Source organism: Oncorhynchus mykiss, chromosome 12 (genome assembly GCF_057628025.1).
Source record: "Oncorhynchus mykiss isolate SJ-2025 chromosome 12, ASM5762802v1, whole genome shotgun sequence".
Taxonomy (NCBI): domain Eukaryota; kingdom Metazoa; phylum Chordata; class Actinopteri; order Salmoniformes; family Salmonidae; genus Oncorhynchus; species Oncorhynchus mykiss.
The window spans coordinates 91,341,048-91,393,532 of NC_143033.1; the positions used below are offsets into that span (position 1 = coordinate 91,341,048).

The 52,485-nt window shown below is 44.7% G+C and overlaps 1 protein-coding gene across 1 annotated transcript; it reads right to left on the reverse strand.

Annotated features, from left to right (window-relative positions):
• Positions 1-18,027: 18,027 nt before the first annotated feature.
• Positions 18,028-50,654, reverse strand: LOC110515673 (voltage-dependent calcium channel gamma-1 subunit-like). Its single transcript, XM_036972990.2, has 4 exons — positions 50,356-50,654; positions 23,282-23,356; positions 20,583-20,720; positions 18,028-20,383 (listed from the first exon to the last, which is right to left on the reverse strand). The coding sequence occupies exons 1-4, from the start codon at positions 50,594-50,596 to the stop codon at positions 20,142-20,144; spliced, it is 696 nt and encodes a 231-aa protein (XP_036828885.1). The 5' UTR covers positions 50,597-50,654; the 3' UTR covers positions 18,028-20,141.
• Positions 50,655-52,485: the final 1,831 nt, after the last annotated feature.

A 52,485-nucleotide genomic window follows, 5' to 3' on the forward strand; every position in this document is an offset into this window, starting at 1 on the left:
CTTTTCCTTGTGGGGACCGGCGGAATGTCCCCACTTGTCAGAATTGTCCTTGTTTTACTATCCTTGTGAGGACTTCAGGTTCCCAAAAGGATAGTAAAACACACACACACACACACACACACACCAACGCACACACACACACACACACACACAAGCAAGCACAAAGTCACACACACACACACACACACACACACACATCTGACCACGATGTGCTTTCCCAGCCCCGACAAGACAACAACCAGAGGAAGGCCACAGCAACAGGTCCCGCACCACATATCTGATTTGATTTAACAGCGAAAGCTCTCTGTTGTCATGGCAATGGACATCCTTTCTTTTGTGAAAGGCAAGGCACCTTTTGAAAGTAGAAAAATAAAGGTATGAATGCAGAAACATTGGCACGAGATTGTCTCTTTTACTCCCACATGGGTATTAGTCACTTAGAGAGTAGATTAGTTAGCCTGGTTAGTGGAGCTTGATCGTATACTGTACTTAGCACATGAGTAATTCTGCGAAACAAAAACCAAACAACCTCTGTGAATCACTGGTTACGTCCCGAATGGCACCCTATTCCCTACATAGTGCACTACTTTTGACCAGAGCCCTAAGCAGTGTATTATTTGGGATGCAGGATGATGATGATTCTGGTAAGTGGAAGTGAATATGTCCACATGGATGAGGGCAGTTATCAGAAGGCATTATCAACTTCTAATAAAAGAAATATCAACTACCTCCTCCACCATCTCCTTCATCTCCTCCTCCTCCCTTTCCTCTTCCTCCCTCCTCTCTCCTCCATATCTTTCTCCACCTCCCTGTACTCCTTCTCCCTGTGATCCTCCTCCTCCTCTTTTCCCTTCCTCCCTCCATCACCTCATTACCTTCTATCTTTTCATATGTCACCTGAGACGATATGTTTTGAATACATCTTAGCAATCGCTTCTTATGAGAGCAGGACTCAGGAGAGGAAGAGGGAGATGGAGGGGAAAGGGAGCGAGGGATAGGAGAGAGAGATAATGAGAAAAGGGGAAAGAGAGAGAACGTACATGTGTGGTAAGAGAGAGGAAGACAGAAAAAGAAGTGAGAGAGAGAGACATTATTATGAGCCGTCCTCCCCTCAGCAGCCTCCTCTGATGTGTACGTGCGTGGGTGGGTGTGTAATGGCAAGGCAGTTAATCCTCTCACAGTGTGTAATAGAAAAAACATAATCATCAAGCACAAATTGATCTTTCCACAAGGGCTGGATTGAATAACGCCCCCATGGTCATCAGAACATAAACATTGTTTCCTCGCTGGAACATGTAAGTGCAGCAATCACAGCTCCTTACTTCCACCACTCTTCTCCTCTCTGTGAAGACTGCTGATGTAAAAACTGTTTTAGAAAATTGATTACATTTGAATGGACAGTTTACCAAGAGGCATACAATACATTAGCCTTTCTGAGCATTCACGGTCGCCCTTAGCAGCCAGTGTGTTTAGGAGGGAGCTTGTGTGTGTGTATACAGTAACACATGCCCTCTGAAGTCTGTATCTAAAGCGAGTCAGTCCCCCTCTCTTCTCCCACTTCCCTCTGCTCCCATCTCTTACCCACCTCCCTTGACTCTCTCCCTCTGGTAGTGCTTCAGTTGCTCTCCTGCTCTGACAGATAGAGGGTACTGGGACTACACTGTCACTGTATATACTCTCACACTCTGACAAACAGACGCTCTTTCACCTCTCTCCCCTAACCCCCCTTCACCCCACCACTACTCATTCTACAGTACTTCCCCCTCCCCAACTGTAGCCAAGCATGCTTAAGGGAGAAAGTGCCATTTACCACAGATCTAGGATCAGATTACCCTACCCCAAATCCTATTCTGAACCATTAGGCAGTGTTGTGTTTGAGACCACCTAAAGAAGGACAGATTCAAGACCAAGACCGGAGCTAATCGAGAGCGAGTCAAGACCAAGACTGGAGGGGGGGGGGGGGGGGGGGGACCGTTCTGATTTAAACTCTTCAGTTTTTGTTGGAAAGGAAAGGGTTAACACTGAAGAGAAAAAAAGATCCAGTCAGTCATTTGCTAGGCTAGAACATAATAAGCTAGATAAAGGCATCTGCCATTCAACGAGTGTTGTATTCGAGACCACCTAAAGCCAGACCGATTCAAGACCAAGCCCAGTGCAAATCGAGTCCGAGTCAAGATGGAGACCGGAGGGGGGCGAGACTGAGTCAAGACCAAGACTGGGAGGGGGACGAGATCACCACCATAATAAGATTTGAAAACGTCCAGCATTTCTGTGTTCATATTCAGAACAACATTTGGATTTTTAGACATTCAGAATAGTGACAAATGCATCCTGAGGGAAATTAGAGCCACTCTACAAAGTACTGAACAATGCGCCTTCTACACCTTATAAAATAATGATTATAATAATATAATAATGATAATTATATTATTATTTTCAATTATGTTCTGATTTAACCTCTTCAGTTTTTGTTGGAAAGGAAAGGGTTAACACTGAAGAGAAAAAGTTCCAATCTTTCTTTGCTGGTCTCTGAGGAGATAAATCTAGCTAGCTATGTCAGCAATTGGGTAGGTCATCAGAAGCTGGATAAAGGCATCTGGCATTTAACTGTATTAGGGCAACATTTTGGACTGACAGTGGAATCAACCAATCACATTTTGACTCAATGAGTGGGACTGTTTTTAACAAAACATATGGGCACTTCTGCCTTCTTGAAGGCCAACAGGTCACTCACAGCAAGCAGTAGTTTTCCCACGGTCTAGCTAGCTAGCTTTTGTTGTCGGCTAGTTTGCAGCGGTTGCAGCAGGTGTTATCAAAGAGGATGTTGTTGCTAATTTGTTAGATTCTCCCTTTTCAAGAATAACTGAACATGAAGTTAAGTTTCACATGATTATCATCTGGTGAGTGGAACTGTGTTTTTAATTGCAGTGCGCTAGCTGTTGTTAGCCATCCCTGTGAAAATAACTGTGTAAAACATTGTTGCATTTAAAGTGGAACTGCCAACATTTTAGCAATATGAAATCGTATTAGAATATGTTCATATACACCCCCAGGAAGAATATGATACTTAAAAATGTATATAATCTGACCCGTTTAGAAATGGTCATTTTCATGTTTTCATAAATTCTTACAATGTTTGGGAATTACATATACTAAGGCATTTGTGAAAATTCTATAGCAATATAGATTGTGAAAGCGGCCGTGCGTTTGGACAATTTAATAGACACTGTAGTAAATAAAACTGAATAAAAACATTTATCAAGGCACAAGGCGAGACACAAATGCAGACACAGGAGGCAGATGGTAGGCAGATGGTCTTACAATGTTTATTAATCCAAAGGTGTAGGCAAGCGAATGGTCGTGGACAGGCAAAAAGGTCAAAACCAGATCAGAGTCCAGGAGGTACAGAGTGGCAGACAGGCTCGTGGTCAAGGCAGGCAGAAAGGTCAGGCAGGTGGGTACAACGTTCAGGAACAGGCAAGGGTCAAAACCGGGAGGACTAGAAAAAGGAGAATGCAAAAAGCAGGAGAACAGGAAAACCGCTGGTTGACTTGGAAACATGCAAGACGAACTGGCACAGAAACAAATACACTGGGGAGAACAAGCGACACCTGGAGGGGTTGGAGACAATCACAAGGACAGGTGAAACAGATCAGGGCATGACAACATCTGTCTTGTCCAGGACCGTAGTCTACACAGACCGGTGCGCTATAGCCAATCACAGCTACAGTAGCCCTTTAAACAAACAAGCCATTTGCCACATGGGCCTTCCATCATTCACTTTGAACTAGAATGTGTGTTTACAGGCATTTGTAACAGCACAACTTTAAATGATTAGAATGCATTCGCCAAAAGCCACCTGAATGGATTTCTGCAAATATGTAAACATCACGGGAATCCTTACAGTCCTGTTGATCAAACAACCATAAAAAGTTAGGCTCTCTCACCCTCAGTTATGCACATCAACAACAACAAGATCAACAACTAATGCTAGCCGGAACAAGATGAGCTAAAAATCTAACGAAGGAACATTAGATAAACCATCTCAAACTAGTTGGCAGTCAAAATTGCACTGAAAAACGATTGACCTCGTCCTTCTACAGTTTGTAGATAGCCAGAGTGAATTTGCGAACGCAAGAGATACGCTAACTGTATAACAGTAATTCAAGTTCTTGCTAGCTAACCAAATGACACCTGCATCTCTAGCTGTGTACAGCCACCGAAAAAACGATATGAGGGGAACAAGTCAGTCACTCACCCACTCCTCCAATGGCATGACATGACATCCTCCTAGCAGCTAGTATCTATCTAGCATTAGGCTCTGTGTTTTTAGCTACATAAATAGACATGCTAGCCTATTAGCCACGTTATGACTGACTTGTGATCATTGCCCTCGCTAGTTTGATTGTATTGACAATCCCAGCCTTAGTTACATTCACCTGTTTTTGTCCAGAATGATGAGTCATTGAAACTGAAACAGTGCATCTTGAATGGAGGCAACAATGTACCAGTCCAGCTGTGATTTACAACTTGATAGCAATATGTTTTGGACTACCAAGAAATGTATTGGTGAATTATATTAATCATGCATTGAACTGCATCCATCTATTCTGTCAACAATGCCTTAGTATACATAATGGAATGTTGAGTCAAATAGAGCCCATTTTTAAAACCTCTTATAAAGTGGGTTTTGTAGCATAAACCAGGAATTTGATCTTTTTGACTGATATTACGATTGTCTGTTTGTTTCATATCTGCAGAGTAGTTAAAACGCTGTCAGTTCCACTTTAAACTTTAGGTCACCGGTTACTTTGTGTGCTAAACGTGAAACATTTTTTTGCAATTGGAAGTAATTGTTTTGCATTTCAATTGGGAAATGCTTAATGCTTGTGTTTCTGTATCATAAGCTGAAACGTATTTTCCGATGTCATTCTTCAGTGAGCTGCTTCATGCCAAAACCAGTTGAGAGCTGCAGGCTCTTGCTGCCTGCAGAGGACAGTCCACTGAAACTAGGCTGTGTGCAGCACGCACGTGACTATTTTTCACATACTTTGTGATTGTGTAGGCTACCTTGTGCATGATTTCTCTGTTGCTCTACATCATTGAGAAGTCGTATACCTCCACTACACTACTTTGATACGCTTCAGAAGGGATTAAGATGTGGGGATAAGCAATGCCCACTGAAAAACGTGGCCTCTCCTACATGAGTGTGCTGATATTATAGTTGCTGTCCTTTAAGAATCCCAAACCTGTCACACACGGAAGGCATATAGGCTGTGAAACTCTTTGATGTTACTAGTTAGATATTACTGCACTGTCGGAACTAGAAGCACAAGCATTTCGCTACACCCGCAATAACATCTGCTAAACACGTGTATGTGACCAATAAAATGTGATTTGATTTGACTTTATAGGTTCGCAACTGCACAAACATGTCTATTATAGATATAAAGACTGTTAAGATAAACACGCTTCAAGAAAGGAGTGTATATAATTGGCCTGGTTGAAGTGGTTTTATCTGCTGACTGAATGGAAGCTGATGATTAGGGTTTTTTCCCGCTGGTCTCGACCGAGTCAAGACCCAGTATAAATGTATCCGACACCCCGAGACGAGGCCGAGACACTCAATAAGTGGTCTCTAGACCAGACTACAACATTGCCATTAGGGGATGGAAATAGCTGACCCTGTATCAGTGGTTGGGGTAAACATACCCAACAGTGTTCCCTTCTCTCTGCTAGTTCAGAGAGCTGTTTAGCAACCAACCAAGCCACGCCAAGCTACTCTGCTCTATATGGAGAATGTAGAAGTAGTGTTGTCCTCTTGATGTTTTTGTTCCCTAACCTACAGGTCATATTAGATAGCATGTGACAGTTCGCCCAAGGCCGTGTAGCATTTGATAAAGGCCCAGTGTAGTCAAAAACGTGATTTCCTGTGTTTTATATATATTTCCACACTATGAGTTTGGAATAATACTGTAAAATTGAAAATCAATTATAATAATGACCTTCGTGTAAGAGCTGTTTGAAAAGACTGCCTGAAATTTCAGCCTGTTATGGTGGGATGGAATTTTGGCCTTTCATGGTGAAATGTGTTAATAGACCACGCAATAAGAAAGACAGTTCCAACCCTTTCTGCCAATAACAGCACGTTTTCACTTCCCCCTCCCCACTCAGACCACGCCCAGATAGTCCTGGCAAAATTATTTATTGAGAAATTGCTCTTAGCTAAGAAGCTACTCTTATTTATTTTTGACCATACGTACCAATAAGGTACTTCCAGTGTTGGAAAAAGTTCCCAATTATCATACTTGAGTAAAAGTAAAGATACCTTAATAGAAAATTACTCAAGTATAAGTGAAAGTTACCCAGTAAAATATTACTTGAGTAAAAGTCTAAAAGTATTTGGTTTTAAATATACTTGAGTATCAAACGTAAATGTAATTGCTAAAATATACTTAAGGATCAAAGGTACAAGAATAAATCATTTCAAATTCCTTACATTAATCAAAGCAGACGGCACCATTTTCTTGTTTTTAAAATGTTCGGATATCCAGGGGCACACTCCAACACTGGTTTAGTGAGTCTGCCAGATCAGAGACGATTGGGATGACCAGGGATGCTCTCTTGATAAGTGTATGAATTGGGCCATTTGTCTCTCCTGATAACCATTTATATTTGTAGTTATTAAGGATCCCCATTAGTTCCTGCCAAGGCAGAAGCTACTCTTCCTGGGGTCCAGCAACATTAAGGCAATTATATCAAATGTAAAATATTACATGACATTACATTTCATAACACTTTTCATAACACATTAAGTGTGTGCTCTCAGGCCACTACTCTACTATCACAAATCTACAATACAAAATCCATGTGTATGTGTGTATAAAGATAGAGAGGGTGGAGACAAAGCCATGGTTCACTGTCAGTCAGAGAGAGAGAGATAGCTTTGTCTCCACCCTCTCTATGGTTCACCGTCAGTCAGAGAGAGAGATAGAGAGGGTGGAGACAAAGCCATGGTTCACTGTCAGTCAGAGAGAAAATTTAAACAAAGTGTTTGTTCAGTCTCACTCAGGCCCAAGGGAGAGAGATTGAGAGGGAGAATGATGACACTGAAACAAAGACATAGTCAGAGAGATACAGAGATACAGAGAAAGAACAATGAGAGAGGGACAGCAAGAGGGAGAGAGAGTTGGTGTACTGAAGATAATGAGAGAAAGACAGTGAGAGAGAGAGAGCCTAGCCTTGCTATTGAGAAAGGCCACCATAGGCAAACCTGACTCTCAAGAGAAGACAGGCTATGTGCACACTGCCCACAAAATTAAGTGGGAACTGAGCTGCACTCCCTAACCTCCTGCCAAATGTATGACCGTATTAGAGACACATATTTCCCTCAGATTACACAGATACACAAGGAATTCGAAAACAAACCCAATTTTAATAAACTCCCATATCTACTGGGTGAAATACCACTGTGTGCATCACAACAGCAATATTTGTGTCCTGTTGCCACAAGAAAAGGGCAACCAGTGAAGAACAAACACCATTGTAAATAAATGTATGTTTATTTATTTTCCATTTTGTACTTTAACAATTTACACATTGTTACAACACTGTTAATATACATAATATGACATTTTAAATGTCTTTATTGTTTTGGAACTTCTGTGAGTGTAATGCTTACTACATTTGTATTGTTTATTTCACTTTCGTTTATTATCTACTTCACTTGCTTTGCCAATGTTAACATATGTTTCCCATGCCAATAAAGCCCTTGAATTGAACTGAGAGATAGTGAGAGTAAGAAAGAGGGAACGAAACAGAGAGAGACGGGGGTGGAAAACAGAGAACTAGAGTAAAAACAGCTAGAGAGAGAGAGAGAGAGAGAGAAAAGGCCGAGGGCCAGAAGGAGAGGAGCTGAGGTCAGTGGAGAGGATACAAATTTGACTTCCTGCGAGTCATAGTCCTCTACCAATCAAAACAAGAGCACTACCTCATTACTGGAACCCGCTCCAATTTAGCGCAAATCACCACTGACCAATACTGTGTTTTGGGGAGAGATGTTATGGACTGAAGATGGAGGTGCAGAAAGTTTTGTGAAAAAGCTTATGTCTCTACATGTCCCTAAAACTGACCAAATAATAGTACTTTTATGTTGATCTGCTCCCTCGTGGGCAACAACATCCAAACTGGATAATAACTCAAAACAACTTGTAAGGCTATAGAATGTTATAGAAAAACACCACCAACGCAGTCAAAACAAAAACATGGTGGAGAGTAAACACAGAAAGAATGGAGAACCAAACTCTAAAAGAAAACTAAGATACTGTTTGACTGACATGGACAACCTATTCTCACCCGCCTGTAGGGTCAGCGTGCAACTGCTAAAATCTACAGATGATCAATTAGGCGTACTTGAGTTATTGTACATATCTCCCCGGCATATGACATTGTTTATGCAGCAGCATACAAGACATTTATGGACTCACCTCCTTGTGCTGTGCTCACTTGAACAACGTCTGGCATTCCCTGGATTTATGGTGCTTTCAAGACAACTGGGAACTTTCAAAATAACAAGGTTGAATCATGATGATTCATTTATCTTTAGGTCGTAGCTCTAGAAAGGGGCCCGAGGTCCCGACATACAAATCCGAGTTGGATGACAGTTCAAAACCGATTTCCTAGTCGGAGCTCGTTTTTTTCCCCGAGTTCCCAGTTGTCTTGAACTCACTGAAGTCAGGTTTCCCAGTTCCGAGTTAACAGTTGTTTTGAGGGCAGCAGAAATCATGCTGGATTGACCAATGTTGAATGTTTATAATTTTAAGCTTGAAAAAGAGACCCTTAAATCCAGACTTGAGACCACACATTCACGCCTGCAGTTAGCCACTGATTCCTTCCAAACCACTCATTGTTGAACTTACCTGTTTCTATCCAATGGCCGATGAGCACCGGTACGTTTTAGCTATAATTTCTCTTCATTATTTCTCTTCATATGACGAGGATTGAAAAGGATTTGCCAGTAGATTGTCGACGTGATTCATGATGACTGCTAGCTAAGTTTTTGAAAGTATGATGTTGACATGATCAGTCCAATCAAAGCTATTGTACAGATAACGTGATTTGACGTAATTTTATCAGTGGCTAATGACCTTGAGCTTTAGGTTGCTTGATGGTTTCAATGTGACTGTGTCATTCTAATGGAGATGTGATATGGAATACAACTTGATGGTTTCAATGTGACTGTGTCATTCTAATGGGGATGTGATATGAAATACAACTTGATGGTTTCAATGTGACTGTGTCATTCTAATGGGGATGTGATATGGAATACAACTTGATGGTTTCAATGTGACTGTGTCATTCTAATGGGGATGTGATATGAAATACAACTTGATGGTTTCAATGTGACTGTGTCATTCTAATGGGGATGTGATATGGAATACAACTTGATGGTTTCAATGTGACTGTGTCATTCTAATGGGGATGTGATATGAAATACAACTTGATGGTTTCAATGTGACTGTCATTCTAATGGGGATGTGATATGGAATACAACTTGATGGTTTCAATGTGACTGTCATTCTAATGGGGATGTGATATGAAATACAACTTGATGGTTTCAATGTGACTGTTTGTCATTCTAATGGGGATGTGATATGGAATACAACTTGATGGTTTCAATGTGACTGTGTCATTCTAATGGAGATGTGATATGGAATACAACTTGATGGTTTCAATGTGACTGTGTCATTCTAATGGGGATGTGATATGGAACACAACTTGATGGTTTCAATGTGACTGTCATTCTAATGGGGATGTGATATGGAATACAACTTGATGGTTTCAATGTGACTGTTTGTCATTCTAATGGGGATGTGATATGAAATACAACTTGATGGTTTCAATGTGACTGTTTGTCATTCTAATGGGGATGTGATATGAAATACAACTTGATGGTTTCAATGTGACTGTGTCATTCTAATGGGGATGTGATATGGAACACAACTTGATGGTTTCAATGTGACTGTGTCATTCTAATGGGGATGTGATATGAAATACAACTTGATGGTTTCAATGTGACTGTGTCATTCTAATGGGGATGTGATATGGAACACAACTTGATGGTTTCAATGTGACTGTGTCATTCTAATGGGGATGGGATATGAAATACAACTTGATGGTTTCAATGTGACTGTGTCATTCTAATGGAGATGTGATATGAAATACAACTTGATGGTTTCAATGTGACTGTGTCATTCTAATGGGGATGTGATATGGAATACAACTTGATGGTTTCAATGTGACTGTGTCATTCTAATGGGGATGTGATATGGAATACAACTTGATGGTTTCAATGTGACTGTGTCATTCTAATGGGGATGTGATATGGAACACAACTTGATGGTTTCAATGTGACTGTATCATTCTAACGGAGATGTGATATGAAACACAACTTGATGGTTTCAATGTGACTGTGTCATTCTAATGGGGATGTGATATGGAATACAACTTGATGGTTTCAATGTGACTGTGTCATTCTAATGGAGATGTGATATGAAACACAACTTGATGGTTTCAATGTGACTGTGTCATTCTAATGGGGATGTGATATGGAACACAACTTGATGGTTTCAATGTGACTGTATCATTCTAATGGGGATGTGATATGAAATACAACTTGATGGTTTCAATGTGACTGTGTCATTCTAATGGGGATGTGATATGGAATACAACTTGATGGTTTCAATGTGACTGTGTCATTCTAATGGGGATGTGATATGGAATACAACTTGATGGTTTCAATGTGACTGTGTCATTCTAATGGAGATGTGATATGGAATACAACTTGATGGTTTCAATGTGACTGTGTCATTCTAATGGGGATGTGATATGGAATACAACTTGATGGTTTCAATGTGACTGTGTCATTCTAATGGGGATGTGATATGGAATACAACTTGATGGTTTCAATGTGACTGTTTGTCATTCTAATGGGGATGTGATATGAAACACAACTTGATGGTTTCAATGTGACTGTGTCATTCTAATGGAGATGTGATATGAAACACAACTTGATGGTTTCAATGTGACTGTGTCATTCTAATGGGGATGTGATATGAAATACAACTTGATGGTTTCAATGTGACTGTGTCATTCTAATGGGGATGTGATATGGAACACAACTTGATGGTTTCAATGTGACTGTGTCATTCTAATGGAGATGTGATATGAAACACAACTTGATGGTTTCAATGTGACTGTGTCATTCTAATGGGGATGTGATATGAAATACAACTTGATGGTTTCAATGTGACTGTTTGTCATTCTAATGGGGATGTGATATGAAATACAACTTGATGGTTTCAATGTGACTGTGTCATTCTAATGGGGATGTGATATGGAATACAACTTGATGGTTTCAATGTGACTGTGTCATTCTAATGGGGATGTGATATGAAATACAACTTGATGGTTTCAATGTGACTGTGTCATTCTAATGGGGATGTGATATGGAATACAACTTGATGGTTTCAATGTGACTGTGTCATTCTAATGGGGATGTGATATGGAACACAACTTGATGGTTTCAATGTGACTGTATCATTCTAACGGAGATGTGATATGAAACACAACTTGATGGTTTCAATGTGACTGTGTCATTCTAACGGGGATGTGATATGGAATACAACTTGATGGTTTCAATGTGACTGTGTCATTCTAATGGGGATGTGATATGGAACACAACTTGATGGTTTCAATGTGACTGTATCATTCTAATGGGGATGTGATATGAAATACAACTTGATGGTTTCAATGTGACTGTGTCATTCTAATGGGGATGTGATATGGAATACAACTTGATGGTTTCAATGTGACTGTGTCATTCTAATGGGGATGTGATATGAAACACAACTTGATGGTTTCAATGTGACTGTGTCATTCTAATGGAGATGTGATATGAAACACAACTTGATGGTTTCAATGTGACTGTGTCATTCTAATGGGGATGTGATATGAAATACAACTTGATGGTTTCAATGTGACTGTGTCATTCTAATGGGGATGTGATATGGAATACAACTTGATGGTTTCAATGTGACTGTGTCATTCTAATGGGGATGTGATATGGAACACAACTTGATGGTTTCAATGTGACTGTGTCATTCTAATGGGGATGTGATATGAAATACAACTTGATGGTTTCAATGTGACTGTTTGTCATTCTAATGGGGATGTGATATGGAATACAACTTGATGGTTTCAATGTGACTGTTTGTCATTCTAATGGGGATGTGACTCGTTCGTAGGACATAGGATTTCTCTTGACTATCAAATCCGTACTGTGTACTGTACCATGTTTTCAAACTTGATTTGTTTGAATCCGCAGCTAGTTGATACCTGTCGTGTTTCCTGAATAAAAACAGAATCAGCTGAAAGTGAAGCCTACAAACATAATTGTTTTCAATGAATCACCCAAAATATTTTTGGGACCAACGTCTAAATATTTGAAAAATACAGTACATCAGATCTTGTCTGATTGTTCTCTAATTCCATCAAGAGATCTGAAGTCTAGTATTGTACGTGCGTGTGTGTGTCTGTGTCTGTGTGTGTGCGCGTGCGTCCGTGTGTCCCTCCGAATGTGTATCTCTTGTTCAGGTTCTCATATCTCCTCAGTCAGTCTCTGTCAAAGCTAGTCTTTCCACTAGAGACTTCAAACTGCTCTGGTGTCAATTTTGGATCTGTCAAAACCATGTCAGTTGATACCTGCAAAAGACCTGCAGAGTACTTATCACACTCATGGCAATTGGTTTTCTGTGAATCCACTTCTCCCAAACCTCTTTACAAGTTTACATCATGTCTATCTCTGTTACAGATCTCTGATGTCTCTCTCAGCCAGTTAGTTGTGTGTTACCTGACATGGCCTTCTGATTTTACTGAGAAGCTCACTGTGATGCAGAAAGGGCAGCTCGGCAGGCTCTGTCGTAACCGGCCGTGACCGGGAGGTCCGTGGGGCGACGCACAATTGGCCTAGCGTCGTCCAGGTTAGGGAGGGTTTGGACGGTAGGGAAATCCTTGTCTCATCGCGCACCAGCGACACCTGTGGCGGGCCGGGCACAGTGCGCGCTATCCAAGGTTGCCAGGTGCACAGTGTTTCCTCCAACACATTGGTGCGGCTGGCTTCCGGGTTGGATGGCGCTGTGTTAAGAAGCAGTGCGGCTTGGTTGGGTTGTGTATCGGACTTTCAACCTTCGTCTCTCCCGAGCCCGTACGGGAGTTGTAGCGATGAGAAAAGATAGTAGCTACTAAACAACTGGATACCATGAAATTGGGGGGAAAAGGGGGCAGAATTCAATAACAAAAAAAGAAAGCTCAGTGGGCTGGTCTACAGTGGTTCATCTGTAGCTCAGTGGGCTGGTCTACACTAGTTCATCTGTAGCTCAGTGGGCTGGTCTACACTGGTTCATCTGTAGCTCAGTGGGCTGGTCTACAGTGGTTCATCTATAGCTCAGTGGGCTGGTCTACACTGGTTCATCTGTAGCTCAGTGGGCTGGTCTACACTGATTCATCTGTAGCTCAGTGGGCTGGTCTACAGTGGTTCATCTGTAGCTCAGTGGGCTGGTCTACACGGGTTCATCTGTAGCTCAGTGGGCTGGTCTACACGGGTTCATCTGTAGCTCAGTGGGCTGGTCTACACTGGTTCATCTGTAGCTCAGTGGGCTGGTCTACAGTGGTTCATCTATAGCTCAGTGGGCTGGTCTACACTGGTTCATCTGTAGCTCAGTGGGCTGGTCTACAGTGGTTCATCTGTAGCTCAGTGGGCTGGTCTACACTGATTCATCTGTAGCTCAGTGGGCTGGTCTACACTGGTTCATCTGTAGCTCAGTGGGCTGGTCTACAGTGGTTCATCTGTAGCTCAGTGGGCTGGTCTACACTGATTCATCTGTAGCTCAGTGGGCTGGTCTACACTGGTTCATCTGTAGCTCAGTGGGCTGGTCTACACTGGTTCATCTGTAGCTCAGTGGGCTGGTCTACACTGGTTCATCTGTAGCTCAGTGGGCTGGTCTACACTGATTCATCTGTAGCTCAGTGGGCTGGTCTACACTGGTTCATCTATAGCTCAGTGGGCTGGTCTACAGTGGTTCATCTGTAGCTCAGTGGGCTGGTCTACACTGATTCATCTGTAGCTCAGTGGGCTGGTCTACACTGGTTCATCTATAGCTCAGTGGGCTGGTCTACAGTGGTTCATCTGTAGCTCAGTGGGCTGGTCTACAGTGGTTCATCTGTAGCTCAGTGGGCTGGTCTACAGTGGTTCATCTGTAGCTCAGTGGGCTGGTCTACACTGATTCATCTGTAGCTCAGTGGGCTGGTCTACACTGGTTCATCTATAGCTCAGTGGGCTGGTCTACAGTGGTTCATCTGTAGCTCAGTGGGCTGGTCTACAGTGGTTCATCTGTAGCTCAGTGGGCTGGTCTACAGTGGTTCATCTATAGCTCAGTGGGCTGGTCTACACTGATTCATCTGTAGCTCAGTGGGCTGGTCTACACTGGTTCATCTATAGCTCAGTGGGCTGGTCTACAGTGGTTCATCTGTAGCTCAGTGGGCTGGTCTACAGTGGTTCATCTGTAGCTCAGTGGGCTGGTCTACACTGGTTCATCTATAGCTCAGTGGGCTGGTCTACAGTGGTTCATCTGTAGCTCAGTGGGCTGGTCTACAGTGGTTCATCTATAGCTCAGTGGGCTGGTCTACAGTGGTTCATCTATAGCTCAGTGGGCTGGTCTACAGTGGTTCATCTATAGCTCAGTGGGCTGGTCTACAGTGGTTCATCTATAGCTCAGTGGGCTGGTCTACACTGGTTCATCTATAGCTCAGTGGGCTGGTCTACAGTGGTTCATCTGTAGCTCAGTGGGCTGGTCTACACTGGTTCATCTATAGCTCAGTGGGCTGGTCTACAGTGGTTCATCTATAGCTCAGTGGGCTGGTCTACAGTGGTTCATCTATAGCTCAGTGGGCTGGTCTACAGTGGTTCATCTATAGCTCAGTGGGCTGGTCTACAGTGGTTCATCTATAGCTCAGTGGGCTGGTCTACAGTGGTTCATCTATAGCTCAGTGGGCTGGTCTACAGTGGTTCATCTGTAGCTCAGTGGGCTGGTCTACACTGGTTCATCTATAGCTCAGTGGGCTGGTCTACAGTGGTTCATCTATAGCTCAGTGGGCTGGTCTACACTGGTTCATCTGTAGCTCAGTGGGCTGGTCTACACTGGTTCATCTGTAGCTCAGTGGGCTGGTCTACACTGGTTCATCTATAGCTCATTGGGCTGGTCTACAGTGGTTCATCTATAGCTCAGTGGGCTGGTCTACAGTGGTTCATCTATAGCTCAGTGGGCTGGTCTACACTGATTTATCTGTAGCTCAGTGGGCTGGTCTACACTGGTTCATCTGTAGCTCAGTGGGCTGGTCTACACGGGTTCATCTGTATGTAGTTCAGTGGGCTGGTCTACACTGAGTCATCTGTAGCTCAGTGGGCTGGTCTACACTGGTTCATCTGTATGTAGTTCAGTGGGCTGGTCTACACTGAGTCATCTGTAGCTCAGTGGGCTGGTCTACACTGGTTCATCTGTAGCTCAGTGGGCTGGTCTACACTGGTCCATCTATAGCTCAGTGGGCTGGTCTATATTGATTCATCTGTAGCTCAGTGGGCTGGTCTACACTGGTTCATCTGTAGATCTGTGGGCTGGTCTACACTGGTTCGTCTGTAGCTCAGTGGGCTGGTCTGCACTGGTCCATCTATAGCTCAGTGGGCTGGTCTATATTGATTCATCTGTAGCTCAGTGGGCTGGTCTACACTGGTTCATCTGTAGCTCAGTGGGCTGGTCTACATGGGTTCATCTGTAGCTCAGTGGGCTGGTCTACACTGGTTCATCTGTAGCTCAGTGGGCTGGTCTACACTGGTTCATCTGTAGCTCAGTGGGCTGGTCTACAGTGGTTCATCTGTAGCTCAGTGGGCTGGTCTACAGTGGTTCATCTGTAGCTCAGTGGGCTGGTCTACACTGATTCATCTGTAGCTCAGTGGGCTGGTCTACATGTCACACATAATGATCATTTTTAAGCTAATAATGAGGGACTTGAGGGAAAACATGGGCTGGTATGACAGTCTGGTCCCAGTCGGTCTGGTCCCAGTCGGTCCCTGTTGTGATGGGGAACAGGTACGTACTCTCTGTTGTGATGGGGAACGGGTACGTACTCTCTGTTGTGATGGGGAACGGGTACGTACTCTCTATCCATGGGAAAATACAAATAAAGTGATTCCGTGGTTCTGTGTATTTAATGCATTTGTGCTGTGGTGTTCATGAGTACATTAATCATTCATCAATAAATCCACATGACACTAATAATTTATAAAGCTCTATTTTATTAAGTTGTAATCAAGTGGGGGAGTTTGATCATAAACACCTGAAGAACTGAAGCTTGGTTTTATCATTCTTTTAGAAAAACCAAACACTTGTGTCTATGACAGGGATGATGTGTTGGAGGCTGACAGGGTACACTTTAAGAAAATTAGGTGCTACCTAGAACCAGAAAAGGTTAATCCGTTGTCCCCATAGGAGAACCCTTCCACTAATATCTTTCCACTAAGGTTCTATGTGGAACATTTTCACCACTGACAAGTTCTTAGTAAAACCTCTTTCACTCCAAAGGGTTCTACCTTGAACCAAAAAGTGTTATCTGTGGGGACAAACAAAGAACCCTTTTAGTTGTAAAGGTACAGAGACATGCGTGCTGCTGCCTGGGTTCACTGCAGACTGAGGCTGCGTACCAAATTGCACTCTATTCCCTATATAGTGGACTACTTTTGGCCATGGACCCTGGTCAAATTGAATGCACTATAAAGGGAATAGGGTGCTACAGCAGCTAGAGGGTTAAAAGTAGAGCGGTGTGTTCTGCTGCCAGGGTCCACTGCAGGCAGACAGAGACACAGCCTACTACTTTAAGCTGGCTGTCTGTCTGCCGGTGAACATTGGCTCTGAGGGGAGCAGAGCTAGAAATGATTTGTGAGCTCAGTGTGCTGTTTCCCAAATGGCACCAATTGGGCTCTGGACAAACATAGTGCACTATATTGGGAATAGGGTGCCATTTGGGATGTCGATCAGTGTTCTGCATCCATTACGGCTTCTTCTCACAGAAGCCATGACCTCCAAGACGCCTTGTCTATGGAGCATTTAGAAAACATTTGTCTCTCAATTTAGAACAGCTTTCTGAATGAAATAGAAGGGAAAGTGTGTCATGGTGGGTTAGAGATGAAGCTGTGGGGTTTCTGGCTGAGAGAAGGGAATAAAAGGTCAATATGTCAAATATATCTCTGCTTAAAGGGGCAATCTGCCATAGCGACATCCGTTATTATTTTGATTAATTCCCATTGAAATGCCTCATTAGCTTGGTTCAACTGTCATACCACATCAGAACCCAAAATATAAGCTTTTTTTTACTCCACAATGTAATTGTAAACAAACACTGTATATCCTCAAAACATGGTTAAAACTATCATTGATCTAAAGGATGGCCAGTCCTTGCATCCATAGCTCTGTCTACACATTGAGAATAGTCACATATTGTATCTCGAGTCTCATCCCTTAGCTGTTTACCAAATCAGTGGCAGGGTGTTCCTTTGTTGTTGTTTGAACTCCAGATTGCCTCTTTAATAACTCTATGACTATGTGCTCACAGCAAAACAGCAATGGTTAGGCCTTGTAGAAAATATATATTATACTGTACCTGTCAGAGAACCTAGCACAAAACAATGGGTTCGGTGCTTAGATGGGTGAGAACAAGGGGTGTTTGTGTTTAGATGTACTTGAATCTGTCAGCACAGAACATTACTGCTTTGTAGCTATTGAAATCAGTACCTATACAACAGTGTTCCCCAAAAACAGAGCATGCCTGTCGCTTGTTGACTGAAAATCACTACAATTTAACTTGTTCAGCTGGCTATAATACTTTGAAGATAATTCATTATGCAACAACTGTCCTGTGTCAATAGAAAGAAAGGAATTTATCACAACACCCTTGAAACATTCTCACACTTCATCTTTTGCTTTGGAACTTTAAGTGAAACAGATGGGAAGAGAGGGGGGATAGATAGATAATTAGACAGTAGAGAGGGAGAGGGAGAGAGAGAGAGAGAGAATACAATATGAGGAGAGGTACACAATGGGAGATATTGCCATTCAGTGAAGACAATGTATCTGTCCAATAATCACTGTGGTGGGCTTGAATGTTTTGTGTTCAAGCTAGATTGGAATGGATTGTTTGATGAAGCTACTATTGAACACAAAACAACATATCTATCATCTTCATAGGCCCATGTTTAAAACATACAAGTACTGTATACACACTGTACATTCTAGGTTTCCTCTGTAAACAACAAGCAGCAGTGTAGCTCCCTAACTAATACAGTAGATCTGTGTACTGGCATTGCACTGGAGCTTCAATATGGTTTAATCCATTGATACATGTTAAATAAATACACATTGTTTGTAGCTGCCTGGAGGGGTGAACATTTACAATGCAACGTTCATTAAAGCATTAACTTATTTCATTACAAAAATGTAGAACGCTAGAGCGGAAATGTATATTAGACGTGTACAAGACAGCTCAAACTATATTAAATTACACAGAGTAGCAGCTCACTATGTTGCCATGTTCTTTAGCTCTTTCTGTCTCTGTGGTCATTTTATAGCAAAAGCCACATTTTAATACTGTACATTATAGGTGCGTTCGTAAATTCACTTTAGAGTGTCAGAGTGCACTCGGAGTGTGCTTTGAGTGTTTGTAAATTCAGAGTGTTGTCAGATTGTCCGTTCATAACTTCAGTGTTTCGATCTCGGAGCGTTCAGAGTGCACACTGGACACTCTGGCCGAGGTGTAGGGTTGATCTGAGCATTCTGACTTTACATCGGCCTTCAAGCTCCCAAGCCAACTGGCTAAACTTGCTTAGCTTGCTTGCTAGCTACTTCCAGACACAAATGAGAGAACACTTCACTCTGAACATGTTACTCACCCTTGCAGAGCTGCTATTAGTGCTAGAGTGTTTCCATGTTATCAAGAGGGTTAGTGACTGTAACTGTGTTACTGGCAACAATTTAATTCAGTTTTTTAGCCAATGTTTACTTAAATCTGTCATAACAACTGAGTTTAGGCAGTTCGTAAATTCATAAATGATTCTGCGCTCTGGCACTCTCCAACCAGAGTGTTCTGAATTTCGAAGTAAGTTGCCATGGTGAATTTACTAACGCACCCTAAATCAGGCCAGTCCTCAAGTGCCACAGTGTCTGTTGCTTAGTAACGGATGATATGGACCAGGAGAGCGGACACTCTCTGCAATCAATGACAGAAATGTATCAGTTAAGGACCAAAGAAAGGAAAATCTGTGGCCCTCAAGGACTGCTCAGAGATCCTGCCTTACATCTTTATCTGTACACTTAAAACCAAGCAGTGTAGTGCAGTGTTTCCCCTTCTACTATTACTTAGGCGGGGTGCCCCACTCTCATTCATCTGTATCCTTAACTCTGTTGCCCCCACCACCAGCCTCAATTTAGTTTATCTTCAGTTGGATTCTATAAAAACATGTATGGTTTTAGCAGCCTTTGTTGAAGATTCCCCTGGTCTAGACTAGTCTGGTCTGTTCTAATGGAGTCTACTACTAGTCTAAGGGCTCCATGGACTCTGGCTCTGTGTCCATACAGGTCTCCCAGGGGTTGATCTGGGCAGGTCTAATCTGATCTACTACTACTAGTCTAAGGGCTCCATGGAGTCTGGCTCTGCGTCCATACAGGTCTCCCAGGGGTTGATCTGGGCAGGTCTAATCTGATCTACTACTACTAGTCTAAAGGCTCCATGGAGTCTGGCTCTGCGTCCATACAGGTCTCCCAGGGGTTGATCTGGGCAGGTCTAATCTGATCTACTACTACTAGTCTAAAGGCTCCATGGAGTCTGGCTCTGCGTCCATACAGGTCTCCCAGGGGTTGATCTGGGCAGGTCTAATCTGATCTACTACTACTAGTCTAAGGGCTCCATGGAGTCTGGCTCTGCGTCCATACAGGTCTCCCAGGGGTTGATCTGGGCAGGTCTAATCTGATCTACTACTACTAGTCTAAAGGCTCCATGGAGTCTGGCTCTGCGTCCATACAGGTCTCCCAGGGGTTGCGTGGCATCTGGGGCATGGAGAGGATCAACAGGCTGAGACCACTGAAGACCAGGAGGACGAAGGAGGTGCAGGCACATTCAAACGACCAGGAGTAGTAGTACTGTTCCCAGACGGTCTCCTCGCTGTCAATCATCCGCTTGGTGGAGTTCCGCATCACCTCAACAGAGATGATGATGCAGAGACCTAGAGGGAGAAGGGTTACAGGTGAGGATGGATGGATGGGCAGACGGACGGACGGATGGAGAGACAGAAAGGACAAACTAACGAACAAATGAACAAATAACTGATGAACCTGGATGGACAGGCAGAAACATGTACAATGTTCTTTGTAGTCATGCCTGATGTATGACGTGAAATCTCAGTCAAAGTAGATGTGTCTGACCTGCGAAGGCAAAGAACATCCCAGCAGGCCTCAGCAGGTAGTCCCTCCCCTTCCCGAAGGAGCACACGACACACAGCGACCCCAGGGTCATGAAGGCCAGGCTGAACACAGCAATGGCCGCTGCTGAGAGGTTGTACTCTGAGAGTGAGAGAGAGAGAGAGAACCTGGATTTTTTTCAGTGGAGAGAAAATGTTCTGGAATGGGGAGATACTACCTCAACTTGTCCAAAAAGAACACATATTCCCATTTTTCTGTTGCAAAACGTTTTGCTACGGTGTGCCTTACATGGCCATGGCCAGTTTAACATTGTTTATGACAGTGCTAATGAGTCAACTTTGAGGTTTTGTATTGTAATGTTGTGTATTGTTATGCTAGAAAGAAGGATCCTCAAGTCAAGCATTCGGAGGATCTGGGGCCCTCAATCTGTTTCTTTCCATCTTGATAACCAACCAAAAATCATTCAGTTCTTACTGTAATCCATCTCCCATTCTAAGGCATTGGAACTCCCACTAACCCATCCCCCTCCAATTAACCTTAATCAGCATGAAGAGAATACAGCAGAGAGCCCTCTTGAACAGTGTCTTCGTTAACCATCACTGACTATATAGTTAGCCTGCTTGAACCAGCAGACTGAATGGTGTGATCCCCACTGTTTCACTGAGCTCAGCATTCAGTCTGGTTTAACCATGCTACAATACACTAAAACCGTCTATTAGCACTGCTTCTAGGAGAGGAGTGATGAAGAAAGAAGACTTGTCTCCAGGTGACTCATCCTCTCTAACCCCCCTCCAATCCTCCAGGCCCTTGTACAGATTACGATAAGCCAGGGCTCACTTTCCCGTCGTAAGTAGCAGAAGAGCATGGAGCGTGAAATAAGCGTTATCGTTCCACTCAAGTAGCTACTTTTGTCATGGCTTGGCTGTGGAGAGACACAGAGGGAGACATACAATCTGTGTCTACATGCATAACCTCAGACGTTACGGTGGGCTGCCTCTGCCTGTGATACCGACCTGCTAGGGATTCTTATGGATGCGTCCCAAATGGCACCCTCTTCCTTATATACAGTAGTGCACTACTTTTGACTAGAGTCCGTAAAGAGACATTTGGGACATAGGCACAGCCAATAGGTCCACAGGGCAAAGTGACGTTTTCAACTAAATTCACGCAAGCAGGGATGAGAGGGGACGGAAGCAACCTTTCCTCCGTTAAAAGCAGTGCAGAATCCTGATTTCAACCAATAAGTGTAACGTCTGCTTCCAACTCACACTCTCAAACACATAGATCCCCTGAACGCAGCTCACTCTCCAGATCCCAATCACCTGAATTCTGATCATCTGTTCACACACCCGTATGTCATTATCACACACTATTTAGTTCAGTTATTTGCACCCAATCATTGTGAGGTATTGTTTGTTATATGGCGCTCTGGTTTCCCCGTAATGTACTCCTCCTGTGTATGATAGTGTTGCCTGCCTCACTAACGGAGCCTTTTGCCTATTCCCTACCTGTACTTTAGCCTATCAGATTTCCTGTTATCAACCTACTGCCTGATCTCCCGGACGACGTTACTAGCCTATTCCCTACCTGTACTTTAGCCTATCAGATTTCCTGTTATCAACCTACTGCCTGATCTCCTGGACTACGTTACTAGCCTATTCCCTACCTGTACTTTAGCCTATCAGATTTCCTGTTATCAACCTACTGCCTGATCTCCTGGACTACGTTACTAGCCTATTCCCTACCTGTACTTTAGCCTATCAGATTTCCTGTTATCAACCTACTGCCTGATCTCCTGGACTACGTTACTAGCCTTTTCCCTGCCAGTACTGTTGCCTTTTTGGACCCCCTGTGTATGACCTGCCTGCCCCTGGACCCAGCTACCTGCCTAATGGTGTGGTCCTTCACAATAAACACCTGCTGTGCCCTGCGCTTGAAACCAGCTCTCTGTCTCCCATCGTGTTCATTACAATAAGGACACACATAGTTAAAACATGTTTCATTAGAACTGGGTTCCAGCTCCTGTACTAATGTCACCAGTCAACTCCATTACACTCAAAAGTTACTTCACCTTCAACCAGTAAATCCTGCTGATGGCTAGCCATGCTAGGTTTCTACCTGTCTGTCTTAATGAGTGTTGTCATGCTTATAGCATACTCTGCACACAACAATGTATATTTGTAAGGGGTCTGCAGTAGTCTCCTAGAATAGCATCTGTTTTGAGGAGAGCAATGTGAGATGCGGAAAGATCTAGTTTTTTCCCCTGACGCGGGGATAATAACTAATAGCATGCGTGTGTGTGTGTGTGTGTGAGAAAGGGAAAGGGAGAGAGAAAGGGTTCGCCAATCACAGAGGGTACCATCATGTCTGTGTTTTGACTGAATGTGTTTTATTGTCATGCTGAGAGCCCAATGAGCAGTCCCATAGACACATAGTATACATCTCATTCCTATTCACCATGCCTCCCCCTCAACAGCATAGGCCCCTCATTGCTTGAAAACAAGGATTAACAGTTCTGATATTTAAGGAAATGCACCATATTTGAGGGAATTGTACTCATGTATTACTCAATTTACAACTCAAAACTAAAGTTGTAAATTGTTTAAAATCGCCACAGTGGTGAATCTGACCGAATGTATTTTAAAAAATGTTGCACTGTGGCTCATTCACCGGAAGCCTGTAACGAAGGAGAGAGAACTCACCTTTCTGAGTTTTGGCTTCGAACCCTTTGGCCTCTTCTTCCTTAGTGAAGTGTTTGAAGTAGGAGCAGTTCTTGGCTGCGGAGGGAAAGAGATGAAAACATTTATTGAAGTGGGTGCAGGTGCATGGTGGCTCTGGGTTGTAATCAGCCTCCCAATGCTCCAGCACTACCAATGAGCCTGGCAGCCATTTTATTTTTTTAAAGACCACTTCCGTGGTTGCCGTCGCACCGTGAGGTCTTCTAGGCAGAGAGCTCTGTAAATGTTGTAATTCATTTTTTAATTTTTTGTGTTTTTTGTGTCATTATTAAAATCCATTTGGGGGGTTTGACTCCTCTGGGGGTTGATCACATACTTCTCGTGGTCTTGACTCTCAGAGTTGAAGAATTGGGATGAAAAGTCTATATTTTTGGCTAATAGCTAGCTAGCTGGCTGTTTGGATTTAAATAATGCAGCCATGGCTTTATGGTTTCATCTGTCAGGAAGAATAACAACAAGTACAGCATGCTGTGTCCAGAGATGGCAGAATAGTTTGGATCATTTCATCATTAATTAACATTACTTCAAAAACTTTGCCTAAAATCCCGTGTTTCTGTGTCAAATGTTTTTTAAGTCCATAACCATTTGTGTGAGGTTTTTACTTTTGTTTCAAAGTAGATTTATTTAAGACTACCAAGAAACACTCTGTGTGACCCTGATTTAGCCCACTGCAGTAAAAGTTTAACTGCTGCCAAGATGTGGTGGCTTTTGTGCGCTTTTCAGCAGCCGTGGCATCACCCAAGGTGGGTGCTATATGTTTGGCAATGTAAGACCAGTACCTACAGAGGAGCGGGTCCTATGGAGGACCAGTACCTACAGAGGAGCGGGTCCTATGGAGGACCAGTACCTACAGAGGAGCAGGTCCTATGGAAGACCTGACCGTCGGAGAAGCAGATGTGGTGCTCTGATGAAGCGCTACAGGTCTGTTTGTCTTTGTTTCTCTCTGGCTGGACCATCGATGTCCCCTCCCCTGAAGGTACACTGCATTTCCAATCCAAACTGCCTCAACTCACAGCCTTTCATCACAAACCAAATATAGACATTCAATCTCCATCTCTACTATCTCAATTTAAATGTGTTGTTTTCTGTTTTGATTTTTATGCACTGAGATTATTTTCTGAAAATTAAATAAATAATTATTTTTATTAAACCCATAGAAAATTTAAATCCAATTTGAGATCTCTTCTTTATCACCTCTAATTTGCATAGCCAACATTTTTTGATTATTTTGTCATACTCATGTTACTTTGATTACTTGATTACTTTGTCATTCTCATGTTTTGCTCCAGAGAAACAACCATGTATAATCTTAGATTTGAATCACTCTGATTAAATATGTCTAAATTCTGATGGAGTGATGGAGAGGTATGGTCTGTTTCCTATCTCCCTGTACAGAGTGATGGAGAGGTATGGTCTGTTTCCTATCTCCCTGGACAGAGTGATGGAGAGGTAGGGTCTGTTTCCTATCTCCCTGTACAGAGTGATGGAGAGTTATGGTCTGTTTCCTATCTCCCTGGACAGAGTGATGGAGAGTAAAGGTCTGTTTCCTATCTCCCTGGACAGAGTGATGGAGAGTTATGGTCTGTTTCCTATCTCCCTGGACAGAGTGATGGAGAGTTATGGTCTGTTTCCTATCTCCCTGGACTGAGTGATGGAGAGTTATGGTCTGTTTCCTATCTCCCTGGACAGAGTGATGGAGAGTTATGGTCTGTTTCCTATCTCCCTGGACAGAGTGATGGAGAGTTATGGTCTGTTTCCTATCTCCCTGGACAGAGTGATGGAGAGTTATGGTCTGTTTCCTATCTCCCTGGACTGAGTGATGGAGAGTTATGGTCTGTTTCCTATCTCCCTGGACTGAGTGATGGAGAGGTATGGTCTGTTTCCTATCTCCCTGGACAGAGTGATGGAGAGGTATGGTCTGTTTCCTATCTCCCTGGACAGAGTGATGGAGAGTTATGGTCTGTTTCCTATCTCCCTGGACAGAGTGATGGAGAGTTATGGTCTGTTTCCTATCTCCCTGGACAGAGTGATGGAGAGGTATGGTCTGTTTCCTATCTCCCTGCACAGAGTGACAGAGAGGTATTGTCTGTTTCCTATCTCCCTGGACAGAGTGATGGAGAGGTATGGTCTGTTTCCTATCTCCCTGGACTGAGTGATGGAGAGGTATGGTCTGTTTCCTATCTCCCTGGACTGAGTGATGGAGAGGTATGGTCTGTTTCCTATCTCCCTGTACAGAGTGATGGAGAGGTATGGTCTGTTTCCTATCTCACTGGACAGTGATGGAGAGGTATGGTCTGTTTCCTATCTCCCTGGACTGAGTGATGGAGAGGTATGGTCTGTTTCCTATCTCCCTGTACAGAGTGATGGAGAGGTATGGTCTGTTTCCTATCTCACTGGACAGTGATGGAGAGGTATGGTCTGTTTCCATGGACAGAGTGATGGAGAGGTATGGTCTGTTTCCTATCTCCCTGGACTGAGTGATGGAGAGGTATGGTCTGTTTCCTATCTCCCTGCACAGAGGGATGGAGAGGTATTGTCTGTTTCCTATCTCCCTGTACAGAGTGATGGAGAGGTATGGTCTGTTTCCTATCTCCCTGGACAGTGATGGAGAGGTATGGTCTGTTTCCCTGGACAGAGTGATGGAGAGGTATGGTCTGTTTCCCTGGACAGAGTGATGGAGAGGTATGGTCTGTTTCCCTGGACAGAGTGATGGAGAGGTATGGTCTGTTTCCTTGGGCAGAGTGATGGAGAGCTATGGTCTGTTTCCTATCTCACTGGACAGTGATGGAGAGGTATGGTATGTTTCCATGGACAGAGTGATGGAGAGGTATGGTCTGTTTCCCTGGACAGAGTGATGGAGAGATATGGTCTGTTTCCCTGGACATAGTGATGGAGAGGTATGGTCTGTTTCCTTGGGCAGAGTGATGGAGAGGTATGGTCTGTTTCCTATCTCCCTGGACTGAGTGATGGAGAGGTATGGTCTGTTTCCTATCTCCCTGCACAGAGGGATGGAGAGGTATGGTCTGTTTCCTATCTCCCTGGACTGAGTGATGGAGAGGTATGGTCTGTTTCCTATCTCCCTGGACAGAGTGATGGAGAGGTATGGTCTGTTTCCTATCTCCCTGGACAGAGTGATGGAGAGTTATGGTCTGTTTCCTATCTCCCTGTACAGAGTGATGGAGAGGTATGGTCTGTTTCCTATCTCCCTGGACAGTGATGGAGAGGTATGGTCTGTTTCCCTGGACAGAGTGATGGAGAGGTATGGTCTGTTTCCCTGGACAGAGTGATGGAGAGGTATGGTCTGTTTCCCTGGACAGAGTGATGGAGAGGTATGGTCTGTTTCCCTGGATAGAGTGATGGAGAGGTGTGGTCTGTTTCCTTGGGCAGAGTGATGGAGAGGTATGGTCTGTTTCCCTGGGCAGAGTGATGGAGAGCTATGGTCTGTTTCCCTGGGCAGAGTGATGGAGAGGTATGGTCTGTTTCCCTGGACAGAGTGATGGAGAGGTATGGTCTGTTTCCTTGGGCAGAGTGATGGAGAGGTATGGTCTGTTTCCCTGGACAGAGTGATGGAGAGGTATGGTCTGTTTCCCTGGACAGAGTGATGGAGAGGTATGGTCTGTTTCCCTGGACAGAGTGATGGAGAGGTATGGTCTGTTTCCCTGGACAGAGTGATGGAGAGGTATGGTCTGTTTCCCTGGACATTGTGATGGAGAGGTTTCGTATGTTTCTCTGGACAGAGTGATGGAGAGGTATGGTCTGTTTCCTTGGGCAGAGTGATGGAGAGGTATGGTCTGTTTCCCTGGACAGAGTGATGGAGAGGTATGGTCTGTTTCCCTGGACAGAGTGATGGAGAGGTATGGTCTGTTTCCCTGGACAGAGTGATGGAGAGGTTTGGTATGTTTCCCTGGACAGAGTGATGGAGAGGTATGGTCTGTTTCCCTGGACAGAGTGATGGAGAGGTATGGTCTGTTTCCCTGGACACAGTGATGGAGCGGTTTGCATGTATAGACCAAGGAGACCCCTCTTCCTCTCTCCCTCTATCCCTTCTACTCTTCTTCCCTCCTCTTCCCCTCTACCTCTTTCCCCTATCCTCTGCTCTCTTGTTTGTTCCCCAGGATGGAAAATAACTAAAGACGTAGCTTAGCAACAGGCTGCTCTGTTTTTTTGCTGGTGTGTATTTTCAAGTAAAGGCCCTTCGAATGGGACAGGAAGGGGAGGGGGGCAGTGGAGAGGATGCTGAGGTGCCCAAGCTTTCATGCCTGAATATCAGCTCCATTTGGCTAGCCTATTTCCATCAGAGAGGTGATTGTACTGTATATGTGCCTGTGTCAATGCAGGCCGGAAGAGAAGACTTGTAGTAAGATATACTAGGTCTGACACTTAAACTGAGGATATACTGTGGTTCTGCTTTATCTTGCTGTATCTTGGCAGAACCACTGCTTCTATCCAGGAGACTGCATGTATCACTTTAATCCAGCTAGATATCATATTGTACAAGCAGCTGAATGTTGTCTCTTTAACCAGCTAGATATCATATTGTACAAGCAGCTGAATGTTGTCTCTTTAACCCAGCTAGATATCATATTGTACAAGCAGCTGAATGTTGTCTCTTTAACCAGCTAGATATCATATTGTACAAGCAGCTGAATGTTGTCTCTTTAACCAGCTAGATATCATATTGTACAAGCAGCTAAATGTTGTCTCTTTAATCCAGCTGATATCATATTTTACAAGCAGCTGAACGTTGTCTCTTTAACCCAGATAGATATCATACTGTACACACAGCTGAATGTTATCCTGGTCTCAGACCTGTTGGTGCTGTAAAGCCAACAATTGTGGCCACTGTGGTACAGGAGCACAAACAGGTATGGGATCAGGCTAAATGTTTACCTCTCCTGGGACTGGAACTAGGAGAATGACTAAACATACACAACTGTTTAAAGTAGAGAAGGTAAAGAAAGGCAGTTTCATCAGGCTATAGAGCCCTCAAACTCACCTCTGAACTGTTTTTTTATTGTTGCTCTCCAATCAGGGACTGATTTACACCTGGTAAACCAGGTGTGTGCAATTACTTATCAGGTAGAACAGAAAACCAGTAGGCTCCGGTTCTTGTAAGGTAAGTGATGAATAGCCCTGCTCTAGAGGCACCCTTGCTTTGTGTTGCCAACCACTGAGAGAGATACTCTTTGCCAATACAACAGCACTCAACACATATACTGTACATAGGCTGTGAAGACTCACATGCTGCTGATATGTGAGATTCTGGGGATAATATTTTGGGGCCGTATCATTGACCTTGTGGTTAATAAGGGAACTTCATTCCAGTGAGGTAGGCAATTAGGAGGTGGTCTCGCCTGTCAGTTTCGGTTTTCATTCCTCCATTAGACCTCATCCTCTTCCTTCTCTATCCTCCCTATTCATCTTCCTCTGTTTCCTCTACACCCTTCTCCAGGCTGTATCATAACCGGCCGTGATTGGGAGTCCCATAGGGCGGCACACAATTGGCCCAGCGTCGTCCAGGTTTGGCCGGGGTAGGCCGTCATTGTAAATAAGAATTTGTTCTTAACTGACTTGCCTAGTTAAATAAAGATTTAAAAAATATAATCCTTCTTCTCCTCCCCCTCCTATCCTCCCGATATTCCTCTTCATCTCCCTCTTCCCCCCTCCTTCCTTCTTCTTTCTGTCCTCTCCTCCTCATCCATCTTCTTCCTTCCTCCTCTTCACTCGTCCTTTACCCTCTTCACTCATACTACATCCTCTTCACTCATACTACATCCTCTTCCTTTCCCTCTGCCTCTCTCGACAATGGATGTGGTGTCCTAGACATGAGGTAATGGTCTTCAAAATGAATGGACTTTTAACAGGAGGTTTACTTGTGTTTCCTACTCTTTCCAATCAAAGTGGAAAGAAGTCCACTACCTTTCTGCCCTCAATTTAACCCCTGGAAATGGCTTCCTTCTGGTAGCAGTGCTTAAGGGGAGATGGCATTGTCAACAGGAGAACAGTGGCTGTATGCGAGGGAATGGTGAGAGGAAAATGGTTATTTTTAAGTCCAGGTGCAGAATGACCATCAGATTCTGGGTCAATGTGAATCGGGGTGCTTTTAAAAAGGCTGACCCGCAGCAAGCATTCATAACTGGGTCGCAATGGCCTAGGATGGTACTCAGGGGTGTGTGTGTCTGTGCGTGTGTGTGTAATTTTAATGGCATGACCCTCCTCAGAGAACAAAGTTACAATCTATGGTTTAGTTCAAAATAAAAACAAGTCCCATTACTACAGTTGTCCTCTTACTATCTTACTTTATCACCACCTTCACCACCACGGTCACCATTACCATCACCACCACCGTCACTATCACCACCACCACCATCACCCACACCGTCACCATTACCACCACCACCAAAATCACCGTCACCATTACCACCACCACCAAAATCACCGTCACCACCACTGAATCCACACACCTGCCAGGTTGTTTACTGAATGCTACAGTATGTTGCTCACACACACACATGCACACACACAACCCCCTGCTGTCAGCTAGTCTAGGCTCCGTGCCAAGAACCAGGACAAGCAAACACAAAGCGGAAAAACGGATTAGGTGTTTAAGTGCCAACGTGTTTGCTCAAAGCTACATCTGGGCATTTAAAGAAACTCACCACTTTAGCCCTCACTCACCCTCGACTGAGCAGGCTGAGAAACTGGTGTGAAATTGGGGCCCACTGTCTCATGGCACGTGGGGTGAAGGTGGAGGGGGACGAGGAACTGGAGGCAGGGAGGGTCTGTCTTGCCTGACTGTCTGGGGGAAGGCTTACCTTTTGGAAGGCTGAGGATGAGGGAGGGAGTGAACTGGTAGGGAGAAAGGTACGGGGAGAAAGGGAGGGATGGAGGGAGGGAGGGAAGGAACTGGTAGGGAGGGAGGGAACTGGTAGGGAGAAAGGTACGGGAGGGAGAGAACTGGTAGGGAGGGAGGGAACTGGTAGGGAGAAAGGTACGGGGAGGGAGGAAGGGAATTGGTAGGGAGAAAGGTATGGGGAGGGAACTGGTAGGGAGAAAGGTATGGGGTGGGAGGGAGGGAGGGAGGGAACTGGTAGGGAGAAAGGTACAGGGAGGGAGGGAACTGGTAGGGAGAAAGGTACAGGGAGGGAGGGAGGGAACTGGTAGGGAGAAAGGTACAGGGAGGGAGGGAGGGAGGGAAGGAAGAAACACGTAGGGAGAAAGGTACGGGGAGGGAGGGAGGGAGGGAACTGGTAGAGAGAAAGGTACTGGGAGGGAGGGAACTGGTAGAGAGAAAGGTACTGGGAGGGAGGGAACTGGTAGGGAGAAAGGTACGGGGAGGGAGGGAGGGAACTGGTAGGGAGAAAGGTACGGGGAGGGAGGGATGGAGGGAACTGGTAGGGAGAAAGGTACGGGGAGGGAGGGATGGAGGGAACTGGTAGGAAGAAAGGTTCGGGGAGGGAGGGAACTGGTAGGGAGAAAGGTTCGGGGAGGGAGGGAGGGAACTGGTAGGGAGAAAGGTTCGGGGAGGGAACTGGTAGGGAGAAAGGTACGGGGAGGGAGGGATGGAACTGGTAGGGAGAAAGGTTCGGGGAGGGAGGGAGGGAACTGGTAGGGAGAAAGGTACGGGGAGGGAGGGATGGAGGGAGGGAGGGAACAGGTAGGGAGAAAGGTACGGGGAGGGAGCGAACTGGTAGGAAGAAAGGTACGGGGAGGGAGGGATGGAGGGAGGGAGGGAGGGAACTGGTAGGGAGGAACTGGTAGGGAGAAAGGTACGGGGAGGGAGGGAGGGAGGGAACTGGTAGGGAGAAAGGTACGGGGAGGGAGGGAGGGAGGGAACTGGTAGGAGGGAGGGAGGGAACTGGTAGGGAGAAAGGTTCGGGGAGGGAGGGAGGGAACTGGTAGGGAGAAGGATACAGGGAGGGAGGGAGGGAACTGGTAGGGAGAAAGGTACGGGGAGGGAGGGAGGGATGGAGGGAGGGAACTGGTAGGGAGAAAGGTACGGGGAGGCAGGGAGGGATGGAGGGAGGGAACTGGTAGGGAGAAAGGTTTGGGGAGGGAGGGAGGGAACTGGTAGGGAGAAAGGTACGGGGAGGGAGGGAGGGAACTGGTAGGGAGAAAGGTACGGGGAGGGAGGGATGGAGGGAGGGAGGGAACTGGTAGGAGGGAGGGAGGGAACTGGTAGGGAGAAAGGTTCGGGGAGGGAGGGAGGGAACTGGTTGGGAGAAGGATACAGGGAGGGAGGGAACTGGTTGGGAGAAGGATACAGGGAGGGAGGGAACTGGTAGGGAGAAAGGTACGGGGAGGGAGGGAGGGAACTGGTAGGGAGAAAGGTACGGGGAGGGAGGGAACTGGTAGGGAGGGAGGGAACTGGTAGCGAGAAAGGTTCGGGGAGGGAGGAAGGGAACTGGTAGGGAGAAAGATATGGGTAGGGAGGGAGGGAACTGGTAGGGAAAAGGATACAGGGAGGGAGGGAGTGAACTGGTAGGGGGAAAGGTACGGAGAGGGAGGGATGGAGGGAGGGAGGGAGGGAACTGGTAGGGAGAAAGGTATGGGAGGGAGGGAACTGGTAGGGAGAAAGGTACGGGGAGGGATGGAGGGAGGGGACTGGTAGGGAGAAAGGGATGGAGGGAGGGAGGGAGAGAACTGGTAGGGAGAAAGGTACAGGGATGGAGGCAAGGATGGGGGAGGGAGGGAACTGGTAGGGAGAAAGGTGCGGGGAGGGAGGGAGGGAACTGGTGGGGAGAAAGGTATGGGAGGGAGGGAGGGATGGAGTGAGGGGACAGATAGTGAGAAAGGTACGGGGGAGAGTTCCCTGAATTCCTATCGGACCTTGTAGTCATAGCGGATAATATTCTAATCTTTGGTGACTTTAATATTCACATGGAAAAGTCCACAGACCCACTCCAAAAGGCTTTCGGAGCCATCATCGACTCAGTGGGTTTTGTCCAACATGTCTCTGGACCCACTCACTGTCACAGTCATACGCTGGACCTAGTTTTGTCCCATGGAATAAATGTTGTGGATCTTAATGTTTTTCCTCATAATCCTGGACTATCGGACCACCATTTTATTACGTTTGCAATTGCAACAAATAATCTGCTCAGACCCCAACCAAGGATCATCAAAAGTCGTGCTATAAATTCACAGACAACACAAAGATTCCTTGATGTCCTTCCAGATTCCCTCTGTCTACACAAGGACGCCAGAGGACAAAAATCAGTTAACCACTTAACTGAGGAACTCAACTTAACCTTGCGCAATACCCTAGATGCAGTTGCACCCCTAAAAACTAAAAACATTTCTCATAAGAAACTAGCTCCCTGGTACACAGAAAATACCCGAGCTCTGAAGCAAGCTTCCAGAAAATTGGAACGGAAATGGCGCCACACCAAACTGGAAGTCTTCCGACTAGCTTGGAAAGACAGTACTGTGCAGTACCGAAGAGCCCTTACTGCTGCTCGATCATCCTATTTTTCTAACTTAATTGAGGAAAATAAGAACAATCCGAAATTCCTTTTTGATACTGTCGCAAAGCTAACTAAAAAGCAGCATTCCCCAAGAGAGGATGACTTTCACTTTAGCAGTGATAAATTCATGAACTTCTTTGAGGAAAAGATTATGATTATTAGAAAGCAAATTACGGACTCCTCCTTAAATCTGCGTATTCCTTCAAAGCTCAGTTGTCCTGAGTCTGCACAACTCTGCCAGGACCTAGGATCAAGAGAGACGCGCAAGTGTTTTAGTACTATATCTCTTGACACAATGATGAAAATAATCATGGCCTCTAAACCTTCAAGCTGCATACTGGACCCTATTCCAACTAAACTACTGAAAGAGCTGCTTCCTGTGCTTGGCCCTCCTATGTTGAACATAATAAACGGCTCTCTATCCACCGGATGTGTACCAAACTCACTAAAAGTGGCAGTAATAAAGCCTCTCTTGAAAAAGCCAAACCTTGACCCAGAAAATATAAAAAACTATCGGCCTATATCGAATCTTCCATTCCTCTCAAACATTTTAGAAAAGGCTGTTGCGCAACAACTCACTGCCTTCCTGAAGACAAACAATGTATACAAAATGCTTCAGTTTGGTTTTAGACCCCATCATAGCACTGAGACGGCACTTGTGAAGGTGGTAAATGACATTTTAATGGCATCGGACCGAGGCTCTGCATCTGTCCTCGTGCTCCTAGACCTTAGTGCTGCTTTTGATACCATCGATCACCACATTCTTTTGGAGAGATTGGAAACCCAAATTGGTCTACACGGACAAGTTCTGGCCTGGTTTAGATCTTATCTGTCGGAAAGATATCAGTTTGTCTCTGTGAATGGTTTGTCCTCTGACAAATCAACTGTAAATTTCGGTGTTCCTCAAGGTTCCGTTTTAGGACCACTATTGTTTTCACTATATATTTTACCTCTTGGGGATGTCATTCGAAAACATAATGTTAACTTTCACTGCTATGCGGATGACACACAGCTGTACATTTCAATTAAACATGGTGAAGCCCCAAAATTGCCCTTGCTAGAAAAATGTGTTTCAGACATAAGGAAGTGGATGGCTGCAAACTTTCTACTTTTAAACTCGGACAAAACAGAGATGCTTGTTCTAGGTCCCAAGAAACAAAGAGATCTTCTGTTGAATCTGACAATTAATCTTAATGGTTGTACAGTCGTCTCAAATAAAACTGTGAAGGACCTTGGCGTTACTCTGGACCCTGATCTCTCTTTTGAAGAACATATCAAGACCATTTCAAGGACAGCTTTTTTCCATCTACGTAACATTGCAAAAATCAGAAACTTTCTGTCCAAAAATGATGCAGAAAAATTAATCCATGCTTTTGTCACTTCCAGGTTAGACTACTGCAATGCTCTACTTTCCGGCTACCCGGATAAAGCACTAAATAAACTTCAGTTAATGCTAAATACGGCTGCTAGAATCCTGACTAGAACCAAAAAATTTGATCATATTACTCCAGTGCTAGCCTCTCTACACTGGCTTCCTGTCAAAGCAAGGGCTGATTTCAAGGTTTTACTGCTAACCTACAAAGCATTACATGGGCTTGCTCCTACCTATCTCTCTAATTTGGTCCTGCCGTACATACCTACACGTACGCTACGGTCACAAGACGCAGGCCTCCTAATTGTCCCTAGAATTTTTAAGCAAACAGCTGGAGGCAGGGCTTTCTCCTATAGAGCTCCATTTTTATGGAACGTTCTGCCTACCCATGTCAGAGACGCAAACTCGGTCTCAACCTTTAAGTCTCTACTGAAGACTCATCTCTTCAGTGGGTCATATGATTGAGTGTAGTCTGGCCCAGGAGTGGGAGGGTGAACGGAAAGGCTCTGGAGCAACGAACCGCCCTTGCTGTCTCTGCCTGGCCGGTTCCCCTCTTTCCACTGGGATTCTCTGCCTCTAACCCTATTCAGGGGCTGAGTCACTGGCTTTACTGGGGCTCTCTCATGCCGTCCCTGGAGGGGGTGCGTCACCTGAGTGGGCTGAGTCACTGATGTGGTCATCCTGTCTGGGTTGGCGCCCCCCCCCCCCCCCCCTTGGGTTGTGCCGTGGCGGAGGTCTTTGTGGGCTATACTCAGCCTTGTCTCAGGATGGTAAGTTGGTGGTTGAAGATATCCCTCTAGTGTTGTGGGGGCTGTGCTTTGGCAAAGTGGGTGGGGTTATATCCTTCCTGTTTGGCCCTGTCCGGGGGTGTCCTCGGATGGGGCCACAGTGTCTCCTGACCCCTCCTGTCTCAGCCTCCAGTATTTATGCTGCAGTAGTTTATGTGTCGGGGGGCTAGGGTCAGTTTGTTATATCTGGAGTACTTCTCCTGTCCTATTCGGTGTCCTGTGTGAATCTAAGTGTGCGTTCTCTAATTCTCTCCTTCTCTCTTTCTCTCTCTCGGAGGACCTGAGCCCTAGGACCATGCCCCAGGACTACCTGACATGATGACTCCTTGCTGTCCCCAGTCCACCTGGCTGTGCTGCTGCTCCAGTTTCAACTGTTCTGCCTTATTATTATTCGACCATGCTGGTCATTTATGAACATTTGAACATCTTGGCCATGTTCTGTTATAATCTCCACCCGGCACAGCCAGAAGAGGACTGGCCACCCCACATAGCCTGGTTCCTCTCTAGGTTTCTTCCTAGGTTTTGGCCTTTCTAGGGAGTTTTTCCTAGCCACCGTGCTTCTACACCTGCATTGCTTGCTGTTTGGGGTTTTAGGCTGGGTTTATGTACAGCACTTTGAGATATCAGCTGATGTACGAAGGGCTATATAAATAAATTTGATTTGATTTGAGAGGGAGGGAACTGGTAGGGAGAAAGGTACAGGGAGGGAGGGATGAAGGGAGGGGACAGGTAGGGAGAAAGGTATGGGGAGGGATGGAGGGAGGGAGGGCAGTTAGAGGAGTCTGGGAAGGAAAAGGGAAGAAGTCTGGAGATCCAGAACCTACTGGATCAACTCAACACATCTATATCCGGAGAGGTCATGCCCATAACGTGTACAATGGTCTCCATTTTTTTGATTAATTTTCTAAACTTAATTTTTAAGCCCACTTTTTATCATAATTATTAATAAAAGTATTATCCCCCTCCCCTATTCTCCCTAGTAAGTGGTTTCTTCAAAAGTGACCCAGGAGCAAAGATATGCTAGGCAGGACGCTAGATACTCTAGAGGTGCAGGCACTTAGATATTCTAGAGGTGCAGAATGTTAGATAATCTAGTGTTGCAGGACGTTAGATATTCTAGTGGAGCAGGACGTTAGATACTCTAGTGGTGCAGGATGTTAGATACAGTAGTGGTGGAAGACTTTAGATACTCTAGTAGTGCAGGACTTTAGATACTCTAGTGTTGCAGGACGTTAGATACTCTAGTGGTGCAGGACGTTAGATACTCTGGAGGTGCAGGACATTAGATACTCTAGTGGTGCAGGATGTTAGATACTCTAGTGGTGCAGGACTTTAGATACTCTAGTGGTGCAGGACGTTAGATACTCTGGAGGTGCAGGACATTAGATACTCTAGTGGTGCAGGATGTTAGATACTCTAGTGGTGCAGGACGTTAGATACTCTAGTGGTGCAGGACGTTAGATACTCTAGTGGTGCAGGACGTTAGATACTCTAGTGGTGCAGGACTTTAGATACTCTAGTGGTGCAGGACGTTAGATACTCTAGTGGTGCAGGACGTTAGATACTCTAGTGGTGCAGGACTTTAGATACTCTAGTGGTGCAGGACGTTAGATACACTAGTGGTGCAGGACGTTAGATACACTAGTGGTGCAGGACGTTAGATACTCTAGTGGTGCAGGACGTTAGATACTCTAGTGGTGCAGGATGTTAGATACTCTAGTGGTGCAGGACGTTAGATACTCTAGTGGTGCAGGATGTTAGATACTCTAGTGGTGCAGGACGTTAGATACTCTAGTGGTGCAGGACGTTAGATACTCTAGTGGTGCAGGACGTTAGATACTGTAGTGGTGCAGGACGTTAGATACTCTAGTGGTGCAGGACGTTAGATACTCTGGAGGTGCAGGATGTTAGATACTCTAGTGGTGCAGGACTTTAGATACTCTAGTGGTGCAGGACGTTAGATACTCTGGAGGTGCAGGACATTAGATACTCTAGTGATGCAGGATGTTAGATACTCTAGTGGTGCAGGACTTTAGATACTCTAGTGATGCAGGACGTTAGATACTCTGGAGGTGCAGGACGTTAGATACTCTAGTGGTGCAGGACGTCAGATACTCTAGTGGTGCAGGACGTTAGATACTCTAGTGGTGCAGGACGTTAGATACTCTAGTGGTGCAGGACGTTAGATACTCTAGTGGTGCAGGACTTTAGATACTCTAGTGTTGCAGGACGTTAGATACTCTAGTGATGCAGGACGTTAGATACTCTAGTGGTGCAGGACGTTAGATACTCTAGTGGTGCAGGACTTTAGATACTCTAGTGTTGCAGGACGTTAGATACTCTAGTGGTGCAGGACGTTAGATACTCTAGTGGTGCAGGACGTTAGATACTCTAGTGGTGCAGGACGTTAGATACTCTAGTGGTGCAGGACATTAGATACTCTAGTGGTGCAGGACGTTAGATACTGTGGAGGTGCAGACAGTATCGTCAGTGGAAGAGGAGAGAGAGTGTTGAGTGACACACACAGCTTTTGATTTCTGTCCTGACATCGCTCGTCCATATGTATATAGTCTTAATTCATTCCTACTTAGATTTGTGTGTATTGGGTGTATGTTGTGTAATTTGTTAGATATTACTTGTTAGATACTACTGCATTGTCGGAGCTAGAAGCACAAGCATTTCGCTCCACCCGCAATAACATCTGCTAATCACGTGTATGTGACCAACACAATTTGATTTGATTTGAGCTGCCGGGGATGGGCAAGATTCACAGAAGGTATGTTTTTAAATGAATTTGATCAAGCTTTGTAGCCTATTGACTCCTTCTTGATGAATACATTTAAATAAAATGAATTGTTTCTCTGTAATAACTAGTAATTTAATTAAATTGGCTTTAGCTAGTCAGCTAGATAGTTATGAGTTTGGGAAATTGGGAACCTAACTATGAAGCCATTTCAGGCTGTCATATAAAATAATGGGTGTATGACACCCTGTCTACATCACTTGCCACAACATGGCTTTTTGATAGTGTATTTAGTTCATCCGAATTTACACTACAGTGTCAAGACCAAGGCGCAGCGAATTTACACTACAGTGTCAAGACCAAGGCGCAGCGAATTTACACTACAGTGTCAAGACCAAGGCGCAGCGAATTTACACTACAGTGTCAAGACCAAGGCGCAGCGAATTTACACTACAGTGTCAAGACCAAGGCGCAGCGAATTTACACTACAGTGTCAAGACCAAGGCGCAGCGAATTTACACTACAGTGTCAAGACCAAGGCGCAGCGAATTTACACTACAGTGTCAAGACCAAGGCGCAGCGAATTTACACTACAGTGTCAAGACCAAGGCGCAGCGAATTTACACTACAGTGTCAAGACCAAGGAGCAGCGAATTTACACTACAGTGTCAAGACCAAGGCGCAGCGAATTTACACTACAGTGTCAAGACCAAGGCGCAGCCTGAGTAGAGTTCCACATCTTAATGATAGTGAAACATCCAAAAACAACAAAGACAAAGCGATCATGAAATACGTGGCGGGTATAGTCACTCATCCAAAACAATATCCCACATAGCAGGTGGGGAAAAGGACACACTAAGTATGATCCCCAATTAGAGGGCTCTCTATGGTCAGGGTGTGACATACAGTTATAGAACACCAGGGTTGAGAAACATGACAAATCCAGAACACTGAGGTTGAGAAACATTACAAATCCAGAACACAGAGGTTGAGAAACATTACAAATCCAGAACACCAGGGTTGAGAAACACTACAGTTCCAGAACACAGAGGTTGAGAAACACTACAGTTATAGAACACAGAGGTTGAGAAACACTACAGTTATAAAACACAGAGGTTGAGAAATACTACAGTTATAGAACACAGAGGTTTAGAAACACTACAGTTATAGAACACCAGGGTTGAGAAACATTACAAATCCAGAACACCAGGGTTGAGAAACACTACAGTTCCAGAACACAGAGGTTGAGAAACACTACAGTTATAGAACACAGAGGTTGAGAAACACTACAGTTATAAAACACAGAGGTTGAGAAATACTACAGTTATAGAACACAGAGGTTTAGAAACACTACAGTTATAGAACACCAGGGTTGAGAAACATTACAAATCCAGAACACCAGGGTTGAGAAACACTGCAGTTATAGAACACAGAGGTTGAGAAACACTACAGTTCCAGAACACTGAGGTTGAGAAATACTACAGTTATAGAACACAGAGGTTTAGAAACACTACAGCTATAGAACACAGAGGTTGAGAAACACTACAGTTATAGAACACCGAGGTTGAGAAACACTACAGTTATAGAACACAGGGGTTGAGAAACACTACAGTTCCAGAACACAGAGGTTGAGAAACACTACAGTTATAGAACACCAGGGTTGAGAAACACTACAGTTATAGAACACAGAGGTTGAGAAACACTACAGTTATAGAACACAGAGGTTGAGAAACACTACAGTTATAGAACACAGGGGTTGAGAAACACTACAGTTATAGAACACAGAGGTTGAGAAACACTACAGTTCCAGAACACAGAGGTTGAGAAACACTACAGTTATAGAACACAGAGGTTTAGAAACACTACAGTTATAGAACACAGAGGTTGAGAAACACTACAGTTATATAACACAGAGGTTGAGAAACACTACAGTTCCAGAACACAGAGGTTGAGAAACACTACAGTTATAGAACACCAGGGTTGAGAAACACTACAGTTATAGAACACAGAGGTTGAGAAACACTACAGTTATAGAACACAGAGGTTGAGAAACCCTACAGTTATAGAACACAGAGGTTGAGAAACACTACAGTTATATAACACAGAGGTTGAGAAACACTACAGTTATAGAACACCGAGGTTGAGAAACACTACAGTTATAGAACACCGAGGTTGAGAAACACTACAGTTATAGAACACAGAGGTTGAGAAACACTACAGTTATAGAACACCGAGGTTGAGAAACACTACAGTTATAGAACACCAGGGTTGAGAAACACTACAGTTCCAGAACACAGAGGTTGAGAAACACTACAGTTATAGAACACCGAGGTTGAGAAACACTACAGTTATAGAACACCGAGGTTGAGAAACACTACAGTTATAGAACACCAGGGTTGAGAAACACTACAGTTATAGAACACCAGGGTTGAGAAACACTACAGTTATAGAACACCAGGGTTGAGAAACACTACAGTTATAGAACACCAGGGTTGAGAAACACTACAGTTATAGAACACAGAGGTTGAGAAACACTACAGTTATAGAACACAGAGGTTGAGAAACACTACAGTTATAGAACACAGAGGTTGAGAAACACTACAGTTCCAGAACACTGGTGTTGAGAAACACTACAGTTCCAGAACACAGAGGTTGAGAAACACTACAGTTATAGAACACAGAGGTTGAGAAACACTACAGTTCCAGAACACAGAGGTTGAGAAACACTACAGTTATAGAACACCAGGGTTGAGAAACACTACAGTTATAGAACACAGAGGTTGAGAAACACTACAGTTATAGAACACAGAGATTGAGAAACACTACAGTTATAGAACACCGAGGTTGAGAAACACTACAGTTATAGAACACCGAGGTTGAGAAACACTACAGTTATAGAACACAGAGGTTGAGAAACACTACAGTTATAGAACACCGAGGTTGAGAAACACTACAGTTATAGAACACCAGGGTTGAGAAACACTACAGTTCCAGAACACAGAGGTTGAGAAACACTACAGTTATAGAACACCGAGGTTGAGAAACACTACAGTTATAGAACACCGAGGTTGAGAAACACTACAGTTATAGAACACCAGGGTTGAGAAACACTACAGTTATAGAACACCAGGGTTGAGAAACACTACAGTTATAGAACACCAGGGTTGAGAAACACTACAGTTATAGAACACCAGGGTTGAGAAACACTACAGTTATAGAACACAGAGGTTGAGAAACACTACAGTTATAGAACACAGAGGTTGAGAAACACTACAGTTATAGAACACAGAGGTTGAGAAACACTACAGTTCCAGAACACTGGTGTTGAGAAACACTACAGTTCCAGAACACAGAGGTTGAGAAACACTACAGTTATAGAACACAGAGGTTGAGAAACACTACAGTTCCAGAACACAGAGGTTGAGAAACACTACAGTTATAGAACACCAGGGTTGAGAAACACTACAGTTATAGAACACAGAGGTTGAGAAACACTACAGTTATAGAACACAGAGATTGAGAAACACTACAGTTATAGAACACAGGGGTTGAGAAACACTACAGTTATAGAACACAGAGGTTGAGAAACACTACAGTTCCAGAACACAGAGGTTGAGAAACACTACAGTTATAGAACACAGAGGTTTAGAAACACTACAGCTATAGAACACAGAGGTTGAGAAACACTACAGTTATAGAACACCGAGGTTGAGAAACACTACAGTTATAGAACACAGGGGTTGAGAAACACTACAGTTCCAGAACACAGAGGTTGAGAAACACTACAGTTATAGAACACCAGGGTTGAGAAACACTACAGTTATAGAACACAGAGGTTGAGAAACACTACAGTTATAGAACACAGAGGTTGAGAAACACTACAGTTATAGAACACAGGGGTTGAGAAACACTACAGTTATAGAACACAGAGGTTGAGAAACACTACAGTTCCAGAACACAGAGGTTGAGAAACACTACAGTTATAGAACACAGAGGTTTAGAAACACTACAGTTATAGAACACAGAGGTTGAGAAACACTACAGTTATATAACACAGAGGTTGAGAAACACTACAGTTCCAGAACACAGAGGTTGAGAAACACTACAGTTATAGAACACCAGGGTTGAGAAACACTACAGTTATAGAACACAGAGGTTGAGAAACACTACAGTTATAGAACACAGAGGTTGAGAAACCCTACAGTTATAGAACACAGAGGTTGAGAAACACTACAGTTATATAACACAGAGGTTGAGAAACACTACAGTTATAGAACACAGAGGTTGAGAAACACTACAGTTATAGAACACCGAGGTTGAGAAACACTACAGTTATAGAACACCGAGGTTGAGAAACACTACAGTTATAGAACACAGAGGTTGAGAAACACTACAGTTATAGAACACCGAGGTTGAGAAACACTACAGTTATAGAACACCAGGGTTGAGAAACACTACAGTTCCAGAACACAGAGGTTGAGAAACACTACAGTTATAGAACACCGAGGTTGAGAAACACTACAGTTATAGAACACCGAGGTTGAGAAACACTACAGTTATAGAACACCAGGGTTGAGAAACACTACAGTTATAGAACACCAGGGTTGAGAAACACTACAGTTATAGAACACCAGGGTTGAGAAACACTACAGTTATAGAACACCAGGGTTGAGAAACACTACAGTTATAGAACACCAGGGTTGAGAAACACTACAGTTATAGAACACAGAGGTTGAGAAACACTACAGTTATAGAACACAGAGGTTGAGAAACACTACAGTTATAGAACACAGAGGTTGAGAAACACTACAGTTCCAGAACACTGGTGTTGAGAAACACTACAGTTCCAGAACACAGAGGTTGAGAAACACTACAGTTATAGAACACAGAGGTTGAGAAACACTACAGTTATAGAACACAGAGGTTGAGAAACACTACTGTTCCAGAACACTGGTGTTGAGAAACACTACAGTTCCAGAACACCGGGGTTGAGAAACTACAGTTTGCACCCATCTCCATTTATCCAGCTGTGTCTCATCCTGAACTAATTGCCTTGCTCAGGGACTCCAAAAATACTACCCTCCTGAGAGTTAAACCAATAACCATCTGGTCCCTTCCTTCCAAATGAACAGGTAATTCAACTGCCTACTATCTACTGTCTATCTGTCTGTGAGCCACTTCCATTCCTCCCAACACACACACACCACACAGAGAAACACACACACACACACACACACAGAGGGAGAGAGCGAGAGAGAGAGAGACACACAGACAAAGACACACACATGAAACCATCCATCACTCCAACAATATGCCCCTAGTGTTATTTCCTGGCTGACGTGATGGTGGTGTTCATTAAAGTGTTTGTTTGATTTAAAACCAGTCAAGAAGTCATGCGTCATTTATAGGGAAGGCCGTTTTCAAATGTCATCAAGGCATCTTGTTGCGGAAGACAAATGCCTTGTAATTACGGCGGTAAATGACAAAAGTGTACAGCGAACAGGAGTGAACGGAAATGACCGGGAGCGCATGACACACGGTGATCAGCTCCAATCGGTTTGGAATGCAAAGCATGTTATTAAGGTGAGTCACCCTGACTCCCACCACGGGTAGACATTTAGGCGTGTATGATCCTGTGGTGTTTTTCACACAATGTAATATTCTTTGCTGGCGCTGCGCTGTGTTGATGTATTCTGCCTCACACCCAACCCCTGTCCAACCCCCAGCCCCAACAGTGTGTCTTAATGAGCAGCTAACACATAACATCAGGTGACTGTGTGGCTGGAAACCTGGATAAATCCCATTATGCCACACTTTCCTCTGGGTCACTAACAGCCCCCAATCTAACAGGAGGATGAAGAAATGTGGCCTGTCTCCAAGGGCGCTTGCTGTGTTCTACAGGAGCACCATCGAGAGCCTACTGCCGGGCTGTATCACACGCAACACACTGGCCAATAGCTTCTAACCCCAGACCATCAGGCTGCTGAATAGCCACCACTAGTCAGCTACCTGAATTTCACTGTACCCTGTAATACATCTGTAACCCTGTACATGTGACTATTAAATGAATCTTATCTAATAGCTTAACCACTGATCAAAACATTATGGACTAAATGTTCAATTCCTGTTGCTGCAGGATTATTTTTGCTGTGACAAAATAGGTCAGATTCTGATCCTACATCTGTCTGTAGTGAAGTCTATAACCACCAAACACAACTGGATCCACAATACCACAGATTGTGGTTGAATGGTATGCAGCAATGCATTGAATGACAGCAATTGTCCCAGTGAATTTCCTCCTTGAACAAGACCACGTGGCCATCTAATCAAACACCCATTCACAGGCAGTATTGAGTGAAAACTGGCCTGAACATAGTGGAATAGTCACTTCCAACACTGACAATGTTGTAATTATTCAAAGCCAATGTGATCTTTATACTTGCACTTAAAAATAAACGTATTATCACATCCATATCTGTAACCTTGAATTATTTACACAGTAGCACATCCCCATGTCTTCCACAGATGTATTTAGACAGTTCCCACTGCCTGTCTTCTAGATCCCCATGTATTCCACACCTGTATTTAGACAGTTCCCACTCCACACCTGTATTTAGACAGTTCCCACTCCACACCTCTATTTAGACAGTTCCCACTGCCTGTCTTCCACATCCTCATGGCTTCCACACCTGTATTTAGACAGTTCCCACTCCACACCTGTATTTAGACAGTTCCCGCTGCCTGTCTTCCACATCCCCATGGCTTCCACACCTGTATTTAGACAGTTCCCACTGCCTTTCTTCCAAGTGTGAACGACTGAATGTAGTACATCTAGCACATCCAGTTTAGCGAGTCAATTCACACACCTATGTTGGACTAGCGTGTCAATTTACACACATCAGTAGGACTAGTGAGATTCACACACCCCGGTTGGACTAGTGAGTCAATTCACACACCCCGATAGGACTAGTGAGTCAATTCACACACCTTTATAGGACTAGCGAGATTCACACACCCCGGTTGGACTAGTGAGTCAATTCACACACCCCGATAGGACTAGTGAGTCAATTCACACACCTCGGTTGGACTAGCGAGTCAATTCACACACCGCAGTTGGACTAGCGAGTCAATTCACACACCTCGGTGTGACTAGCGAGTCAATTCACACACCTCGATAGGACTAGCGAGTCAATTCACACACCCCGGTTGGACTAGTGAGTCAATTCACACCCCCCGATAGGACTAGTGAGTCAATTCACACACCTTTATAGGACTAGCGAGTCAATTCACACACCTCGGTTGGACTAGCGAGTCAATTCACACACCGCAGTTGGACTAGCGAGTCAATTCACACACCTCGGTGTGACTAGCGAGTCAATTCACACACCTCGATAGGACTAGCGAGTCAATTCACACACCTCGGTTGGACTAGCGAGTCAATTCACACACCTCGATAGGACTAGCGAGTCAATTCACACACCTCGGTTAGACTAGCGAGTCAATTCACACACCTCGATAGGACTAGCGAGTCAATTCACACACCTCGGTTGGACTAGCGAGTCAATTCACACACCTTGATAGGACTAGCGAGATTCACACACCCCGGTTGGACTAGCGAGTCAATTCACACACCTCGATAGGACTAGCGAGTCAATTCACACACCTCGGTTGGACTAGTGAGTCAATTCACACACCTTTATAGGACTAGCGAGATTCACACACCCCGGTTGGACTAGTGAGTCAATTCACACACCCCGATAGGACTAGCGAGTCAATTCACACACCTCGGTTGGACTAGCGAGTCAATTCACACACCGCGGTTGGACTAGCGAGTCAATTCACACACCTCGGTGTGACTAGTGAGTCAATTCACACACCTCGGTTGGACTAGCGAGTCAATTCACACACCTCGATAGGACTAGCGAGTCAATTCACACACCTCGGTTGGACTAGCGAGTCAATTCACACACCTCGATAGGACTAGCGAGTCAATTCACACACCTCGGTTGGACTAGTGAGTCAATTCACACACCTTGATAGGACTAGCGAGATTCACACACCCCGGTTGGACTAGCGAGTCAATTCACACACCTCGATAGGACTAGCGAGTCAATTCACACACCTCGGTTGGACTAGTGAGTCAATTCACACACCTCGGTTGGACTAGCGAGTCAATTCACACACCTCGGTTGGACTAGCGAGTCAATTCACACACCGCGGTTGGACTAGCGAGTCAATTCACACACCTCGGTGTGACTAGCGAGTCAATTCACACACCTCGATAGGACTAGCGAGTCAATTCACACACCTCGGTTGGACTAGCGAGTCAATTCACACACCTCGATAGGACTAGCGAGTCAATTCACACACCTCGGTTGGACTAGTGAGTCAATTCACACACCTTGATAGGACTAGCGAGATTCACACACCCCGGTTGGACTAGCGAGTCAATTCACACACCTCGATAGGACTAGCGAGTCAATTCACACACCTCGTTTGGACTATTGAGTCAATTCGCACACCTTTATAGGACTAGCGAGATTCACACACCCCGCTTGGACTAGTGAATCAATTCACACACCCCGATAGGACTAGCGAGTCAATTCACACACCTCGGTTGGACTAGCGAGTCAATTCACACACCTCGATAGGACTAGCGAGTCAATTCACACACCCCGGTTGGACTAGCGAGTCAATTCACACACCTCGGTTGGACTAGCGAGTCAATTCACACACCGCGGTTGGACTAGCGAGTCAATTCACACACCTCTATAGGACTAGCGAGTCAATTCACACACCTCGGTTGGACTAGTGAGTCAATTCACACACCTTGATAGGACTAGCGAGATTCACACACCCCGGTTGGACTAGCGAGTCAATTCACACACCTCGGTTGGACTAGCGAGTCAATTCACACACCTCGGTTGGACTAACGAGTCAATTCACACACCTCGGTTGGACTAGTGAGTCAATTCACACACCTTTATAGGACTAGCGAGATTCACACACCCCGGTTGGACTAGCGAGTCAATTCACACACCTCGATAGGACTAGCGAGTCAATTCACACACCTCGGTTGGACTAGCGAGTCAATTCACACACCTCGATAGGACTAGCGAGTCAATTCACACACCCCGGTTGGACTAGCGAGTCAATTCACACACCTCGGTTGGACTAGCGAGTCAATTCACACACCGCGGTTGGACTAGCGAGTCAATTCACACACCTCTATAGGACTAGCGAGTCAATTCACACACCTCGGTTGGACTAGTGAGTCAATTCACACACCTTGATAGGACTAGCGAGATTCACACACCCCGGTTGGACTAGCGAGTCAATTCACACACCTCGGTTGGACTAGCGAGTCAATTCACACACCTCGGTTGGACTAACGAGTCAATTCACACACCTCGGTTGGACTAGTGAGTCAATTCACACACCTTTATAGGACTAGCGAGATTCACACACCCCGGTTGGACTAGCGAGTCAATTCACACACCTCGATAGGACTAGCGAGTCAATTCACACACCTCGGTTGGACTAGCGAGTCAATTCACACACCTCGATAGGACTAGCGAGTCAATTCACACACCTCGGTTGGACTAGTGAGTCAATTCACACACCTTGATAGGACTAGCGAGATTCACACACCCCGGTTGGACTAGCGAGTCAATTCACACACCTCGATAGGACTAGCGAGTCAATTCACACACCTCGTTTGGACTATTGAGTCAATTCGCACACCTTTATAGGACTAGCGAGATTCACACACCCCGCTTGGACTAGTGAATCAATTCACACACCCCGATAGGACTAGCGAGTCAATTCACACACCTCGGTTGGACTAGCGAGTCAATTCACACACCTCGATAGGACTAGCGAGTCAATTCACACACCCCGGTTGGACTAGCGAGTCAATTCACACACCTCGGTTGGACTAGCGAGTCAATTCACACACCGCGGTTGGACTAGCGAGTCAATTCACACACCTCTATAGGACTAGCGAGTCAATTCACACACCTCGGTTGGACTAGTGAGTCAATTCACACACCTTGATAGGACTAGCGAGATTCACACACCCCGGTTGGATTAGCGAGTCAATTCACACACCTCGGTTGGACTAGCGAGTCAATTCACACACCTCAGTTGGACTAACGAGTCAATTCACACACCTCGGTTGGACTAGTGAGTCAATTCACACACCTTTATAGGACTAGCGAGATTCACACACCCCGGTTGGACTAGTGAGTCAATTCACACACCCCGATAGGACTAGCGAGTCAATTCACATACCTCGGTTGGACTAGCGAGTCAATTCACACACCGCGGTTGGACTAGCGAGTCAATTCACACACCTCGGTTGGACTAGCGAGTCAATTCACACACCTCGGTTGGACTAGCGAGTCAATTCACACACCTCGATAGGACTAGCGAGTCAATTCACACACCTTGATAGGACTAGCGAGATTCACACACCCCGGTTGGACTAGTGAGTCAATTCACACACCTCGGTTGGACTAGCGAGTCAATTCACACACCTCAGTTGGACTAGCGAGTCAATTGAGCCTGAAGGAAGGTTGAGACAGTTTCACCCAATAGATATAGAAGTTGATCAAAATTGGATTTGTTTTCTAATTCTTTATTGGTCTGTGTGATCTGAGGGAAATATGTGTCTCTAAAAAAGTCATACATTTGGCAGGAAGATAGGAAGTGCAGCTCAGTTTCCACCTCCTTTTGTGGGCAGTGTGCACATTTTTTTTTTTATTTTTTTTTTTATTTCACCTTTATTTAACCAGGTAGGCAAGTTGAGAACAAGTTCTCATTTACAACTGCGACCTGGCCAAGATAAAGCAAAGCAGTTCGACACATACAACGACACAGAGTTACACATAGCCTGTCTTCTCTTGAGAGCCAGGTCTGCCTTCGGCAGTTTTTTTGTTAATTCTTTCCAATGTGTCAAATAATCATCTTTTTGTTTTCCCATGATTTGGTTGGGTCTAATTGTGTTGCTGTCCTGGTGCTCTGTGTGGTCTGTTTGTGTTTTTGAACTGAGCCTCAGAACCAGCTTGCTTAGGGGTCTCTTCTCCAGGTTAATTTCTCTGTAGGTGATGGCTTTGTTATGGAAGGTTTGGGAATCGCTTCCTTTTAGGTGGGTGTAGAATTGAACAGTTATTTTCTGGATTTTGATAATTAGCAGGTATCGGCCTAATTCCGCTCTGCATACACTATTTGGTATTTTATGTTGTACACAGAGGATATTTTTTGTAGAATTCTGCATGCAGAGTCTCAATTTGGTGTTTGTCCCATTTTGTGAATTCTTGATTGGTGAGCAGACCCCAGACCTCACAATTATAAAGTGCAATGGATTCTATAACTGATTCAAGTATTTTTAGCCTGAACCTAATTAGTATGTCAAATTTTATGTTCCTTTTTCATGGCAAAGAAAACCCTCTCGCTCTGTCTCTGTCTCTCTCTCTCTCTCTCTATTCAATTCAATTTCAATGAAGGGCTTTATTGGCATGGGAAACATATGTTTACATTGCCAGGGCAAGTGAAACACACATAGTTAAACCTGCCTCTCTCTCTCTCTGTCTCACACACACACACACATGCACACATAGTAACTCTTGGGGGCTGTGTGTGTGTGTGTGTGTGTGTGTGTGTGTGTGTGTGTGTATATATGAGAGGGCAGTACACTCACACCACTCACTCTCAGCTCTCTATCCTCTGACATCTGCAGAGATGGAAGTGGTGAGTGGCAGGTCTACTGTACGCTCAGACAGAAAAGCAGGGCGAGAGTCCCTTAATCCCTGACAAGTGAGCCAAATTCTAATTGGAAGGCCGCATATTGGTAACGACCCCCACCAGCAACAACATGATATAATGAATGAAAGCCAGTAGATGAATTTCTGCAGCCCGTGTAACCCCTCACCCTTACTGTAGCTCACTAATAGAGACCGATATGGTCAATCGCCCCTTGCCTCTGGGGAGACACTACTAGACAGAGAAAGGGGTTAACCGTGTTCTTTTAGCCTCAGAAGAAACAGGGTTAGAAACAAACACCTTCCTGGCAAGCAGACATTAACACAGAGACAGGAGAGCAAAGAGACATTTACTGCTCTGCTAGTTATTCATCTCTGTCTGTGTCCCAAATGGCACCCTATTACCTATGTCGTGTCTGGTCAGAAGTAGTACACTGTGTAGGGAATAGGGTTTCATTTGGGACACAGCCTTACACGAACTGACACAGAGGGTTAGAAACAATCACACTGCACCACCTGCAGGTTGGCATTTATTGGGATGACTCATGTACTGGAGCAGCTCTGCAGGGTGGTCACCAGCTGGCACAGCCACAAAGTCATAAATTCAATTTGAAACCTAACCCTAACCTGAACCCTAACCTAAACCTCATTGCTAACCTTATGCCTAACCCTAACCTTAAATTAAGGGAAAAAAGCTCATTATAGTTTTCATACATTTTTACAATATATAGCCAATTTTGACTTGCTGGCCAAACAAGTGAAGATCACTCAGTTCTGCCTCCAGGACAAGATTCATCCCAATAAACGTCGACCTGCGTATCACCTGGAGGATATACAGTAAAGGACCCCTAGCTCTGGGTAGACTCCCTGACCCTAACAGAGACGGAGGGTAGAAGCAGCCCTTACCTCCGGGCAGACTGATGGGGCCACAGCCCTGGCCCTCAGGGTCCTCCTCCACCATGAAGATGGTCTTCATGCAGAGCTTCCAGAGGCCAAAGTGGGCCGTCTCACAGGTGGCGTTGAACTTGTTGAACGGCGGGCTCAGTACAGTCCAGTGGTCCGTCACCATGGCAGCCAGCATGCAGGAGATGCCCACCAGGATGATAAAGAACGTGATCTTCACCTTGGTCTTCTTCTCCTCCAACATGGTGCTGAGAGAGTGTATGAAGTGTGTGTGTGTTTGTGTATTATAGTAAAGGTCCCTGTGAGATTGTCTAGCTCCTAGAAAGGAGTATTAAGAATTAGTCTTCTCCAGCAGCCTCAATAAAGCACGAAATATCTCCTCTCTCTCTCTCTCTTTCTCTCTCCAGCTCTCTCCATCCACAGATCTCTGCTTCTGCTCGAAGAAAAGGGGCCAGATAATAGTGCCCTAGATTCCTACTCTCCCTCTCAGGAACATGTTTACAGTGCTTAGCCCGGGTCTATACAGCACTGCTGTGAAGAAGGATGTGAAATGTTTACCAACTTCGACCAGTCTGAGCTACTTGGGGTCAGGGGTTAGGTGCTGTGATGGGGTACGATCGAACGAGACGGGTTGAGGGCTCGACCTGGTTTAAGCTTTTATACGACATTGACGATTCAGGGGTGGAAAAGACTCATATCTAAGCCAAAGTAAATATTGCACACATTCTGTAGATATTGTTGTTCTAGATACCCTTGAAATCCAATGTGAATATTCAGAACATGTTATTTTTAATAGATTCCCATGTCATTTCTACCTATCAGAAAGTGTCTTGTTGCTCTCTGGCTCCATTTAAGGGGCTCATGGGAGAGTTCCTTTTTTACGAGCTGATCTATTTCTCCACCAATCACTGAGGGGCCTGAGACACGGGGGGCCCCACCTGACTGCTGCACCCAATCCAAATTCGGGAAAAGGAAGGATATATTTAAATCTAACAGAGGACTACAGAGGACTAAAGATAATATATCTTTACACCTTAATAGTTGACAGTGAAGGAATCCTGAAAGGATTGTATTTAATCCACTGTCTAGCGATATACATCCTTTGTTATTACGTACATCCACTCTGCAGATGAATGGGTTAAGTCCTTGAAAGGGCATGTAACTGTATAGCAACAGGTGTCTCCACTTGTTCCTCTGCTGTTTCATATTATTTTGGTTGTTGTGTTTTAAGTGTCTGCTATTCTATATGTATAGCTGCTTGAAGATGATACTACATCCATCATTTATACTATACTGGAATATAAATGGAATGAATCCTCAGACTAAATAGTGAAAAAAGGGATTTTCTTGGACTTAATGAATGAAACAGAATCAGAGAGAATGTGTGATGAAATCTTCCTCCACCATGAAGATGGTCTTCATGCAGAGCTTCCAGAGGCCAAAGTGGGCCGTCTCACAGGTGGTGTTGAACTTGTCGAACCGCGGGCTCAGTACAGTCCAGTGGTCCGTCACCATGGCAGCCACCATGCAGGAGATGCCCACCAGGAGGTCAAAAAACGTGATCTTCACCTTGGTCTTCTTCTCCTCCAACATGGTGCTGCGAGAGTGAGTGTGGGGTGGGTGAGTGAGGGGTGGGGTGTGTGTGGGTTCAGCGGGTGTGTGTGGGCTCAGAGGGTGTGTGTGGGTTCAGAGGGTGTGTGTGGGTTCAGAGGGGGGGGGGGGGTTCAGGGTGTGTGTGGGTTCAGAGGGTGTGTATGGGTTCAGAGGGTGTGTGTGGGTTCAGAGGGTGTGTGTGGGTTCAGAGGGTGTGTGTGGGTTCAGAGGGTGTGTGTGGGTTCAGAGGGTGTGTGTGGGTTCAGAGGGTGTGTGGGTTCAGAGGTTGTGTGTGGGTTCAGAGGGTGTGTGTGGGTTCAGAGGGTGTGTGTGGGTTCAGAGGGTGTGTGTGGGTTCAGAGGGTGTGTGTGGGTTCAGAGGGTGTGTGTGGGTTGAGAGGGTGTGTGATGGGTTCAGAGGGTGTGTGTGTGGGATGAAACAGAATCAGAGTGTGAAATAGTAGAATCGTCATTATAGACACCTTTCATACTGTATTCCAATGTGTAAGACATGAGGATACAGATGTCTGGGCTTTTTATA

What these genes read in the sequence shown, in the direction of transcription:
- LOC110515673 (XM_036972990.2), bottom strand. Translation starts at nt 50,596, where the DNA reads ATGTTGGAGGAGAAGAAGACCAAGGTGAAGATCACGTTCTTTATCATC. An exon ending in CCCCATCAGTCTGCCCGGAG is followed by an intron (nt 23,357 to 50,355) that starts GTAAGGGCTGCT and finishes TTCCCTCCGCAG; the next exon opens with CCAAGAACTGCTCCTACTTC. An exon ending in GATGTTCTTTGCCTTCGCAG is followed by an intron (nt 20,384 to 20,582) that starts GTCAGACACATC and finishes TTCTCCCTCTAG; the next exon opens with GTCTCTGCATCATCATCTCT.